Source organism: Akebia trifoliata, chromosome 3 (assembly GCF_017979445.1).
Source record: "Akebia trifoliata isolate Shusen 1 chromosome 3, ASM1797944v1, whole genome shotgun sequence".
Classification (NCBI taxonomy): domain Eukaryota; kingdom Viridiplantae; phylum Streptophyta; class Magnoliopsida; order Ranunculales; family Lardizabalaceae; genus Akebia; species Akebia trifoliata.
This window is the reverse complement of record NC_141377.1, coordinates 14526139-14598227: the sequence shown is the minus strand read 5'-3', so window position 1 is coordinate 14598227 and position 72089 is coordinate 14526139. Positions and strand designations below refer to the sequence as shown.

The 72089-nt window shown below is 37.0% G+C and overlaps 1 protein-coding gene across 1 annotated transcript; it reads right to left on the bottom strand.

Annotated features, from left to right (window-relative positions):
• Positions 1 to 13853: 13853 nt before the first annotated feature.
• Positions 13854 to 68279, bottom strand: LOC147406042 (protein CASP). Its single transcript, XM_086433961.1, has 19 exons — positions 67996 to 68279; positions 65838 to 65948; positions 65414 to 65592; positions 63687 to 63836; positions 53683 to 53771; positions 53082 to 53191; positions 52803 to 52897; positions 51051 to 51106; positions 50009 to 50174; positions 47384 to 47476; positions 45045 to 45173; positions 44676 to 44795; positions 44317 to 44397; positions 30798 to 30905; positions 30565 to 30711; positions 30374 to 30475; positions 29967 to 30046; positions 14274 to 14369; positions 13854 to 14154 (listed from the first exon to the last, which is right to left on the bottom strand). Exons 1-19 carry the CDS (start codon positions 68078 to 68080, stop codon positions 14133 to 14135), a joined length of 2019 nt encoding a protein of 672 aa, XP_086290087.1. The 5' UTR covers positions 68081 to 68279; the 3' UTR covers positions 13854 to 14132.
• Between the last annotated feature and the right edge of the window lie 3810 nt (positions 68280 to 72089).

Here is a 72089-nt window from a genome sequence, read left to right as displayed (position 1 = left end):
ATCCTAATTCAGGTTGTACTCAAGAAATTTGGAGTCACGGTCGTGACCAATAAGGACAATGAGCTTATCCCCAATCACGTCCAAACAAGATGACGAATGTACATTAATCATAGGAAACTCATGCTATGACCTTCTTCCATTTATAGATCAAATGTTGGAACACTCAGCTAGTCATTCTCATTATTGCTTCTTAAATGGTTACTCTATCTATATAATCAATTCCCAATCATTCTTGAGGATCAGGAGAAGAGTACCTTCTACAACCCATCCTTAGAATCAAAATCATCTATGTTTAAGAATTGATTTCATGGGCACATTCCCTATGTTACACGAATATCTTTATATCCTCGTCGTGGGTGATTATGTTTTCAAATAGGTCAAAGCTATTACTTGCAAGACGAATAACCATAAGGTGGTAGTAACATTTCTCAAGGAAATCATATTCATACATTATGGTTCACCCTGAGCTATCATTAGCGATAGGAAAAAATAATTTTACAATTATGTTTTAGAATTTGTAATGCAAAAGTATGGGATAAACGAGTGGACAAGTAAATCTCTAATCGAGAGATAAAGACAATTTTAGAAAAAAAAACTATCAAGACCACTCATAAGCCCTATGGGCATATCTCACAACTTACAATACACCCATAGGAATTTCTCCTTGTAGGGTCATCTTTGGAAAATCTTGTCATTTGCCAATCGAGTTAAAGCATCGAGCATACTAGACTATTAAATGCCTAGACTTTAATGTCAACAAGGCAAGGGAGAACGAAAAACTCTAACTCAATGAGTTGGATGAAATTAAGAGTGATGCCTATGCTTGTGTTAAGAAATATAAATATAGAATAAAAATGGTGCATGATAAGCCCATCCTAAGACTAGAACTCTAGCCAAGGTAAAAGATTCTACTCTATGACACTAGATTATATCTTTTCTTACAAAATTGAAAACTAGATTGTCAAATCCAACATAGTCCATAATGTGCACCATTATGGTGCTATTGAAGTCCAGACTCCTAAGGATGCAATTTTTAAACTCAATAGACAAAGACTTAGGTTGTATCTAGAGTATTCCATTCCATAAAGCAATGAGATCCAAATTGAGGATCCTATTTATCAAGATTAGAACTATCATTCGTCTAGTTGAAGATATTAAACTTAGTGCTTCTAAGAGGCAACCCATGGTTTAAGAGTTTTTAGGCAACCAATGATTTTTTTTAAATAGAGTAGTGTTTATTTTCTAATGAAAAATAAATTTTAGTATTTTAAATTTTTTCAGGTCATTCTTATCTCAAAAATACATCAAATCAAGTGTTTTCCACCCTTTTTTCCTTATTTTTTCAATTATTTCTAATTCTGCATTTCATGCATTCATTTTAGAATTGGTACATTGAAGACAATATTAAGTTTAGGTTTGGGGGTATGAGTTGGTTAACCAAATATGAGTAGATATTATTAGATATTTTATTAAAAGTAGAATTTTAGTAATGAACCTTAAGATTTGAGCATTTTTATTATCATTCACTTAATGGATTTTTTAAAGAATTACATCTCTAAAAAATTCACTATGCATCTAACTAGTTCTTAGAGTTTAGGTTGATTATAATATAATGAAACCTATGTTTGCCTAGAGTGTTAAAGGAAAATCAGGTCTAGTGGACTTTGATTTCATTGTCCTTTAGTTAGCTGATTAGAAGAAAAATAAAACTGAATATTTATGTCTTGGATAATAATCTTAGGATTAGACTGGGTACCTTGAAAAATGCTACCTATTTCAAAAAATAAAATAAATAAATATGTCAAAAATTAAGGTATAAAATGTTGAATATAGTGAAAAGATCCAAAAGAAACAAAAGTCAAAAGAATGAAAATGTCAGAAAGAACCCAATGTGGACAAATTATCTATGTTTCAGTGTAGCATCATCATCTTCTGATTTCAAATCAATTTTTCTTGGACTTTTATCAAAAACACCTATAACTTTTAGCTATAATAATCAAATATCTAAATTACAACATTATTTGGATTCTGATCCTATAAAAATTTGGGATGAGAGTTCTTATAATGTTTTGGATTAGTGAAAAAGTTATAGTATGCAATATCGCGTGCTGTTTAGAATCGGCATTGAGCGTGGATAGAAGAATCTTATCTCAATATAGAATTCATTTAGTTTCGGATACATTAGAAGAATTAATTTATTTGAAAGATCGGTGGTTAGGCCAGAGAGGAGAACAACAACAAAAATAAATACGATTAGAATAATCATTAGAGGAATTACAATTTTGATTTTATTTTTCATTATTTATTTGGGTTGATTTGTGAATATGATGATAGAATGAGTGGGAGCCAACCTAGTTGAGATGTATTCATACTATTGTGATGCAGTGCCTCCCTTTTTTATAATCGTAATTAATTTACTTTTATACTCAGTGTAATACACTCAATGTCTCAATGTAATTTTACAATGTCATCAATAAAAGAATTATGGTTCAAATTTAGATATTTTTATATTTTGTGATATATTTATAAGTGTAAGTTATATAGTTATTTATAAGTCGTAATGTTTATATAATTACAAAAATAAACTATTTATATAAATATATTTAACTTATATATATATAAGTTATATAGTTGTTCATAAGTTAGTTAGATGCATATTTCTGAGTTATATAAACTTATATAAGGGGGCGGTTCAAGGGCCATATGTAAAAACATATGAAAAAACAATGGTTTTTCAAAATATGGGTTAGAGGTTTTGGATTGAGCTGATTTTTTGCAAAAATGGGCACTATGATGAGACGATAATCCTCACAAAAAATCAGCTCAATCAGAAACTTCTAAATCCATCAAAAGTGATTTACAAATTATTGACAAAAATTGGTAAAAAATCGATGGTCCACATTCTAAATCACTTTTAATGGGGTTAGAAGTTTCAGATTGGACAGATTTTTTTTTCGGATGATCTTCCCATCATAGAGATCATCCTCACAAAAAATCAGCTCAATTCGAAATTTCTAGCCCATATTTTGAAAATTTATTAATGTTACATTGTTTTTACATATGTTTTCTCACATGTCCCTTGAACTTGACCCCATATATAAACTTATATAGGTTTATATTTATATATTATGTATTACAAAATTATAGGTTTATTTATATTTATATAATTATTTATTATGTATTATAAACTTAGGTTTATATTTATAAATTTAAGTAAGTTAATGTTGAAATGTTGAATTGGATCTACTCAAACCTAGATCGAACAAAAAAATAGAACCCATTTTTAAAAAAGAAAGTTCAAAATTTCAACGATTTTAAATTCAAATTTCAAGCTTACTCGAACCCGAATCGAAGAAGTTATTGCATGGATACAGTTCTTAATCCTGAGTTTGTAATTTGGGTAAATATTTCCAAGGCTCGATGAACATGATGGAAGAAGAAGTTACTAATCAACAATTTGAACAGGCTCGAGGATATGTTTTTTTCAACATGAGGGGAAGATGCAATCAAAAATCAACCATCCCTTCAAATGGAAGATCAGGTAATCAATATCGAACCATCAGGCCATCCATAAGGTAAAGAGACCTCATCAATCAATTCAAATCCATTTGATCCCAAAGTAAAGGTTGATCAAGAGGAAGAACAAGTCAAGCATAAAAGTGTGCTTAAGGGTGGGAGATCCAAATTGACCGTTAGATTTTAGTTTTAAATTTGAGAATTCAGTAGCCATCCATTTTCAACATCTACGATGAAGCTCAAAAAAGTTTTTATTTTTTTTTATTATTTTATTATTTTCATTTTTTTTCTTTTGAATCTGAGTTTTTCCATGAAACCTAAAAGGTTGTGTTGTTCAATTGCTAATTTGATCATCTGTGTGGGCCCAACGACCCTTAGTAAGATTTGATATCTTACTAAGTTAGTCATAGTAGCATGATTCATAAAGTAAGGTTTGTTCAAATAACAAACTCGCTAAAGTAAGGGAGTTATTAAAATAAAAACTCAATAGTCCGTTTACAAAATCAGTCATATTGTTTTTTAAATGGGAAAATTACTTAATGGGCCTTGGCGTTAACTTTTCTTTCTAATTAGTCCTTGATTTTTCAATGTGAGCTAAATAGTCCATTTATAAAATCCCTCTTTTCTAATCAGTCCCTTAAACCTATTTCCCTCCATTTTCAATTGTGAACTATCAAAAAGTTACAACCCTTTATTGGTATCTTTTGACTCTTTTCTCCTACAACAATCTCACTAAAGCACTAATTTGCTCCAAATCCATTATTTTCGACAATTTATCTCCTCTTTGGACTTTTTTAACACTTTTCTTCTACCAATAAAGTGTTCAAGTAAGTTATTCTTCAATATATTACCCTTTTTATGTGAATCTAAGTAATCTAGCTATGTCTTATAGTTTTCTAATGTTATACAAACTTATTATGATCAATATTTTCTATTAGAAGAAAAAAAATCAAATTTTTTCTCATTTTTTTTTTTGACAATATCCAAAAATCGCGTTTCACAAATTTCAGTGTAGAGGTCAACAATAATTTAATTAAATTGTCAACCTCGGCAATTTGAGAGTTTATTAATTGATGACCTCAAAAGTTTGAGAATTTATTAATTAACTACCTTGGCAATAATTTCATTAAATTGTCGAGGTTGACAATAATATAATTTGCTCTTGTAATTAATTTTTTAAGTTTTTTTATTTAACTAGGTTTCATTACTATGTCTAAAGATGGTTTATATGTTTTTTTGATATTCTGTAGTCAAATTACAACTAATGAACAAGATTGACGATTGTCATACATTGATGGTGGTAGTAATTCTGAATTGGAAACTATACACCGTAATGATACTTTTATAGTTTTTAAACAAAGAGTAGCTGACATTACCAGTACACCATATGATGATCAAAGTTTGAACTACTTCATGCTCGGAAACAATAAAATTTTGATGAATCTATCTACCGATAAAGTATTGTCTACATTGATTGATTTGTATTGAACATCTAGAAGATTGCATATGTATGTCATAACCCCCTCAAGAAGGATTCCAACCCAACATTTATCATCAGCATATGTGGTTAATGTTGTAAGTGAAAGTGATAGAGATCCAACAATCGATGCAATTAGTCGACAACCACTATCAGAAAATATGCAATTGGCTGCACCTTTATTAATAAGGTTTTGGGAAGATAATATTCTTGGAGTATAACAAGAATTTAGTAATAAATAAGCCCTCCATCAAGCATTGAGGCAATACAGGATTGCTCACAACTTTGTTATGGTGTTTGTGAAGGATGATTTGATACAAATAACCGTAAAGTATAAAGTTGATGACTGTCGATGGAGGGCACATGCATCAAAAGTCCTTGTGGATCTAAAGTTCAGAATAAAAATGTGGCGCCCCGCCGAACACTAACACAAATCCCAAGGTCAAATCCCAAGGTAGTAGGTGGCACCTTGAAATTTGGGCATAGCTCCCTCTGTTTATGTTAGTGTTCTACGGAACTAGAAAAGCTGATAATCCAAAATATAACAAATCCTGTATATAAAAAGATGCAAACACGAGAGAGCAACGGAAGACTAAAAATATTTAACCTATAAGTAGATCAGAGCGCGGAAGTTTAACTATATACAGGATTACAAAAATATTCTCACTTTAACATGAACCTAACGCTCAACCTCAAAATCTCTATACACTTGGACGAAACTGACTACACTAAAGGGCATAGCCCTAGTGCTTATCGTGCAACAAACTCTAATCGTCGATCTGACAGACCAGGTAATCCTCACTTGCCAACTCCGGGCCTGTCTCGACAACTGCAAGTTCTGAAACTAAAAAAAATATGAAGGAAAGGGTGAGTAACGATGGTTACCCAGTAAGTCCACAACCAATTCCTACTAATAACCTCCCTTAAACATGATCGAGTAAGCATACTGAACATTTTAATACATGCAAATCTTTACAAGAGAAAATACGATTAACTAGTACATATAGCCAGGGATGAGCAGCTAAACAGTTTAAAAGTCCACATCACCTCAATCATCAATACTCATTATACATTTTTTATTTTATACAATCTAAATAACAACATTGGAACAGTAGACATGCTTTTCAGTTTATATCTCAGAATAAAACAACAGGTACATAATACATAATGATGGAGCAATAGAATTAGAGAGTTGGGATTCACGACTGGATCGCTTCCAGTCGGGACATGATATTCTTCAATAAAATCGTAGTTCCAGATTTTGTGGTTGGTCGCTGTTTACCACGCTTGCGGGACTATTTATCCGGCTCAGGCTGGTCGTTTGACGTGATCGTAAGCAATGGGTCTCTTTTCGATGTGTCAGAATGTTTGACTACTACTAGATTATTAGTGATCACTGACTAATCATCTTCGTCTATGCCTATCAGGCATGCATGTGATTTCCAAAATAAATACTCCATTCGTATACGATCACTTTTACAATACACATTCACTGGTAAAGATAGAAAGGAATGGACCCAAATTCCAGTTGTGACTCCATTCTCATACATGTCCCATATCGTATATGAGCTTGGTGGTCCCTATCGTACATCGTAGGATAGTACACCACTCCGGATGATATGATGCACTATCCCTTCAAGCATTCACGGACTCTTTAGCAGCTCACAAAATAGTATATATATATATATATATATATATATATATTATTTTTCTTCAAAATCCAAAGAGAAATTAACAGAACAGGGTTGAGAATGGATATCTAGTTCCTACCATGCAACAGTGGCCACCCGTCCTAAAATAAATAACAGTACTCAGCATCTCTGCGCTAACAGAATTGAGATAAACATGCAACCCTTTCTTTATCCCTAGATATCATTTCACCAATCTACACACAACATACAATGTAAAATTCAGACATCATCCCGCAGGTGTGATTCTGACATTTTACCGATTTAACCCTATTCCCATTTTTTCAATATTTTTGTTTTTCATCCTTTCAAGTACAACCTCCATTTTCTCACTCTTTCAAAGTCATTTTGATTTTTCTATCGAGAAACTATCAAGGTTTACTCAAAACGAGGTCCCGACGATGCATGAGGCCCAAGCTGTTAAAACAAGGAAAGCTGGTAAAATTTGGTTAAGTATCAGAAATTCAATTTTTCAAAGTTTTCGAAATTGAAATGGATTTTTGGAAATGAAAGCCTCGATCGTGAAATTCGATAACATATAGCTTTTGTAATCTAATTCAAAGTAATGCGAAAAGTATTAACTTTTGAAAATTTGTCAAAAACGTCGAAATTTACATTTTGTTCTTGAAGCCAAAATTTAGATTTTGATCATTTGAGATTTGAATCTTGAAACCATTCCCATTATTTCGAAATGGGGGATAAAACTTGAATTTCATTAAAGAACTTAAAGTAAATGGAAAGTAAAAATTAAAGCTTTCCATTTACTTAAATGTTTTTAATGAAATAAAAAGTGGGAAATCATATACAAGTCATAGGGAACATAGCCCAAGAGTCAGAAGTTGTTTTGAAGACAGTTCTATCGGTAGCTGTCGGTGACAGAAACATGTTTCTGTCGGTGAAACCGACAGCTCCTGTCGACAGCACTGAACACTTTAGCGAATTTTGGATTTTTTTATCGTATTTCAAATTTTTCTTCCGTTCTTCAAACCCTTCGACCCACCCACGGATTTATTGTTAAAACTTGGTGAAAACACATCAAATATCTAATTCTAACATGAATTTAAAATTAAACACAAGATTTCTACGATTTATAAATATAAACAACAATTTTTCTTAAAAACCTAAATGTACGTTTCAAAATCTAAAGTTACTACTAAGAATTGGAAGCCCCTTACAGTTGTGGACGCCAAGGGTGATGAGCTAGCACTACAAATCAAGTTTGAATGGCACGAGAATCGAGGTTGGACTGACTTGGATGTAAAATGAGCTAGGGTTTCAAAGCATTCGACGACAACGCTCTCCTTCGCTTTTACAATGAAAGGTAGCTTCAACTCCTACTCAATGAAGCCTTTGGATGGGAGGTGTAGAGTTTCCCTCGAACTAAACGACTGATTATTGATGAAGGGTAGGGAAAACGAACGAGAATGGACAAGCAAGGATGGTGAAGTTGTAACTCTCGTCGTGATCGACAACTTTGCCTTCTTCATCGAGGTTCAACTTGGCCTCGTTCGCGCTAGAACTTTATGGGAATGGGTCGAAACCCTTGGGTTGAAAAGTGGCTGTCGTTTGGTTCTTTAGAGAAGAAGAGAAATGAGAAAAAGAAAACCAACTTTCTTTTAAATAAAAGGCTTGAGGGTAAACTTGTAATTCTCTTTTCATTGTTCTTAGTTTTGGCGATAACTCGACCATTCGGACTCGAAAAATGACGAACGGGTATTCCATTTCGAATAATTTTTCGTTGTGGACCTAACGATGACGTCGAATTTTCATGATTCTCGCTCTAACAAAATTTCACTGTTTTAGGTCCCACTTAACGCAAAATTCGAGGAATTTATAACTTTTTCTTTCGAACTCGATTTCGAACTTGCTTATAGGTTAAAGTATATATTCTGATCTTTTTGAATCTAATGGCGATGTCAATTTTCCTTAAAAATGAACAAAAATATCCGAGTATTTTATTCTAAGTCCCTCTTTCAGAATTTTCATCAAAATATCACCATTTAGCTTTTTTCGAGATACGAGTTGAAAATCTGGGGTATTACAAAAAATGATGAAAAATTTATATACATGTGATGGAGAAATTTCAAGTAAGACGATCATCCTCACGCAACCAAAAAAAAATAGTCATGAAGTTAGTTATAAACAAATTAAAAAATGGTCATGAATACAAACCAAATGACATGGTCAAAGACATAAGAAGATAATACGGTATCCACCTTCCATACATCAAATGTTAGAGAGCATAAGAAATTTTGATGAACGATTTGTATGAAAATTACAAAGAGGCGTTTAACTTTATACCTTTGTACTCTATGGTACACGAGAAAAATCTGTGTAGTATCGCTTTATATGAAACTGGTCTAGAACAACATTTTCTTCGCTATTTTATATCATGTCAATCTATTATACTTGGGTATAATAATTATTGCTGCCCACTTATCTTCTTGGATGGAACTCATTTGACTTTTAAGTCTAATGGTTGTTTATTAGACGCTATCGTTATTGTTGGTCAGAATCATATATTCCCGGTTGTGTATGCAATTGTGAGCAACGAAAACGATCATAATTGGAAATGGTTTACCACGCAATTGAAATATGTTGTGTCTGACTCACAAAGGTTAACTTCTGTATGGCATCATGATAAGTGTTTAAACAATGCCATTGCAAATGTTCTTGCAAATGCATTTCATGCATGTTACTACATCATCTCAAGCATAATCAAAAAGACTTTCTAAGGAAGTCAATTTCGTCATCGCAAAAAGCTGAAATTGCACACCAGATATGGCCCATTGCTTATGCAACTGACATGAAAACTCATATGGATCACCTTAATAAGTTGAAAAAAATCTCTAAAGAAGCATATGGTGATTATTGAGTAGTGAGCCCAAATTTTGGTGCAATCTTTCCTTTCAAGGTGACCGTTACAATCACATGACTTCTAATATTATTAAGAGTTTTAATGCATGGATTTTTTATGAAGGACAACTACCAATTATTCAATTGTTAAATGGTATCAGATCGAAGATGATGGTTAAGATGCATGAGCATAAGTAAATATTAGCACACTGACAAACTTTTTTGGTGTCATCAATTAATGAACTACTAAACAACACCATTCAAAAATCTCAAGGGCTCAACATTCTTTTTGCAAATGGAGAGGAGGTTGAAGTGAGAGATCATATTATTCATGTTAACAAACAAACATGCACATGTAAGGCATGAAGACTATTAGGTATACCTTATGTATATGCATGTGCTACGATTAACATTCTTGGTCGTTCCATCTTAGAATATTGTCGAGGTAATTACTTCACATCAGACAATTTCTGTATGACTTAAGTGGAAACCATTCATCCAATTCTTGATAATGACAAACCTATTGACCGTAAGTTGACACCAATGGAAGTTTTGATACTACTTGTAATGCCTCACGTTACCTTGTGACAATTTTGTCCTCAGTTATACGTCGCGTGGGCCTGAGGTTTTGTTTTTCCCATTACAAGAAAAGACCTCGTCACAAGTTTAACAAGGTTTGTTACTTAAGAGATGAACACAACCCTTATACCTGAACAATGTGAGACTAAACCTCTCACCCCGAGTCTGTGCATCTATCTTTGGGCTGGGCATTCTCATCCCCCCCCCCCCATCAAGACCACACGTCCTCGTATGACATAGGCAATCCCCCCACCACGCAAGGGTCAGGCTCTAATACCATTTGTAACGCCCCGCATTACCTTTTAACAATTTTATCATCAGTTAGACGCCACGTGGGCCTGAGATTTTGTCTTTCCCATTATAGGAAAAGTCCTCATCACAAATTTACCATGGTTTTCAACTTAAGAGGCAAATATAACCGTTATACCTGGGCAATGTGGGACTAAATCTCTCACCCCAATTTTGTGCATCCATCTTTGGGCAGTAGAATCATGGTAGGCCCATAACCCACAGGTTCTAGGATAGCCTGTGTCACACGAGGACGTGTGGTCTTGAGGAGGGTGAGAAAGCCCAACTCAAAGATAGATGCACAGACTCGGGGTGAGAAGTTTATTCTCACATTGGCCAGGTATAAGGGTTGTGTTTGCCTCTTAAGTGACAAACCACAGTAAACTTGTGATGAAGCATTTTCTTGTAATGGGAAAAGTAAAATCTCAGGCCCACATGGCGTCTAACTAAAGACAAAATTGTCACAAAGTAACGCGAGGCATTAAACTATTGTTATAAAGTCTTTAATGAAATCATTCAATGTAAATGCAAATCATCTCTCGATTTCATGTTCTTTCTTTCAATTTCTTGTTTCTTTAATCCTTCTTTTATTTAATTCTCTTTTTCTCCGATTTTGATCCATCAAGGACTCAAAAATTTAGATCCATTAATGTGAATTGAAGTCAATCACCTTACCGTATTGTGAGGTTGAATTCCTGATCCTCTTCCTTATGATGAGGACAATATCAACCATGAACTCCTTAATATTCCTCTAATGTATTTAGATTTGAATATCTCAAATCTGAGAATTATTGAGAAGATGAGCTATGAGAGGGGAAAACAACTACCCTTGATTATGCAATGACCACCAGGACGACCTAAGAAATAAAAGATTGAATCTCAGACTCTCCTAAGTCACCGAATGAAATGTAGTCGTTGTGGAAGTCATGGTCATAATAGGGCAACTTGCAAATAACCTCTTTTGTAAACACGTAACTTTTTGAATGACACTTATTGTATCTTTTTTTGTGTATTTTGAATGAAAATGTTGTTTTTGGTTACTTTACTTACATATAACAAGCAAAGAGCGTAGGAACACAAATCACATACATCCGGTGTCATATAGATAAAATCAATTTACAAATAATATACATGCATCCAGTCAACCTTGCATTATAAAATTATTTACAACAATTACATGCAATCAAACTCCTGGTATCACCCCTGTAATAAGGGAAGTTGCTACCTTGTCATGCATGTCTTTTATATCATCTTTTCATATTTTACTAATCTTATCTGATTGGTTGAGATATTCTACAAATTTGAAAATGAAAATCTCACAATCACCATATTAGCTTGTTGGTTGGGTTGCATCAGTAACAGTCCAATCAGCCCAAGATTCCAACTTATCCACCGCCTTGACATGATATAGCGCTTTCGGTAAAATGTTCAACGACAAAACACAAAATGATTAATTAGATCAAAATTAATTAAATATACAAGGCCAACATTGAAATAAAATGATTATGACTTAAAAACTGTTTTTCACATGTGACTGGTATGTCTTGGTCGAGCAAGGGTCCATACTATCTACAATGACAGCCTTCTTATCGTGTAGATGTATTATACAAAACCATGTAGAGTATGAAATATTTAAATTTGAAATTGAAATTGTAAATTTACAATTAATCTTACATTGAAGCGGGACATGATATTGTAACCAAAAAAAACCCAGTCCATTTCTTGTGTAAGCACCCTATCTCATGGATGGTTTTTTTTTTTCCTTTTTCTTAAAAAAGATATTCAATTTCATCCAACTTTGCCTACAATTGCGGAGCAAAATAAAAAAAAAAAATTGTCCAGGTCAACTCTACACTTGTTAAAAATTTAAAATATTGCCAACCTCAACTCTTCAAGATTATCGAGGTTGTCAATTTTGTTTTGAGTTTGAAAATTTCAGTTTCTATTAAAAACCTAGATAGAAGCATGCATTTTCAATTATTATCGAGGTTGGCAATAAAATTGTCTAACTCAGATAAAAAATATCGAGGTCGTCAATTTTATTTTGAGTTCAACAATTTCACTTTCTATCAAAAACCTTAACAGAAACATGTATTTTCCATTACTGTCGAGGTCGGCCGAAAATTATTGAGGTCATCAATTTTATTTTGAGATCAACAATTTCAATTGTTGTCAAAAACACTAACAGAAACATGCAATTTTTATTATTATCGAAGTTGACAATAACATTGCCAAACTTGAATTAAAAATTATCGAGGTCCCAATAAAATATTGAGTTCGACAAATTTTTTTATAGAAACTCTCCTACTTGAAGAATTCTGAAAAAAACTAAAAAAAAAAAAAAAAAAAGACTTAAATAAAATTAAACTATCGAGTCCTCTTAAGTAGATTTAGTATAATTCTCCTGAATCTATATTGGTGAATTAAAATATTGACTTGCCAAAAGAAACTTCATTTGATTTTCTTTCGTTGGTAAGTTTTTCGAACAACCCCTAGGTTAGGAGTTGAGGTTTCCATGATTATTAACCTACTTTGCAAGTTTTAAAGGTATTGTACCACGAAATCCTTATAGAAACTTTCATAGATACAAAGAAGAAGAATGAGAGGAGGCAAATCACACATACACACACACAAAAGAAGAAGAGGAAGAACGAATCACATTCAATTAAGATGGTGGATGGGGTGAGAAAAAATGTGGGTGCAAATACCGTGTCCCAACTTTAAACTAAGCAACTTTTATAATAGAGAGATGCTATACTTTTACTTATTACACCCCAATTTCTTAAACTATTTATTACATCCAAATTAAATATTAAAACACACTCCTCAAATATTACAAAGGTTTGGGTCAAATTATAATCCCAACATCGCAAAACATTATAACACTGTTGAAACAATTTCAGTAGTCGTTTACAATTAGAATTAGGCTCATATACGGTCCAAAACCAATAAAATAGAAATCAAGCTATAAAAATAAAACATAAAGGAGAGAGATTCTATTGCCACCCTAACTTTTACTTATTGCTAACCGTTCATTTATTATCTTTATTTTAAATTAGGGGTGTAATAAGTAAAAGTTGGGGTAGCAGCTCTCTTGTTAAATATAAGGAAGCTATCTTTGCCTATCTCAATCGTTTGCAATTATGAATCCATTATTCCTCCAAAGACAATAGGAGATTATATGGGCCTAGCTTGCTTGGAATTGTTTTTCAAGCACGAATTTCTCATCTTCCTTATTTTTGAGGTTAGCAATTCGTTGACTAGCTTTACCATGGAGCATTTGATTTTTGTTCTATTTTTGTACATGAAGCAGTGAATTTGTTTATCTTGTAAAGGTAGGGAGTTGGTCCTCTTCAACGGAACAAAAACTATGGATCCTGAATGATTCCCTTCCCTTCCCTTCTATTATCCTTCTATTATTAATAAACAAAAACTATAGATTTAACAAATTTGAAACAGCCTCAGCTTGAACAAGTTATCATATTTAAAGCTCACACATAATAGAAAATCAAGAGTTGTTTGAACTTAACAAACTCTGTTGGCCAGAAGAAAGGAAAAGAGAAAAGCATTGCTTAATATATACATTGTTAGATTAAGTCATGAATCATGAATCCATCCCTCAATAGATAACAAGCCTCAATCTTGGACTCAAAATAATAGCATTTAAGTTTATTTATCTATCGGTGGACGGTGGACATCCAAGTGCACTTCCCATCTCTCAAAATGGATTAATGATCACCATCGGTTGTGCTGCATAAATTAAATTAATATATTGCTCATGTCAATGAAATTCACCTGGTAAAGTTTTAAGCTTAGAAAACAAACTGAATAAAATAGAATCAAAACAGATGTTTTACAGATTTAAGTACCTCCTGAGATAGCTCAGAGCAGACATTCTGTATAGGCAAGTGAACACCAGGAGATGCAACCCGATGGAGTAGAAGAACACGAAAGTTCGAGCGTACCTGTGAAAAAAGACAAAAGGTTGTGGGCAGATTTATCAACTAATATCACACAAACACATGGAACACTCTTCAAGGTTTGCCTTGAATTTTAATCAAGGAAGCATTTGATTTAAAACTTTCTGATTCTTCCATCTCCAAAAGTGAATTTTCAAGTCTAAGTTTCCAAGAGAATTTTCTGCCAGTGTTGGGTTAAATTAAAGATATATAGATAGATACAAAAAAGAAGACTGGGTGAATTTCTAACCTAATGGTGCTCTGAGATGCAACCATCTCAGTTTTTCTTAGTTAATGTTTTATCCAGGTGAATTTCTATTCAATGATAAAAGATCAATAGACAGTTTGAAACCACAACGAGCAAATGTAGGGAAATAAAGCCTAGGTTGTCAAATCCTGCAAGAGACTAGATATCGTTAACTACTAAAATGCAGAAGATTTTGCCCATATCCGACTGAGAAACCGTCAGATGCATTGGAAATATTATTTGAGATTTACAACATCTCATTATGATGTCTTGTGTCAAAATTGTGTTGAAATATGACTTAATAAAAATAATGAAAGATGAGAGGTATTTTAGTTTGTTAGGGCAGATTTAATACCCGTGTGGTTGAGAAGATGGAGCAAAAAATTACAAAAAAATAATGAGAACGCAAGAAGATTTGTTGGTGGGGTTCATTGCAAATTCACAGGATAAACCCGGGCTCGTGGGGAGCCAATCCACTAGAATACATTTCCAATTACAAATTCCCGGCTCCGATTACAAATTACAATTTTTCTGTCTCCTTCCACTACAATCCACTAGAATACATTTCCAATTACAAATTCCCGGCTCCGTTTTTATAGAATTCATAATCCCCCCTCCCCAAACCCACCCCATCTGCAATTTCTCCCCTCTCCATCCACCGATTTTCTCCCCATTTACATGGCTTCCTCCTCCCCAGTTTTTATAGAATTCATAATCACCCCCCCCCCCCCCCCCCCAATAGGAATCCTAATACCTTTTAAATAGCAGCCATCAAATAAAACCCCTTTCCATATGCAATGATATCCAAATTAGGAAAATCCCAATCCAATAGTATCTCCCCCAAATAAAATATCCCCCACAACAAGATTTGGAGTTCCACATGGCCAACCAACCCAAAACTAGAAATTTATTTTTGATCCCCCCCAACGCAAATTAGCTGCGTCTCGGTGGAGCACACCGACTTGTGATCAAAAGCAGAGAATATTACTTTAACAAGTTTCCCTGATAATAAAAATAAAATAAAAAATGACCTGACTCCCCTAGTAATTATTTGGGAGTCTACCCTAGTAATCAGAGAGTTTCATCGTTTCCACTAATAATCAAGGAGTTTCCCCATCTCCCATGGTAATCAGGGAGTTTATTCGTCTCCCTTGGTGATCAGGGAGTTTAATCGGCTCCCCAGGTAATCAGGGAGTTTAATAATCAAACCTGCCCCAAAAACACCCAACTCGATTGAATCATGTACCTCACTTTGAGCTCTTGATTAATAAGTCATTAATTTAAGTCGGAGTCCCTAGACTCAATTTAGTTCCTAGGTCCAATTGACTGACATGGCTTGGCTGAGTCTCTAGACTTGATCAAAATATTGAGTAACATGGTTCAAGCGAATCTATCAACTCGGTCGAGTTCCTGATGGAAAGATAAAACGCTACCTCGGTTTACAGTTAGTCTTGAAGATATTTTCATTTTGATGGGTTTCCCCATTGTTGGCAAGATCGGAAAAAACGGATATTACTCTAGTCCAAAAGAGCTTCCTATTGAGGAATTCGTTACAGTGGAGTTGGCCGCCTCGAAAGTGAACCCAGATCCCTCTCTTGATCCTCACACCAAATCCTCACGTTCGAAGAGGAAGAACTTCACAAGTTGGGTAAGACATTTTTGGGGTCAAAGAGTTAAAAATTCATCAAAGGTGAAGGGCATGGCCATCCTTATAATTTGGAAGCGTTAATAGCATACTGGCTATCTCGCCATGTAATAGAGTGCGACATCATGAGAAGGTGCATCCATTCTTTTTCCCTCTGGCAATAAAACTCGCCACCAGACTATGCTTCCCCTTGGGCGTAATCTTTTGTGATAACTTGTACAGATACATTGACACTTTGGAAAGTGATTTGAAGATGTCGCGAGGCAACCTTTTGGTTTGTTCTCTACTCAACACCAATTTCTTGCAAATGTGGATATGGGAACACTTCGGTTCTACAACGCCATGCCTGTACTATTCCCCCTAGTCATAAAGGGGGGCAATCTATTAAAGAATGGGCTGGAAGCAAAGGTTGATACCCCTTCTGATGCGTCGAGGGCATGGCGTTGGTGTAGTGGAAGTCGTACAACCAAACTAACTTAGGTTATGGACTCGTCTCAACATGTACGGCTTCATTCTTACACCCACATTCTGGCTGACATCTCCTAGATCTTAACTTTCACGTCGAAAGATGATGTCGAACTTTTTCTTGACGATACAACACAGTGGGCTCCAGGTCAATTACTGGCTTTATTGAGCTCCACTCTTGGCTTTGTGGTGAGCTACCTTGGCAGTTGTTAGGGGGTTCAGGCTTGTAACACCGACCATTGTGCCCGTCAATGTTCTTTTGGTCAAGCCATCCCTTCCTAACATAGTGACAGACCATCTTCTTCCATAATCCTTGATCACTTCCTGATTGGGGCCAATGAATTACAATTACGCCCTAGTGATTCTACATTCGTTGGGATGTCAAACAATCGCCAAAACTTTGAGCACCCAAACTATCAAGCCTTCTAGCATGAAACCTTGGACCAAGTTTTTGCATATATCGATGCTCCACCGACTTCTTAAGACGAGGTGAATGAGAAGGTTCTGGTGAACCCAAGCCTTAAGAAGCTTCCCTCTCAACTTGCTTTGGGACATGAAGCCAACGAAAACAACAATGGTGATGATTCTCAAGGCGTAGTCCCCCAAAACAGGAAAGGGGTTTCAAAGAAGGTGCCAGTGCCAACACTTCACCGTTCAATGCTTACGCCTCTAGTAATTGGCGAAGCTACCTTGAAAGGTGAAGAAATTCTTCCAAGCAAAATGCAAGCTAGTTGCACACCTGAAGATTAGTTCGAAGATGATACTCCTCTCCTTACTCAAAGGCGACCTATACTCCGTGGATAGACTTCCGAGACTAACAAGGTCAATTTTGAATTAGAAACCACGACTTCGCCAAGAGTAATTGATGTGTTTTCTAAAGAAAAGGCTTTAGAAAAATGCGAGGGTATGGTGGAGGGAATTTCTTCTCAGGGAGTAATAAAGCAAGATGAGGTGGATCCTCAAGTTAAAATTGGAGCTGAAGTGATGCTCGGAGGCGCTTGTTTGGGAATTTGGAGGAACCTACGTTAGGATTTACTAGCTCTAGACTTTCATCTGATGAAGGCACTAATAAAGTTGATAATCAAAATGTAGCCATTAGGGTTGAGGAGCGGGGTGCTCCTATTATTGAGAAATACGCTCAATGTGTCGTAATCCAAGGTGGCTTTGACCCTATGGTCGCTAGTTGTTCAAAACAACTTGCGAAGTCTGACTCCTTAGGGGTAGTTAAGCAAAGCACCATAATGGATTTAGACAACGCTGCTTCTGACAAATTTGTCACGATCAAAGGCTTCAAAGGTTTGGCCAAGAATGTTGATCATTACAAGAAGATTTTTGATAGGTTCAATCATATAACTTTGCTTTCGTCCATTGATTTGTCTTGGTATGCACTATGCACGTTGATCATTACTAGAGTGATTTTCTCCACTAAAATGTCGAATGTGAACACTTCAAAACTGATTTGCCTGGGGAAGCCATTTAAAAACGATCTGGTTTCATGCTCGTTTTCACCAGATCGTGGCTGAGTTTGAATCATGAAGTGCCAAGGACGCCAAGATTGCTCCATTGGAAGCAGGGATAGCCGTCAAACAAGCCACTATTGATCAAGGTGAAGGCGAGCTTTTGGATGTAAGGATGCAGGTCATTGAATAGGAAGAGAAGTTAGATCATCTTAATGATGAAGTACACCTCTTGTCAAATCATCTTGCGAGGATTAAAGAACGTTTGGCTACTTCAAATAATGCATTGCTTTTGGATAGTTTATTTTGATATTTTCCTGTGAATTTTGTTAGGCCTTATCAAATGGGCTGTTTGATGATTTCTTTTTTGATTTTGTAATGTTATCGTAATGTAACTTTGGTTAAATGAACTACAAGGCCCCAACTTGCTCTAAGAGCGTTACAAAATGTTTGCTATCCAATATTCCTTACAGAAACTCTGCTCACTTGAAAGGTCCTACCCAATTTGGAGCGAGTTTTGATGGTGAGATCCCTTTACAAACGTACTAACACACTCTAAGCACGAGGTCACCAATTTCAAAAACTCTCGATCATACAAACTTATCCTAAGTGCACGAGATTCTTTCTCTATACACCTTTGCCACTCTTTCAACCATCGCCCTCTTCTCATCTAATGCCTCTAGTTCTGCAAGCCGCCTTCTCGCATATTCCTGTGTATACTTCACTGGCTAAGGCAATTCTTGCTGATTGTATCACAATCTCAATGGGTAAGATTGCTTCAGCTCTAAGCACGAGGTTGCCAATTTCAAAAACTCTCAGCTGTACAGAATTATCGTAAGAGCGCAAGATTCTTTCTCTGTACGCCTTTTCCACCCTTTCAGCCATCACCCTCTTCTCATCTAATGCCTCTAGTTCTGCAAGTCACCTTCTCGCATATTCCTTTGTATCCACTTCACTGGCTATAAAAGCAGCGGGCAAGGCTTAAAGTGAGAGCTGCCCGATCTTGAAGCTTTAGTTGGAGGACGATAATCTGCTTCACTTGGTTTGTTGTCGGTAAGAGATCTCTAATTCAACATATGTCAGAGTGGGAAGGTACGAGCTGAATAGAGTGCACTAGTCCATTAATTCTAGCGACAGCTTTTCTTTATAGTGTAGGAAGGACCTTGAGAAGGCTTTGGCCTTACCTTAGAGTTCTAATTCAAAGGCTCGATCGAGCTCAATTAAATTAATTCAAATTTCAATCCCGAAAGTCTTTGATTTTATTTTAAGGCGCTCTACTTCTATCTTATCTGGAATTTTTATTGTCAGTATACAACCCGTTACCAGAATGCTCCCAACAACGGGAAAGAGAGCTGGTGTCATTGGGGAAGCCTTCGTTTAAGTTGCAGGTTTGATTCGTTCCTTGTGAGCGTTAGTGAGTGGGGAATTGTAAGCTTTGAGCTTCAACAGGTTATACTTTAACATTAGCTTAGCAAACAAAGGGCGACCAGAAAAAAAAAGGCTTTCCTTCCTTTTTCCCTTTGACATATATCCCAAGTACTTCTAAATAGAACTAGTGCCAAAGGATGCCTGTAGGAGAGTCCGAATGTCCCCCCCGAGGGGGTTAGGGGGGTAACGGTCCATACGAGCTACTGAGCTCTAAGTTAGGAGTGTATTTAGCTATGAGCTGTGTCTCGAGTTCGTAGTCTAGCTTGTAGCTACGAGTTGAGCTCTTCTTTTGGTAAATCCTCAAATCATTTAGGTGTTTCGGAACGTCACATCCAGAATATCCTCCGCATCATCCTTAGGGTAGAACGTCCGAAGACCATCTATTTCTTCTTGAAAAAAATATTTTGGACGTCACTTCTCGAGCTCACTTCTCAAGCGCAACCCACAGTTGATCCCTTTGACAGGCAAAGCCCTACCTAAAGCAAGGTATCCACTATTGTTTGCTTGTTGAAGAACACCTTACGGAATACATTCAAATATTTGTAGCTTCTTATGCCGATCAACAGTTGGTCGGTCAGACTCACGACCGTATGAGCCCTTTGTTTCCTCCCCTTCCTTTCGGTAGTCCGGGGAGGCGGGACTCTATGGCCGTGAGCAGATCTAAAAAGCAAGTTCATGTTTGCTTTCATTTTCCTATGTATATACTACGGTTTTGCTTAGTCATGCTGTGGGTGCCCCTCCCCACATCACGACACGCTCACATTGAAGCTCTCTTAAGGGCATAAACTCAAGTTCATGTTGCTTACTTTCACTTTTGATCTCAATGTCAATTAACCGATTTTTATGATACTAATGATCGAACACTGCAGTTCCTTTCATTTGAGTACTTGAAACACCACCAAACCTCTGTTTCGGATAGGTTTGGAAGGCTTATGTCGGGTCTGTCTCTTGTCCAGTATCCATTCTGAGTGGAGACAAGGGTTTCAGGAAAATTATGAGATGCGTTCTCGAACTAAACACTTTTCAAAACGCAAAGGCACTCGGTACAAGAAGGCGATCATTGACAGTAAGCAATCGATGGTGCGATGAAGGCCTACTGTCGCCTCAATGCCTATTAGGGTCCCAAAAAAGGGAAGTCCTCTTCCATGCTATACTGCGACGGTGGCTCCATACGGGAAGGAATCAGGTATGGGAGGGATATTTGGGTTTATCTTCAGGCTCCTACGGCCTAAATGAAGGATTCTTCAAAGTCCCTCCCATGCCCCCCCCCCCCCCCCCGGAGGTGAACTAGAGCTGGAAGACGGCCCTCGCCCCTTCGGGGGGGGGGGGGGCTTTCTGCATACTCAGGTAATAGGATTACCTGATAAGGCAATTCTTGTTGATAGTATCTCAATCTCAATGGGTAAGATTGCTTCAACTCCATATACTAAGGAAAAGGGGGGAGCCTTTGTTGCGATTTGAAGCGAGGTTTTGCACACCTAAAGGGCCACGGAGCTGTTCATGCAATTTTGATGGGTGGTCATGTACTTTTCGACTAAGAATCTTCAATACTGTCTTGTACATAGCTTCAGCTTGACCATTGCCTTTAGGATAGTAAGGTGTGGATTTGATGTGTGCTACCCATAGTTTTCCAGCAGGACTTTCACATAACGATTCACAAATGGCGTAACATTGTAAAATATAATCTTCTTCGACAGTCAAATCTGCATATAATGTGCTCTTTGATAAAATTCGCCACAATTGGACCCATCGCTGCTTTCAGGGGTATTGCCTCTCCATTTATTGAAGAACTCTATAGTGATGATAATCAAGGACCAATCAAGTCTAACCCCAACAATAAAAGGGCCATGGTGTTTCAATACAATGCAACAAAGTCCCTGGTAAATGTATCAAGTTCCCGTACACTTGACACTATGAATACTTTTGAGCAAAGCTTAGGTGTCGACTTCCATTGACGACCAATAATATCTTGCTTCCAAAACTTTTCTAAACAGTCAATGTCCCTCTTGATGTTCATCAGCGTGCATTTCCTCCATCACGTGTTACTAGGGGTGCACATGGTTCGGATTGGTTCGGATTTTGGCAAAATTGGAACCGAACCAAACATGATCGGTTCTACAACTTTGGAACCGAACCAATCCAATTACCCTATAGAACCGAACCAATCCAATCCAATCTTGGTTCGGATTGGTTCGGATCGGTTCTCGGTTCTCATACTTAATATTTTCAAAAGAAGAAGAAGAATTTGTAGAGATTTACTCACCATTGGAGTTGCAGACGAAGCTAAAAGATGGAAAAATCAGTCTGGGGGAGACGAATAGATGTTCTCTATTTGGCGGGAGTGTTATTTAATATTTATGGTTCTTCTTCTAATTATAAATTCGAAATTATCAAAATCTATATTCGAAATTACCAAAATTTATGTGATTTGCCCATGGAATTCGAAATTACCAAAATCATTCTTATACAATGATCCGACCGAAACTCTTCGTTTTCGAAACGAACGAGAATGACGGCAACAAGAGAGAGAGAGAGAGTTACCTCTGTGTTTTCCGACGAGGTGAGGTAAGCGAGGGAGACGACCGAGACTTGAACAGACGGCGGCGAGGTTTCTGTGTTTTCCGACGAGGTGAGCGAAAGAGACGACCGAGAATGGACAGACAACGGCGAGGTTTCAAGAGAGAGAGTGAGTGAGAGAGAGAGAGAGAGAGACCTCTCTGTTTTCCGACGAGTTGAGCGAGGGAGACGACGGCGGCTAGGTTTTGCGATTTCAGACTTTCCCCCAACTTCGATTCGAAGGAGAAGAGAGAAATAAAGAAAAGAATTTTTTTTTTAAATCGTTATATATATAATTATATATATATATATATTGGTTCGGATTTCGGATTGGTTCGGTTTATTATATTCTTAATCCGGAACCGAACCAAACTAACCGGATTTTTTTTTCTCGATCCGTACCCGAACCGTGGGTGTGTTTAATCCGAACCAATCCAATCCAAAAGCTTCGGATTGGTTCGGTTCTCGGATTTATCCAATCCAATGTGCACCCCTACGCGTTACGCCTCTACATTTGACTGGCACTATAGTAGCTTACCATTAAAACTTTGCATGTAAAACACCTCTTGAATTAGTGTAAATCGTCACGCATTTCTTTTTAACCGGGCCACCTTGCTATGATCTATTAGCAAGTAGCCATTTCTAAGGTGCTTGATTAACTCACTTCACCAATCCTTGTTTTCTACCATCAGAATCTCTACGGCAATGCCTAACACTTTGTGCAAAGTTTTTGGACGACATGCTTGATAAACCCTATCTAGCCATAAATAGTCTCTTCATTGGATACGCCTATACAGAGGGACATCTACGGTTTGACCACAAAGTTGTTTATGCAATTCCCCACAACTCGGCGGGTCCCAAAAACCTTACCAAGGCCCCATCTGGTCGTCGGTGATAAAAGATGTCTTGGTATATTATGAAGGGCGTAAGTTGGCATATCGTTAATTTTCGTTTTACAGATCGTATCATAAATGCCTGCCGCCTTCAATCTGTTACGGCAGAGACGTTGGACATTGTTTCTTTAACTCACTCGACCCATGAATCAGAGGGTGAAATGTGGCTATCAAATTTGATGTGGGAAGCACGACCCCTCTTGTGATAGGAAAATAGAATGTGCCATCAAGATCAACGTAATTTTCACCGTCGCCTTCATGCAACAAAAAGGTCCATTCATGATCTTGGGGGGACAAAGCAAAGTCAACATTGGTAGTCTCTAAGACGAAATTGTCATCCGCAGAAGGTAAATCTCTCGCCTTCTTGGCACTTATTTTCTGTTTTTTCTGGTAACTCGCCTTCAATAGTTGAAGCATTTTCCATCTTCCCTCCATGACTGAAATCAACATTCAAGTGCAAAGAAATGAAAAGATTATGAGGAAAGAGAAGAATAAAACAAGAGAATTCGAGGTTGTCGACATTGCTAATGTTAATAGATAACATTAATAGGTTATCATGATGTTGCCACAACCGAAGGAACAAAACCTCTTCACAATTTTAGAATAACACACATATGGGAATGATAAGAAACGGTTAAAGGTCAATATATCAACGGAAGACATGTGTAATGGTTGTCATTGCGACTAACAAATCAAGAGTTGGACTAATACTAAGGTGCCACTTTGACCTATCAGCTGATGGTGTCAACATGGATTAGGGTTTACTTATGCCAGTTGGCGGAATGTAATAGGCTAAAGATCCATATAAAGAGGGAAAGAGTAGGATCTTTTGAGGGACCTTATCCAATTTTGAATCACCAACATTTCGGGGGACTAAATGTTAAATTGACAGATACTCCATCGCCTTCTGTTGTAGATGACCCATCAAAATGTAGGGTCCATTGTTTGATTCTTTTTGCGTCAGTCTTGGCATCCGCTATTGCTTCCGGCAGGTAATCAAAAGGGGCGAGCTCTAATTACATTTGATCTGCCTCTAGGAATGCTGCTAGGAGACTAGTCAATGCTTGGCCTTTCACCGCTCTTGGGGACACACAAATAATGTCAAATTCTACTAGCATCAAGGCCCATTTTGCAATTTTCCCAGTGAGAGTTGGTTTCGTGTAAATAACGGATTGGATCTGCCCCTACTACAACTTGAACCTTATTGGTTAGTAGATAATGTCTCAGTTTTAGTGAAGCTTGAACCAAGGCAAGACAAGTTTTTTCCACTTTCTGATATCTGAGTTCTACAACTCGAAGAATTCGACCACGTAGTATACTAGGTGCTCGAGATTGTTTGCATCTTCTTGACTCAGTAAGCACCAATTACTTCTTCTGTGAAAGCCAAGTAACATGTGTAAGGTTGTCCAATTGGAGGCGTCTGGATTGGGGAGTGCACTTTAGTCTCTTCAAAGGCAGGTTGATGGGCCAACGACCATTCAAACTTCGTATTCTTTCATAGTAATGCAACTAATGGTGTCGTGGACTGCACCATTCAGGGTATAAAACGCTTGATATAAGATATCTTTCCCAAAAAGCGCTTAATTTCTCTAATTGTCTTAGGGGCTAGCATAGATTTGATGGCTTCCACTCGAGAGGCTTCGACATTGATCCCTCTCTGCTGAATTACGGACCTCAAGAAATTTCCTGTCAAGACGCCGAATGAGCATTTTAATGGGTTCATACGCAATTTATATTGGCAACATCTTTCAAAAATGCAGCGTAATGCTGCCCAAGGATTTGCTCGTCTTTTACTTTTCACCACTAAATCGTCCTCGTAGTTCTCGACCAGATGGTGTAGCATGTCCTTGAATATGGTGTCCATCGCTCTTTGATAAGTAGTGCTTGCATTTTTTAGTCCGAAAGACATCACCACATAATAATTTCCTGACGGCGTTTGGAATGCGATCTTCTCAGCAACCTCTGGTGTCATTCTGATTTGGTTATAGCCAATGTACCCATCCATGAAAGAGAAAAGCTCGTGCCCAACTGCTGCATCTATGAGCATATCAATATTTGGTAACGAATATTCATCTTTTGGGCAAACCTGATTAAGATTTCAAAAATTCACGCTGCATCGTATTTGCCCATTCTTCTTCTTCAATGGCACAACATTAGCCAGCCACTGAGGGTGTTGAATATGTTTGATAAATCCTGTCGTTAGTAACCATAGAACTTCTTCGATTTGGATTCGAAATTGTGCCTAAATTTTCGCGATGGTTGTTTGACAAGCCTAGCAATGAGTGCAATATTCAGACGATGGACAACCAAGTTGCCATGTAGTCCAGGCATTTTGCTATAAGTCCAAGTGAAAATATCCCTAAACTCCCTCAACAAGTCGATGATCATCTTCTTTTCTTCATTATTTAAATTTTTGCCAATGAGAATTGGGCGTTCTTGGTCACAATCTCCCTAATTAATGGTTTCTAGTTCATTCATGACTATTTCCATCGAAGACTACTTCGTCCTCGACATGATTCACATTGCCCATTTTGCCGTAGGGAATATTCAGATTCCCTCCTGAACACCGTCAAAGACGTTATGTTGTTCTGTCGTCCAATAACACAATTTTTGTAACTGTTGCGCCCAACCTACCTTAAACAAAAGTCGATAGTTGGCACTTATGACTTGCGCTTGCAAAAGTTCTCCATTCAAGCAACGGGGTAGCTTACATTCCTGCCTCTTCTTACAAAAAGTCCACGTCATAAAATATGGTCTCGATTAGGCGCATTTCTTCTGGGGCAAAGGGCGTTTCAAATGCCTTGATTGTGAACCCCCCCCCCCCCCCCAACTTGTTCCTTAACACATTGATGGTATGTGGAACTTACTGCTCAATGTTGGTGTAACCATGATCTGCCCAATAAAACATGATATGACGCTTTAGCTTCTAAAACGTGAAAGCGTGTAGGCGCTCTCGTTGCTCCAACCCGGAAGTCAATGTCCACATATCATGTTGTGGCATGACCGTTGAAACCTTGTACCTTTGTGGTTGCCCGTATTATTTTGCTTCTTAATATGCCCACAAAGTCGAGAGTCGACATTGGTATTAAGTTGAGTGACGCCCTTATATCTATAAATGCACAGTGCAACTCTTGCCCATTGAACATTGTTGTCAAATACAAAGGCTTGGTGTGTTCCACAATTTTTTGACAAGTCATCCTTATCAAAATTAATTGTCATTAGCAATTGACGGTTATCTAAGCAGGCAGCAACAACAACGATTTGGTATGTCATCTCTTCTCCATGAACTATGACAGCAAGAGCCAGTACCGCTTGATAGCATTTTCCTTCTGAGAATTTGAATCCATCAAACATCTTCTTTACCAGTTTTGTTTCACAAAGTTTTTTTGCAATAGTCGTGCAATCTCTTCCTCTTCTGGTATGTCATTGGGGTCGTGAGTGAACATCATTATTGCTGCCTTTAGTGTTTTATGTTCATTTTCCTTGTCGTCTAACTTTTCGAACAGTAGTTATTCTACGTTCGCTATCTTCTTAGCAAAGATACGCTTGAGGGCATTGCACTTGCTAGTAGGATGTCCAACCATTCGATAAAAATGATAGAAACATGGATGTTGCTCCTCTCAAGACGACAACTCTCTCCTCGAGGTTGGTAGGCATATGGCATGGTCATTAGTCCATGTTTCTAAAAGCTTTTCAACATTTTCCAAACTACAAGGAAAGTCAGGTGATTCATCAGGAACAACGTTCAAACGTCCACAATCTCAGCCCCATGATTTTTCAGGTTTTTTACGCTAGTGGTTGTCCGATAATGCGAAGGCGTGCTGATTTTCTTTTCCTGGTAGGCACTCCACTCTCCAACTAAGCCATCTATCTTGCCAAATGCTAACGGAATCGTTACTATGCTCTTCTTTGCAGCATTGTGCAATTTAGTGAATGTGGATATTTGTAAATTCTCAAGATGCACTCTGTACATGGTGGTCATCCCGACAATGCATGTATCCACGAAGCAAATTTCAGCCATGGCTTCCTGACAGCTCATGATTGAATGCCAGAACCTTCCCCCTGACGTAATCTCCCTAAATCAGACATTGTCACTTGCTCCTCAACAACAAAGAATTTCCCATGGTAAAGTTTAACCATGTGTTGCACAATTGTACTGACCCAACTAGAAGACTGTTGTACAAAATATAGGCACACCCAATCAATGATTTTGAAAATTCTCGCTGACAGAGGTCGTGGTTGGTCTCATGTTCCTCCATAACTTCCACGAATCATGCCACATGTTCTTGGGCGTTGCCTCGCCCATTGTAGGTAGGGAATAACAGCGTAACGTACCCCTTAATGCATGGTTTCTACTGAATATCTCCAGGGTACGATGGACATAGCTCATAGAAACATTCTGGATTGTCTTTGGTTAGCAACCTCAACAGATCTCCTATCGTAACAAACCGCTCTAATGAAGCAAACGAAGCCACTTGTCTTATAACCAGGCGATCTCCTTGAGTGCCAAGAGATGGATCAGTGGGCTGTGCTTCTGCTACTGTTGATGTCAGTCCCTTGTGAGGTCTAGCCACCTCGAGAGTCAGAGGAGCTAGCCTTATCGTTTGTAATGCCAATAGAATGTCCCGATTGGTTTGTGCAAAACCTCGTAGTATTTTTTTCATCGTTTTGATTAAGTATGCCGTTTACGGACTGATTTGTTCTAAAACACAGACAGGTTCGTCTTGTTGATTTTTTCTGATGGCTCTCGAACGACTTTGTGTTACTCTCATGTTTTACGAGTGTTCGATCCCCAGCGGAGTCGCCAAAATGTTGGTGACTCAAAATTGGATAAAGTCTCTCAAAAGGTAATACTCTTTCCCTCTTTATAAAGAACTTTAGCCTATTACATTCAGCCAACTGGCATATGTAAAACCTAATCCAAGTTGATGCCATCAGCTGATAAGTCCAAGTGGCACCTTAGTATTGGTCCAGCTCTTGTTTTGTTAGTTGCCATGATAGCATTTCCACACAATCTACTGATATGTTAACCTTTAACCGTTTCTCATCGTGCCCATATGTGTTAGTTATCCTTTTTGTCTTATTCTCAATGGCTTGAAACCACTATTGTAACAACTTCACGTGATTTGGGATGAAATCTTGGCGCTCAAGCTTTCACCATCTCATTGTGCCACGTCGTGATCTCTTATGTTCATTCTTCCCATCAATAATCAGTCTCGTAATGATTGGATGCCTTTGACTAGTCAACTAAAATCCATCCACTAACAGGGCGTCATGTGGCTTTCGATCAATTGAAAGTGGGTCAACTCTTTTCGGGTCTCCTACACTAAGCTTTCGGGTTATTTTTAGATTGAGATGTCAGTATGTGAAACCAATCTTCTTAGGTCTTTATTTCGCACACATCACTCTAATTCACGAACTGTCAATTGTGTTGAAGTATTCTTTAGACAAACTCTTCAAGAAGGTCTATTGGTAACACCACTTTCCGAGCATACGAGCCCCCACCACCATATAAGCTTGTCTTGAACCCTTCAAGCCAAGCCAGGGTTATTGTCGTACCGAGCACGTTAATTGACCATAAGACGTGGGTAACTCTTAGGTGTATAAGATCCACCACAATGTGTATGGAGTCCTTAAAGAGAGGACTAGGCTTTTGGGGCATTGTCATGAAGGAACATCATAATACAAGGAAAATCATATTAGGCCTTTACTTTACACACAACTTCGATTCACAAACTGCAAATAAGATGGATTTTTCTTTAAACAAACTTTCGGAAAGGTCCACTGATGACATGCTTCTCCAACCTTGCGGGCCTCACATTAAATTAAAACCATGTGACCCTCACCACTAAATGTACACATCTTGATCCCTTCAAGCAAAGCCTAGTAACATGGTTGTATTGAGCACGTTAAACTAACTATGACACATGGGCTACTGTGCTTGTTTAGGATCCATGACAACGTTTGGCCTAGTAGTCAAGTCCATAATGCAACCGCCTGTGACTGTACCATTTAAGTGGGATCATGTTTGTTCTAAGGCTTTTCTTGTTTTGTTTCGTTCGTCTTTTTTTGCTTTGTTCTTTGTTTCTCTTTTTTTGTCAAAAAGTCTATCAACCTCCTTTTCCTTCCCTAATATAATTCTATACTTCATAAAAAAAAAAAATTTTAAAAAGAGTAAAAAAAAATTTATATCAAGAAGGCTAACAAGTAAATAATACAATTAACGACTAGTATACAACAAAACTATATTTTTATAATACACAAATGAAGCATAAACAGTTTTACAATAGTACTCCCCAAGGTTTATGCTAGAGTTCTTATTTATTGTCATGTGCGCCCAATACTTAAGCCCACACAACCAACCACATGTTTTTAATATAAAAGAGAGGCCGGCCTTATTGGGAGTGACCGACTCATTCTCTTCTCTATTGTCCTCCTTCTCTCCTTAACCCTAATCTTCTAATAGTTTAAAATCTTAAGGCAATGTTTCGCTCAAGAGAAAATTGAAATGCTCTCAATCGAAACATTCTAAGATATTCCGAAACTTCAATATTTCAAGGTCAAACCGTTTCAGCCAAATCCAGAATATGCGGCCAAAACGTTTTGAAGAGGCATGAAATATTGAAACATGACACTCCCTACATAAGTTTAAAAATAAAATACTTGAACAATACATGGGCAATCTCCTCTCTTTCAGTAAAAATGCAATCTATCTGAAAGGTGCATGTTGTGTGAGTTTAGGATTACATGCGGATCTCCACAGAGAAGCATTATAAAGAAATTGAAAAACAACTCAAACTACAAATGGATACTTATTAATTACCTTGAAAAGAGCAAAGCCTATTATCGAATAGAAAGAGAAATGAATGTGTTCTGGTATATAAATATTAAATAAAGGCAACAAAAGCTTACTTGTTGCCAAGAAGAAAACGACCACTGCTTAGTGTGATTTTATCCCTGAACCCCAGTTCTTTGTACCTCTGATCCCTTTCCTGATTCAAAATAAAATTTTGGCAAGTCCATAATCTCCAACTAAAACATGTAATAAGCATATATAGATAACATAAATCAAAAGACAAAACAATCCAGCAGCACAAATCAACTGAACAAAGCTCATCTACTTTGACAGATCTGACAGATCATAGGAGAGTATGATAATGCTTTTTCTCTGTTCTTTAAATTATAAGATTTCATTAACAGAGGAAACATCATTTGACAATTGTATCCTTGATCATTATCCTCAAACCCCAAGATGTATCAGTATATCTAACTTGTAAAAAAATTCAAATAGAAAGAAAAATGAATGAAAGTAGGAATACCCTTTTCGAGAATGCTGCAAAAGGGTTTATGTCATCCTCGTACATCTTTTTGTACTTGGACTCAACATCTGAGCTGAAGCCACTTTCAACATCTTCTGAATGCTGAAAAAGATCACATAATAGGAAATATAGTTTGGAGAAGAAACTAAATGCAAAAAAGGCCGGATAATGATAAGATTGCAACAAGGAACCTTCTTTGATCCTCCTCTAGAGACTAGTTTTTCCAGATTGTAATCTTGGACATAACGAATCTTTCCATAAAGTTTCACATTGTCTGCTTTTGTTTTTTCGAGTTCTACAGTTAGCACCCGTATCTTATCCTTCAACTGCCTCATTTCCTGGCACATGTGGAGAAATTAGAGAATGATGCAGAAAAAAAACACTTATCTTTATGATATTCCGCAGCATAGGTGAAATAGTATACCTCTTCTGTTTCTCTTAAACGTGTACGGAACCGATCTCGCTGATTGCAAATCACCCTAAGCATTGAGCTCTGATCTTGCTCAGATGAAAGATGTTTCTGATCTGCATTCTGATTAAAAAGACGAGATTATGCATGAAACGAGATGACGGCATAGGGGAGGAAGAAAAGCTTCTGAATCTAAAGAAAATACAAAACTATGAATATTTATTTATCAAAATAAATTATACTTAAACATAGAATAATATGCAAAAAAAGGCAGGCATTGACATGCCAAACAACACCACCGAAGGTGGTGTTCCAGCTCAAAGACTAGCTTCCATTATGACCCTCTCCAGAATCTCCACATCCTCTCACCAGGGATAGAATGTCGTGATACTATGACAATCAGCTTAACCTTAAAATCAACTTATTTTAATATCTTTATCGCTTGGCTGAACACTTTGCATTACAAACAAGACATATTTTCACTTTTACTATTTTATTTCTTAGTTATAGTGAAGTTGTGAAACTTGACTCTTTGACTACCACTTACCATCTCTTGCCTCATCTAATGCCCTAAAGCTGTGAGGTAGTAGTCACAATATTCGTTATCACTAGAAACTACAGAACACACCCCAAAAGCTGCACTTTGTCTGGAAATTGTACTCCAATAGATAGTGCAACAAAAAACGGTAAGGACGTTCATTTTCAACAACACTTATTGTTTTGACTGATAGAATGAGGCAAGTGGTGCACAAGGTGGTTGGTCACAATCAATCAGCATTCATAAAAGGGAGGAAGATAGTAGACAACATGGTATTAGCCCAGGAGTTCATTTGGAACTACCAAAGGAATAGCATGAGCCCCAGGTGTTAAATAAAGGTGGACCTCAGAAATGCCTATGAGCTGCGTTACGACTCTATCTTGGGCCCAGAAGCTAGAGTGGAAGCCATCATAAGGAATGATGGGTGGAAAGCTCCTGGAAGATACTCCATACAATAGGTGCTTCAGAACCTGGGAGACACTCCTATACACCCACCATGGTAAAGAAGACAGAGTGGTCTGTAAGGCAAAAGCTGACAGAAGATTCTCCATCAAGACAACAGTAACTTCCTTATATCCCCCAAGCATTGAGATCAGGTTGACATCCTTTGTCTGGACAAAAGGAGAATTCCCAGACGTAGTTTTATCACATGGCTTGCATTGAAAGGGGAGTTGAAGACCCTTACGAATCTCAGATATTGGATGGTGATTATGTCCCCCTAGTTCCTCAAGATCTGTAACTCAGCCAAAGATCTATGACTCGAGTCCAAATTCCAGATCCAAAGGGGTGAAAACAGTTGACAATGAATCAAACAAACAAAAAATTGAAAAACATAGAATCACACTAAACACTACAACATACAACAATTTCTATACAAACCAATACTTAGAAATTTCACAAACGGTTTCTTGATTTGAAAACTTGATTTAAAATTCTAAAACATTTCAGTTTTCTAGAAAAATAAATACCAACATCAAGATCTTGAAAAATTGGTCCCAAAACTAATAATCAAATTTCATAAAATCTAGTTTGAGTGATTTTGCTGTAAAAATCATATCTAATAATTAAAATATATATTTTTAAACGAGATCTTTTTGTTTAGTTAATTTACTTCCACCATAATTCCCAAGAAATTAAAAACTACCATACCTTGTACGAAGATAATTTAGGATATATAAGCTTGAAGCCGAAATTTTATCATGACTGCAAGTGCAGTCAAGTAACAGATCCGAAGGTCTCCACAATAGTTTGTGAATCATTGGACTCTAGAGAATTAGTTATGAATTTTTTAATATGTCCGATCCAAAATTATTTGAAGCATAGCAACCACCAACAAAAACAAAAATAAAATCTGAATGAGTCCCAATTTGGTCCAACATCTTCATACCATTTCAACTTAATAGGTAAATAATTCAAATAAAAATAAAAATAAAAAATTAGATAAAAAAATCTAAAATGACATAAGTAGAGATCCCAATTCAACAAGGTCTGAAAAAATAACTACTACCTACAAGCAATCCTAATATTAAAATATATATATATATATATACACAAAAGCAATTAATACCGTTCTTCAATTAATCCAACGATATGTAATTTTAAGTATTAATTAAAGATCTAACAATAATAATTCAATTTGAAGGAACGTCATGCTTGAACATCACTTGGAAACTCCTTTGTTCTTGACAAAAAATTATGCCGACATTGTCGGTGTGAAAAAAAAATCTTTAAGGTTTCCATTAACTGAACATGCTTCAAGTCAACAATACATCATGGATATATATATATATATCATGAGAAATATTCAACAAATAGCAAGTAAATTAAATCTCAAATTTTTAGGTAAATATAATATTCATATCGCCACCAAATCCTGTTCCAAGATTCTTCCTAGAGGGCTTTCGAATCTTTCACCCAAAGGCATGCACCCTAATTGCTAATTTAGGTCCTTTCCCAAGGGAAATGCAACCCTTTATAAAAAAAAATCCACATATAACCATATTATAATTAATCACTAATAACACAAATATCACAAGAAAGCATTCCATTTCTCAAACAATTCCCGTAAAATCAACCTACCTGTTAAATAAGTCTGTAGGGTTATCTTAGTCTTTTCACTTCTTTAGTTATCTTATGTAATACTTATATAGCCTAATTAGGGCTAATCAATCTAATAACTTTCCTCTCCATTGCTTTTAACTTGGCATCAGAGCCTAGGCTCCATCGTCCCCTCCTTCTCTCCCATCCCTTCCTTCTTGCTACAACCTCATAGTCCTCTTCCTCCTTAAACCTATCGTCAACAACTCTCGACTTCAATAACTAGATCACCCCTACGGGGGTTGTTTGCTCCACACCCTAATCACATCATATGATAGGGCCTTGAGATCTTCTTGAAGCCTTATGACAGCAGTATAGACACCCCTAATCATATCAGTTGGCTGTTAGTGGGCTGCGGCAACTGCAGTTGGGTGTTTAGTGGGCTACGGCAACAGCAGATGCTGTTTATTGGGTTGCAGCAACAGCAGTTGGCTGTTTAGTGGGTTGCGGCAACAGCAGGTGCATGTCTGGTGGGCTGCGGCAGCAGCAGTTGGCTGGTTATTGAGCTACGGCAACAGCAGATGTTGTTTATTGGGTTGCAGCAATAGCAGTTGATTGGTTCTTGGGCTGCGGCAACAGCAGGTGCTGTTTAGGAGGCTGCAGCAACGATAGTTGCTAGTTTTTTGTGGCTGTCAGGCCATCGTTAGTGGGTGTACAACAACAGCAAGTTGCTGTTTGGGAGGCTGCAGCAACAACAGTTGCTAGTTTTTTTGTGGCTGTCAGGCCATCGTTAGTGGGGTACAACAACAGCAAGTTGCTGTTTGGGAAGTTCTGGGGCACATAACAACACCTAAACCCCTAGTTGAGGCCTACGACAATGGCAGAACCACTCCTTGGTGTCCTACCATTGATTTGATGATTGTTCGAGTCACATACAACAGTGTTTAATCATCTTCCACGCCTCTTACGATCGTGTATTGCCACCTTTAGGGTGTTGCGATCAGTTTCTTTTTCAAACTAAAGCACATCTAATCTTTGATGGCTTCCGAGACGTCTTCTTCCTCAATCACTGGTAATAGTAATGGATCGGGTGGTCTTCCCTCTAACTCAACCGATTTTCCAGGTATTCAGATCACTACCGTAAAATTAGATGGTCCTAATTATCTCCTTTGGGCAAGATCAGTTGAAATGTTCATTGGTGGAAAAGGGAAAATCGGTTACCTCACTGGGACAGACAAACAACCTGCACAGACTGACAGTTCTTACTCCCATTGGTTTGCTAATGATTCTATGGTCCGTTCTTGGTTAATTACTTCTATGCAACCACACATTGCGGCTGGTTTTATGTTTTCCTCGACAACAAAACAGATATGAGATTCCGCAAAGATATTTACTCACAACGTCAAAACAATGTCAGGATCTTCAATTTGGAGCGTGAGATTTCTCGTCTTTCCCAAGGAGACTCTTCAGTTACCACTTATATCTCACAGCTACGTGCTCGGTGGGAAGAGCTGACTTTCTATTCCTCATCCTATGCTTGGAAGGACCATCTTGATGAGACATTATATTCGTCAATTCTGGATAAGAATCGGGTTTTTCAGTTTCTCGCGGGTCTCCGGGATGAATTTGAGTATGCGCGAGTTCATTTATTGGGTATGGATCATTTTCCGTCGCTACAGACTGCTTATTCATATGTCTTAGTGGATGAGAGTCGTCGCGCAGCTGTCCTACTTCATTCTTCAGAGGATCATTCTGCTATGCTTACTCGCCTATCTTCTACACAACCCCCCAGTGGGTCTATGCCTACCCGTCAACGACATAAGTGTGATCATTGTGGAAAGTTGGGTCATGTGAAAGCTCGATGTTATGCACTTCATGGTCATCCTAATCAGCAACGTAAACAGTCTCAACAATCTTCAGCTCATATAGTTTCTCAGTCGACTACTGATTCAGCACCTCTTTCAGTTACTACATCCTCATCAGACTCGGTATCTCTATCCCAAGCCGAGCTTGACAAGTTCAAAAAATTCTTCAATCAGATAGAAACTTCATCTCAGCCGGTTTCTACCTTTGTTCACTCAGGTACCTTTGCATCTGCACACAGTGTTTCCACCACTTCCTCACCATGGATCATTGATTCTGGTGCCTTAGATAACATGACCGGTATGTCCTCCCTATTTCAAACCTATAGTGTTTGCTCTGGTCATCGCAAGGTTCGCCTGTGGTTCTTTGTCTTCCATAGCTGGTCAAGGTCTTTTACCTGTTACATCCTCTTTATCTTTAACTAACACACTGCATGTTCCTCAACTTACTACTAACCTGGTGTCCGTTAGTAGTCTTACCAAAAATTTGAACTGCAGTGTAACCTTTTATTCTTTTCATTGTGTCTTTCAGGATCTGGAATTGAAGAGGACGATTGGCACTGGATGTGAAGTGAATGGATTGTATCTCCTGGATGTTCCCAGTTCCCCTAGCACCCATTCTGCTCTTCAGCTTAGTAGTATTAGTAGTTAATCTAATAAGGCTCTTGTAATGCATTGGCATTTACGCTTAGGCAATATTTCTTTTGGATATTTGAAACACATGTTCCCTAATTTATTTAATAATAACAATGTGCTTGATTTTTCTTGTGAAACTTGTCAATTAGCTAACATGTGCGTTCTTCTTATCCTATTAGTATGAATCCTACTACACCTGCTATGTTTGACTTAATTCATTCTGATGTGTGGGGTCCTTCCCCCGTCACATCCACTCTTGGTTTTCGCTATTTTGTCTTGTTTATGGGATCTTTAAGCAATTTCTTGCTATGGTTCAAATCCAATTTGGTCGTACCATCAAGACCTTCCGTTCTGATCATGGTACTGAGTACACCTATAGTGAAGTCTTGAAACTTTGTTTAGAGTCTGGCATTGAGCATCAAATGTCCAATGTTAAGACCCCTCAGCAGAACGGCCGATCAGAAAGAAAAAATCGCCATATTCTAGAGTTAGCCCGTGCCATTTCGATTGGCATGAACGTGCCCCAATCCTATTGGGCTGATGCATTCTTACTGCTGTTTACCTTATTAATCAGACCCCCTCCAGTGTTCTTCAGTTTGTCACACCCCTCTCTAAGCTCTCTCCAGATCGTCCCGTGTTTCCACTTCCTCCGCGTGTTTTTGGTGTGTCTGTTTTGTTCAAATTCTTGACCAAAATCGTTCTAAACTTGACCCTAAGGCCGTCAAATGTATCTTTCTAGGTTATTCCTCTACCCAGAAAAGACACTGTTGTTACCATCCTCCTTCTCGACGACATTTCATTTCTCGAGATGTTTCTTTTTTTTAGCATACTCCTTACTATAATGGGTCCGTTGGCATTCAATTTGAGTGGTTTCCTCTAGATTCACCTGATGATCATTTTCCTTATTTATTTCCCCTTCCCATGCCTGTTCCTCCCTCTCCACCCCCCGTCAGTTCGTCCTCTCCTCCATTGCAGGTTTACTCTCGACGTCCACGTGATACTACCATCAATTCTATGTCCGACTAGCTCGCCTCCTCACCTCCAGCTCCACCTCCGTCTGTTCCCTGTGATGATCGTCCTATTGCCACTCGTAAGGGTAAGCGCACTTGTACTTATCCCATTTCAAATTATATATATGACTCTGCACTATCACCCTCCTATCAGAGTTTTCTTGCTTCTGTTTCCGCTGTTTCTCTTCCTACTACTGTTGCAGATGTTATTGCTCATCCTGAGTGGCGCGCAGCTATGATTGATGAGTTGACTGCTCTTGAAAAGACTCAAACTTGGGAAATTGTGCCTCTTCCGTCTGGAAGGAAAGCTGTGGGTTGTCGCTGGGTATTCACGCTTAAGCATAATCCGGATGGTTCCATTGCTCGTTATAAGGCCCGTCTGGTGGCCAAAAGTTATGCTCAGACTTATGGGATTAATTATCAGGAAACTTTTGCTCCGGTTGCCAAGATGACTACCATTCGCGTTCTCCTTTCTGTTGCTGTTATCCGAGGATGGCCTCTTTTTCAGTTAGATGTCAAAAATGTTTTTCTCAATGGTGATCTTCAGGAAGAAGTCTATATGGTCCAACCTCCTGGGTTTCTTCCTTCTGCTTCTCCTGCACATGTTTGTCGTCTTCGCCGGTCTCTTTATGGTCTGAAGCAGTCTCCTCGTGCTTGGTCTGAGCGCTTCACTAAGGCCATGCATCAGTTTGGTTTCCATCAGAGTTCTGCTGATCACACCTTGTTCTTGCGTCACTCCCGAGGCAAAACTGTTACTCTGATTGTGTATGTGGATGATATTGTTCTTACTGGAAATGATGCCGATAGCCTTACCGAGGTCAAAACTTACTTAGGACGTCAATTTGAGATTAAGGACCTTGGACATCTTCGCTATTTTCTGGGTATTGAGGTTGCCCGGTCCCAGTCTGGTATATTTATTTCTCAGCGTAAGTATGTTCTTGACTTACTCAGTGCCTCTGGTCAGCTTGGATCTCGTCCAGCTGATACTCCTATTGAGCAAAATCACAGGTTGGCTGATTCTGAAGGGGAGTGTGTGTCAGATATTGGCTAATATCAGAGTCTTGTGGGGAAATTGATCTACTTGTCTATGACTCGCCCTGACATTGCCTATGCTGTTAGTGTTGTAAGTCAGTTTATGCACTCGCCTCAAACATCTCATCTTGCTGTTGTTTATCGTATTCTTAGATACCTTAAGGGATGTCCTAGTCGAGGTATTTTATTCAACAATCATGGTCATCTTCGCATTGAGGCATGGACAGATGCAGATTATACTGGTTGATAGACGGTCTACTTCTGGGTATTGTACTAAAGTTGGTGGTAAATTGGTAACTTGGCGTAGTAAGAAGCAGGATGTGGTTTCTCGGTCGAGTGCTGAGTCAGAATACAGAGCCATGGCACTTGGAGTATGCGAGTTGTTGTGGCTCAAAATCTTACTAGCTGATTTATGTCTTCCTGTGCCGGTCCCCTTCTTACTATATTGCGATAATAAATCAGCTATTAACATAGCTGCAAATCCAGTTCAGCATGACAGAACGAAGCACATAGAAGTTGATCGTCATTTCATTAGAGAAAAGATAGTTTCTGGACAGATTTGTACTCCCTTTGTCCCTACCTCTCAACAACTTGTTGATGTTCTTACTAAAGGTGTTAGTAAAACCTCATTTGAAGATGTCTTGTCTAAGTTGGGCATTGTTGATATCCACGCACCAACTTGAGAGGGAGTGTTAAATAAGTCTGTAGGATTATCTTAGTCTTTTCACTTCTTTAGTTATCTTATGTAATACTTATATAGTAGGGCTAATCAATCTAATAACTTTTCTCTCCATTGCTTTTAACTCTACCTAACTAAACTTTAGTTGTTTCTGGATTGGTAACTATAGATTCTCTTAACTCCTCAATTCTCCAACTAGACTGTCTTTACTCCAAGGATCAGCAAAACAAAATCGAAGGTTTGATAAAGATCATTCAATGGAGGTTTGCAAGAGGTGTAACCAAGAAAAGAAGGAAAGGTTTTAGTAATTATAACAAGTTTTATTTTATTTTATTTATTATAAATGATCCCGTTAGACCTCCAACGACCCCAATTTTCTTGGGTTCTATCCCATGCTATTAGATCATGGAATGACACAAGGCAACAAGCAGATGTGTTGAGTAGGAAATCTTCGAGTCTTATCGCCAATCTAACTCTGAGATCTCGTTAGATGCATGAAACAGTAGAAGGATTTGACTTTCATATCAACAGATAGGACACCCAGGCCTTTATATACCATATCGCAGTACAACCAACCATTTTTCAACAAGTGATTGATGTACAACCAAGAGACCAAGAGCTACTAGAGATTCGAACAAGGATATCATTTGGAGTGGACCTGTCGATTATTTAGTGAAGGCAGAACACCAAGGACCAAGTGGGATTTTACAACACTATCAGTGTCAGAATGGAAATGGGAGCACATCACTATGAATTTTGTGACCGGACTACCAAAGACACAAGCAGGGAAGAATGTTGCTAGGGTGATCTTAGATAGGCTGACCAAGTCAGCTCACTTTCTTGTGATGAAGACTACAGATTCACTAATCACCTTGAGTAAATTGTACATCAGGAAGATTTTGAAATTGCATGGAGTACCATTATCTATCGTATATTATAAGATTTGGGAAGAAAGGGAAGCTAGCTTCTAGGTTCATCGGACCATTTAAAATCCTTTAAAGAGTAGACGATGTGGCTTATAGTGTGGCTATACCGCTGCAACTAGCAAGAGTACATGATATTTTCACGTATCTATGCCACGAAAGATACTAGACCCATCGCACGTTATCCAGTGGGAGGATGTACAAATTCGGGAAAATGCAACCATCGAGAAAAGTAGTGAAATTCATGATTGGAGATCATGTGTTTCATCAAGTAACACCATGCAAGGGTATTATAAGATTTGGGAAGATAGGGAAGCTAGCTCCTAGGTTTATCGGACCATTTAAAACCCTTCAAAGAGTAGAAGATGCAACCACCAAGGTGAGGTTGACACATTTGATACACCAAGGAGCAGGTACTACACACCAAGACCATACATTAAGGTGTTGCAGCAACATCATGGTATAGAGGAGACGACTTAGGAACTATAGTTAGAGATTCATCAAAAATATCCTAAATTGTTCAACTCTAGTACGTCCTAAATTTCGAGGTCAATTTTTTTTTAATGGGGGTAGGTTATAGTACCTAAAAAAATTATTATTTCCGATTTGTTGGTGGTGGCTATGTTTCAAATAATTTTGGATCAAACCTATTAAAAAATTCATAACTAATTCTCTAGAGTCCAATAATTCATGAATTTTTGTGGAGACCTTGATGCATAGTAGAACTCCCAGAAAAAATTTAGACTCAGGAAAAATCGTTAAATATTGTTTCAATTAAATTACTTCTGGTCTATTAGTTTACAGCACCGGCAATGATGATAAAATTTCAACTTCAAGCTTATATATCCTAAATTATTTCATACAAGGTATGGTATTTTTTAATTTCTGGGAATTATGGTAGAAGTAAACTTCCTAAAAAAAATAACTTGTACTAAAAAAGAAAGATTTTAATTATTAGATATGATTATTACAACCAAATGACTCAAACTAGATTTTATGAAACCAAAAATTTGATCATCAGTTTTGGGACCAATTTTTCAAAATCATGGAGTTGGTATTTATTTTTCTAGAAAACTAAAACATTTAAGAATTTTAAATCAAGAAACCGTTTGGGAAATTTCTAAGTATTGGTCTCTATAGAAATTGTTGTATGTTGCAGCGTCTAGTGTGATCCTATGTTTTAAGAATTTTTTTTTTTTTTTAAATTCATTGTCAATTATTTTCAACCCTTTGGACTCGAGTCATAAATCTTGGATCGAGTAACATGAGGAACTGAGGCATGAAAAATTGGTATCAGTTGCCACAGCCTCACCAATACACCACTAGCTGGACGTGAAAGGGCTACGGAGACCAAGGGGTCGAAGTGGAGACATCACTTTGTAGAGTGGAATGGCAGGGAGGAATGTGATTAGTTCCATATCAGACAGGAGAACGTTCGGAACCTGGCCTATAAGGTAAAAACCAGACCATACATGGTACAACACATTTTAAAGTCTTGCAGCTTCGGCTCAAAGCAAACAATATTATACTATTGTGAGCCTAGGGCATTACAAAGTTGTCACAACCTCGCCAATGCACAACTGACTGGACATGTAAAGGAATACGGAAACCGAGAGGTCAAAGTAGAGCCGTCACGTTGCAGGATGGAATGGTAGGGAGGAGTGTGATTAGTCCCACATCAGACAAAAAAATGTTCAAAAACTACGCTATATGGAAAAAAACAAACCCTACATGGTACAACACATTTTAAAGCCACGCGGGCTTCGGCCCAAAGTGGACAATATTGTATTGTTGTGGACTTGGGGCGGTACAAGTTAATAGGGCAAACTGTATGTTCTGCAAATCTCATGATGAAACCATAAGCCATCTTCTTATGGACTGTTCTTATGCAGCAAGCATTTGGAGGAAAATTCTGAACTTCTGCCTAATCAACAAAAGAGTAGGGACCTAGAAGGAAGAAATCAACTGCGTTGTTGAGCACTTCAAGGGCAACAACTTCATTCCATCCATCAAAAGAACAACATTTTGTGCTTCATTTACCATGTATTGAGGCAGAGGTGTTCCAGAATTTATCAAAATGAGTTCCTTCCAGAAAACCATGTCTTCCAAAAAATGCAATAGGATATCTGGTGCAACTTTTCAGGCTGGAAGGAGCTTGTGGAGGACAATACTCCCAACAGAGCATTAATTGAGGCTTGGGGAATGGAGATAACATTCTTCCACACTCCACCTGATGTTCCACAGGAGTCCCTCGTGTTCATCCATCTATAATTACTGTAAGTGGCTAAGACCTGAAGAAGGGTGGTGCATGGTTAATACTGATGGAACCTTCTCGGATTCTAGGAGGGTTTAGAGCTATTCTAAGGGACAGCAGGAGTGAGGCAATTGCTGCAGTGGTAGAGAGTGGGCAGCCAGTGTCTATCCTTTTCCATAAAAGTACAAGCTATTGAGGTGGGGCTTCAGCTAGCAATGCATAAAGGATGCCTAGATATCCAAGTGTAAGCTGATTCAATGTTAGCCATCCAGAATCTCAATGGGAAGTGGGAATGTCCATGGGAAGTCAGGCATGTGATCAACAGAATCAGGAGGCTATCTCAAAGATTGGAAGCTATTGCTTTCACCTATGTATTCAGATATGCATACAATGCTGCAGATTGATTAGCTTTCTCGGGGGTAGGGTAGGGGGGGAGTTAATGTATTTTATACGAATGAGTTTAGCACTACTCTTTGTAATATCCTAAAGAGCAGGATAATAGTGGTAGGGTCTACTTGAGGATGTAACTGGGGTTGTCCCTTGTTTTCTGGTTTGGGTCTTGCCTTAACCCGGATAAACTTAAAAAAATAAAAATAAAAATAAAAAAATACTTATTACTGGTACCAACCGACAGCAGTCAATGCAGAAAAAAGAGTGTGAACATAGATATAAAGTTTGAGACTTGGAGCCAACTGATACTCGTATTGAGAAAATTGATCGTGAAGGCTCAAATTTAAGAATGTTTTACTTGTCTAGAATTTAAAAATGAGTACCCTAAACACATCATTTAGAATCCATCCAAATCATAGAAGATATAAGATTTACAGTTCAAATCAAGAGCAAACTATTTCATTTGCTCCCAAGGATACCCCAGAAGCAGAACCACGGTATAATCGCTGCAGGATTTCAGTAACTGTAGGAATCGTAGATTGTAGCAAAACCACAATAATAACTTAAATGCCATCACTTCATACATTTCAATGACTATATTATCATAGACTATGCACTGTCCAAATAAAATATTAGATTGAGGTAAATAAATATGATATACATCATGAGCCATTAAATTGTTGACACGTAAGCCTGATGTGAGTTTGATTCTTGGTTAAGTTCCAAAATCCATTTGTACATATTAGGAAATGACTAGAAAATTTTCACAATATAGCAATTTTAGTATGACCTAGCATTAAATCGTGGTCATTGTTCATTGTGTGTACCATTGATCACATGTACTACTCACATCAAACCATGAGGGTTTATCTGGCAATCGAGGTTTAAGAACAAAATGAAAAGGGAAGACCAGTCCAATCAGTAAAGGAGGTGTATCATTCTTCCTTTTACGGTCATAGAATTATTATTTTTGGATGTGTATTTGTTCAGATCTGAACGTGGGAGATAATTAGAGTGGGGCTGAGGCTAACCAAAAGGTACTCAAGTTGGTAGCAAGCATCCATAATGGCCATCCAAGTTTGATAATTACAATGATTAAGCAAAATGGGAAAATTTATCGAGAATGGGTAGATGTGCTTTTATCTTTTGGTGGGAATATATTAGCAACTTATGTTATGCTTTCTATATTTATACTCTCTTTGGAAAAGTTTAAGATCTCGTTACAAGCAATGTTTCGGTCAGAAGGAAAACCAAAATGGTCTTACTGAAACATTCTGAGGCAATCCGATTCTTTCCTCAAACATTCAATTTTTGGGGCCAATGTTTCATTTCGGTCTCAGATGAAACCCAAAATCCCACCAAAACAATCCAAAACGGAACTTTTGAACCATGCTCTATTGTGGCATTGTATTTCTAACTTACGGTTCCACCATTGTTAATGGATCACTTGTAATACGGTCACTTTTATGTGACGTAAGTGTCATGGGTTGTTACCATGTCCAATGTGTTGTCAAGTGCAACGTAATTGTTCGGCCAAATGTTTGGTCAATGTATGGTTTATTGATGTGTGCCAAGACCAGTTGGTCACTGTCATAAGAAATGTTGCGCGGATTGGCATAAGTTTATCCAGTTTGTCGAGAACAACCTAGTTGTGATTATCAAGTGCAAGTGTTTTCACAAAGATAAATCAACTCCAAGCAATTACAGGTGAAGTGTTAAAAGTGCACAAATGTTGGAAGTTTACATGATTATAAGAAAGTTGGATGAAAAGCGATTACAAGCAGCAATGGACAAGTTAGAGCAACATCGTCATTTCTGCTCTAACTTGGCAAAGAGAGTTAAAGATAAATGTTGGAATCATGTTTAGTCATTAGTTTATGTTTAGTAGAGTAGTTTTGGTATTTTGTTGATTTAATACCACACTGCCAACAAGATACTTTTCTTCTTAGTTGCTGCTCTATATAAAGGAGCTTAGGTCTCTGTAGTACCTCCAATTCAAAAAACAAATTAACTATTTTCTTTACTGCAACCAATTGACGTCCAACTTATTTATCAAATAAGTAAAATTATTAACAATATCAATTATCAGAGCAATAGAAACACTGCAAAGTAGGATACCGAAGAACTTTCTCAACACATGGAAATACAGAGAACATGAAGAGATCGTAAGCACCTCAGGTAGCTCAGTTGCCCTAATATCCTGAAGATCCCAATCATTGAATAGTGTACCTTTTCGATCTGTGGAGCTGTATCCCTGTAACAAAGGGAAAAACAAAATAAGAATGAGGGCAAAAACATAAATGAAGATGGATCAATTTTCTAAAATATGTTCCACTACAAAATAGAGGAACCAATAATTAAGAAAAAGAAATGAACAGGAAAAAGAAAGTGATCCAAAACAAACTTAATATATGGTAATTATGAATATCTTACAATCTTGATAAAGATAAAATAAGATGGAATTAGTGAACAAAGTGTCGCTTCAAAGAATATCTACAATCATTGGCTGTAGGCAAATGAAGGGGCACAAACCTTTAATATATCATCTTCAAGTTTTGCTATTAACTTTTGTTGTTCATTCACCTTTGCATTTAGTTCTACAACCTTGCCTTCAGCTGTTTCCAACAAAGACATTTTCTCAGAAAGTTTGACCTGAATGAAGTAGAAGAGAAAAGGTATATTAGAACCATATCGATATGAGACTACTGGAAAACAGCAATTTGAACTTCTCCTTAAAAAGGAGAAGTGTTCCTAAAATGGGAATATCACACAACATCCAGGGAACAATTGTTTTCTTGCAATTGTTTCTTAGGCGATTCAATTAATAGACATAAAGAGCTGAAAACAAAATTAAATGAAGAAAATGGTAAAAAGGAACCTACAATCACAATCACTTTGTACCTTCAACTGTGTGAGTTCATGTTCCATTTTCCGGTTCTTGTCAAGAAGTAGGGACTCCAACTTGCTCATCTCTTCTCCGCTAGTAGCTATTTCCCAATCTTCAGCCTCAATGGAATTATAACCCACTGCCTATAGAGATACAACTAGAAATCAATGGACGTGTACACCAAAACAGTTAGTAGTAGTATTCTAAGCAACAAAACAAGAATAATTGAAACAGACTCTTGATGCAATTAGAACAGTAAATTCTTGAAGGTATGTCCATCAATAACAACTTGAAATTAAACATGGGGATATATGATTCTCTTCTCGAGCCGTAGACTCTCAGATCAAATTGATACAAAGAGATTAAGGACCAACTTAAATGACAGAAAAGGAACAAGTGGCCAAAGATGGTAGGTTAGGTTAGATGATACTGAATTACTCTTCACGGCCAACCAAATGTGTACTTCTTGTCATGGAAAATTCTTAGGTTCTTTTTGGTTGGGTTGAAATAGTTTGTGCAGAAATTTTTTTACAATGCATCATGGAACACTACCAAACAGCACAAGATTTTTTTCCTGGACCATGTTTCACGCAATAAAATAGTGGAAATTTTATGTCCCTAAAATCATGGGACCAGGACAGGTTTTTTGTTGTTTGGCTTATTCCGATGCTCCTCTGAGCAAAGATCATGGAAAAACTTTCCACACGACCAAAGAGGGATATAGAGAAAATAGATTAGCATTTATTCATTTATTTCCGGTTGGAACAAAATGGTCTACATCATCTCTAATTCTATCCTAGATCAATACTAAATTTTTATTTTTTAATTAGTGCCCATGGACATACATGGTAACATAGGTAAGCATCTTTGTATCATCTTATTTCCTTAAATTTTAAATAATGGATACACTGGTGATTCTGTGGATCTGAAAAATAAATAGGAGAGCCAACTCAGGAATATCTTATGCCTTATTCTATCCTAGCTAAACCCTGAAACTTCCCTATTTTTTAATGTGTCCATGGACATACATAGTAACATAAGTAAGCATCTGAGTATCATCTTGTTTCCTCAATATTTAAATAATGGGTGTATTACTGATTCTATGGATAACTCACTCAGGCACAATATAGACCTTATAATGACGTTAGCATTCTCCAACGCCTTTTTCTCCAATAATACCCCTACCTCTTTTGTTATTTAGTGAAAAAGATAAGGGTATATTAGTCTTTTTATATAATAAATGCTTTTTTACATAACAAATACTTGTCTCTCGCATAATAAATGCTAAGGGCGTTTAATCTTTAGAATTAAATGTCTTGTTTGCAATAAATGATTTGGCAATTAATGCAAACAAACATTTACTATGTAACAGACAGCATACTCATATTTTTTTCACTAAAAGACAAAATGAATAGGAATTTTATTTGAAAAAATAAATAAATAAGCGTTGGAGAATGCTATCGTCCCAATGAGGTCTTGGACGTTAGCATTCCCCATATATATATATGGGGTGGCGTTCGGAAGCCCTAAAGAGTGCCAAACATTTTTCAAAACATTGGTCAGAAGTTTCAAAATGGGCTGATGTTTTGTGAGGATGATCTCTATGATGAGGAGATCATCCTCACCAAAAATCAGCCAGTTCTGAAACTTCTAACCCCATTAAAAATGGTTTACAAAAGTCTGACGGTCCACAATTCTTAACTTGTAAAGTAGAGTTAGAAGTTTCGGAATGAGCTGATTTTTGGCGAGAATGATCTTTTCATCACAGAGATCATCCTCACAAAAAATCAGCCCATTCTGAAACTTCTAACCCATGTTTTGAAAAATGTTCGGCACAATGTTTGGCTCTCTTTAGGGCCTCCGCACGCTTCCCATATATATATATATATAGGGCGGCATTGGTAGCCAATATTAGGGAGCCAATTTTGTCCTATATGGCTATATGGCTTAAAAGTTTCGGATTGAGCTGATTTTTTGTGAGGATGATCTCTAGGGTGAGGAGATCATCCTCGCCAAAAATCAGCCTGAAACTTCTAAATCCAACAAAATTGGTATACAAATAGAGGGGTATCATTGAAAAGAAGGAGGGGGGGAGAGGAAAGAATAAAATTGAAGGGATTAAAGAGGAAAGTCAGTAATATGAGATAGTGGTGGAGCCCAAAAAACTGTAGCAACTGGATGAGAAGTTTATGCCATCACAAAGCACAAAATTATATCAACTGTGAGCCCTACAGTTGTATTTCATTATATAGATGAATTTCAGAAACTTACAAGACACAATAAGCATAAAACTCATCATGGGAAGCCACCCAAGAGTCAATTACCAACAACTGTAAAGGGGGAATAGAATCACCTGTAAAATTTTGACTTTTTTACGCAGATCATCGACTAATTTTGTAGTCGGCCTTGTCTGTAGCTCTTTCTTGATCTCCTCAAGAGTAGTGTCCTGCAAATTGATAAAGAAAAACAATAGAAAATTTCAGTGAGCAGCAAGCTTGAAAAAGAGGGAATCTAAGTCACTTATGCTGCGTGATAAAAAATCCAAAGATTACAAATCAAATCTCAACCTGAACAATGTGACTATTGTGTTGGATTCATTTTAGTTAAAAATCAAAATATTTCATTTCAAATTCACAATTCAAGGCGATTCACGATTTGAATAATAACTTGTACAGGCATCTTTTCAAGTAAAAACAATGACAACAATGTTGGAGAGAATGCATTTTCATTCCCGCAATTTGACAGATTATGTTGTATGTTGAGAAGAGATAGAAACTAGTATAATATAGGAGTAAATGATAAAACATGACATTGTTTTTTCCCTTTTGAGAAAAAAGATATTTTGTTTTTAGAGTATAGAACATTGTCTATATAATATAAGGAGGAGATGATGAAAATTGGTTTGTCATCATTATAGGTGTTTGTAAAGAATCTTCACACTACTCACTACATCATGGTTGACAGTATTAGCCATATTATATTTTTCTAATGTTTGGATATTATCTCATAATTGTTGACATATAAAGTAAATATTTACAAACCTTATGACCCAACTACTTTAAACCTATTCCTCATGATTTTCAATGCAATTTGTTTCTGTTGACGTTGAACATGATAAAATATGGTTGATAAAATGTGTACCAACACAACACCTCCAAATAAGAGTAGATGGCTATGGCTACACTTAAATCATTTTTCCAAGCAATCTTTAATATGCCCAAAATACTATACATTAGTGACACAGAAACATAATTAACTAATTATCTAAAAAATATTTAGTTTTGGCATCAACAATTGAAGACTTGAAGGTACGCACCAAATTGGTTAGCAATTGAAAATAGTGCACTTCTGGATAGGACATTGCATTGAAACTGTGTTCTACAAGTACAGTTCCTAAAACTTGCATGTTATCTCAACATAAATACGCTAGGGGTGCAACTTAATTCGGTTCAAACCGAGAACCGAACCAAACCGTGAAATTTGAATTGGTTTGGTTCGGTTTAGACTGGCATCAGTTCGATTTCGGGTTTAAAAAATAAAGAACAGATGAATTCGGTTTGGTTCTCGGTTAGGCAATATAAAAAACCGAACCAAATCAAAAATCGAACCAATATTAATTTAATAAAATATTAAATTTCTATTTGATTTTTAATTGTTACAAAAACTAACCCTCGTCTCTCTCTCTCGTCTCTACGACCTGCGGCCTACGGTTGCCATCGGCTCATCTCTCTCTCTCTCTCTCTCTCTCTCTCTCTCTCTCTGCGGTTGCATCCTGCCACGGTGCAACCTACGACAGGTTCCTCTCTCTCTCTCTCTCTCTCTCTCTCTCTCTCTCTCTCTCTCTCTCTTAAGCTACAAAACAACCTAACGATGGGAGAGATGAAGGAATTTATGCTTTTCCTTGGCAACCCATGGAACCGAACCAAACCGAAATAAGGTCGGTTTGGGTTGGATCGGTTCTAGAACAATTCGGTTCGGTTCAGTTCTAGTTCTCATATAATGGAACTGATCTTGGTCGATTCGGTTCTGATTTTTCTCTAAACCGAACCAACCCGAACCAAGTTGCACCCCTAAAATACGCTATGGAGATCAAGTTAAGCCTCATCTAACTGACAACAATCAATTGGAAAAAAAATTCAGTACTTCTCCACTTAACTCAACAAGGTTAGTGTGAGTTGAATGACAGGAGCACAAGTGTACTTCACGCCACACGACAATCATCCTCTATCATCAGACATTGGGACTCCATCAAAAACTGTCTGGGAAATATAGAAGATAAGCATTCTTCACCTAGTGTGCAAATAGTACATAGTTTTGCAATAAAAGCCAAGCAATTGCTGATCATATAGGATTTGAATACCTAGCAAGCCAAACAATTGCAGCAGCAGTATGTCGTAAAATGCATAAAGCATACATGTAGTCAACTTTTTTCGATCAGTTAACTCAATAGACATCTTCAAATAAAATAAAATAAAAAGGCAAGCTAAAAACATTGCATAAAGGCAAAGATTTTCAAAAAATATTTGGTGAGCGAAATCTCACGAGAGGTGGCCAACAAACCTAAGTAGAACCCCAAACAGAGAATCAAGGAGGAGAACCAATAACAATTTAGGCATATGAATAAATAAATAAAAAATTTCTCGAATTTTGAGTCGGAGCTGCCATTTGCAACCAATAAATGGGAATTGGAGAGCATTTCTATTCTTCTTTGCCATCCCAATGAGGTGGAATTTTTCCTCTCTTCGGAGGATAAGGGAGTTCTGAAATGGTATTTAATGGTTCTTTTTCAATGTGTTAATCATACGTAGCTTTGGAATGGATAAAGTACTCAAATAAGAAATTAAATATCATTGACGACGTGTTTATGTAAATTCTGCTTCATTGTACATGGTGAATTATCTTCCATAATCGATGTAATAATATTTTTTTTTTTTTTCGTTAAAAAAAAATTTGTTGTCACTTATCATCAAATAAATACCTTTTCATTGAGTATTGCATTCAACTTCTTGATCTCATTCACATATTGCTCTCGTTCATTTGACAAAGAAGTTTCCATATTGTGAAGTTCCATGTTCAGTTCGGTGATAATTTTCTCTTTTGCGCTCAAGGAATTCTCAAGGATACTATTTGAATCCAAACTATCACTGCAATCAGAGACATCTTTAGTAAGCTAAAAAAACATTATTTCACAACCAACCAGAAAAACACAACTATTTCCATATCTACTAATATAAGAAAGAAAAAAAAAAAATTAATCAATTCATGGAAAAGGGATAATTGCTTAATGCTTATTAAACAAATAAAATACATGTACATGAGGAAAACCATGAGGATGAAGGCTTGCAGCTTGGAGATACAAATCCAAAATAGGGCTTGGATCTATGGCTCAGTTGATTGACATAACGCATACAAATTTGAGGTTGAGGATTCAAGTCTAGTTTACCCACCAAAAATACAATTTCTCTCTTGAAACAACAATTTAACAATGATTTCATAAGCCAACTACCAGACCAATTTTACATGAGCAAAAGACAGATTCATGCTATTCTAGCATCAAAATGCCCAAGGACCCTTTCAGCAAGGTGTCAATTATCATGTTTCCCACACCTTATAAAGATATGTTGTCCTACATCAATATACGAAGCACTAAATTTTAGTTTAGGTGTCTATTAAAGTAAACTGGAAACATACATATTTCATGAAAATATTTCGAATATGGTGTAAATCAGTATAATTTTTATGAAAATAATATGAAATGATTGAAATGCTGAGGAAGTTTTCATATAGTGTAGGAAATGAAGAAAAATATGTGATAACACACCGATAAATCAACAACCTACAATAAACAACTGTGAATGTGAAAATGAAGATAAGTGACGTTCTGCCACTCATTAGCATAATTATTTGAGAGTTCGACAATTAAAAATAACAATATTATTCATGAAGTCAGAATAATAACGTCACATTAACTACAAAGCCACCAGATATAGATGGACAGATGGTCCCATTGGAATAGCCACCTTTTCTTATTTACATTTTCTTCATTGGTAGACTGTAACTGAGAGCGCAAAAGTCCCTGCAAAGAAGATAATGCAAAGTTAGGATATTTCACTAACAAGAAGTAATTTAGTGCAGAAAAACAAAACCCAACAGTACAATAAGAAAATGCATCTATATTGATTTCAAGAAACTAGAAAGTCTAGGCCATGGTACTTGGTTCACAGTTTACTTTGATCCACAATGTTTGTTTTCACCCTTTTCTCTAAGAAATGCATGGATAAAAAAATTGAATTTGGTCATTATATTTGCCAAATTGGTTGAGAGCTTCCAGTGGTTTCAGGGAATTATAGAACTATTGATTTACATTTAGATTTACTGAAAAGTAATGCAATCCAAATCCCTTATGAACTGTGAGCATATTCAGATGATAATGATATGAGAAGCTCCCCTTGCTAATCACAGAAAAGTTGAAGATCAAATAGAATGTTCTGTGCGTAGTGAGTATCCTTTTTGTCATGTATTGATAAAGCAAAATAATCTTCTATTTTTAAAATGAATGCCGATGAGTCAAAAATATGCTTAGCTCCCAGCATGATTCAGGATATCAAAGAAATATGTTCCCCACTAATAGCTCTAAAAGAGTCATGCATACACACTGAACTAATAGAAACTACAGAAAAAGAGAAAAACAAATCATATGTACAGCGATACATAACCAATTTCTTATTGGTTTGAATAAAATATTATAATATTGCAACATAACAATAGGGTGGCCCAATTTGGAATCATATCAAAACCCAATATGGTTGAAGCTTTGCATAGAAATGTATGGGTCAGACCAAGAGTGTTCAGGAGTTGTAACAAAAAAGTATGTCAGGTAACATTTACTTTTGAGGTCATATATTTGTTGAAAATGTTTCTTTTGCAATATGTTGGATGGTATGGAAAGAAAGAAATAGTCATATTTTTAAGTAAAATGAATGCAATGTTCATGCTGTCATTGTGAAGGTTAAAGCCTCCCTATACCAGTGGGTCAACCATCTGAAAGAGTAGGGGGCTGCATTTCAAACATTTTGTATTTAAATGCAATAACATTGTTCTTTGGGCTTCAGTAGTCTAGTCTTGTCTTGATTTCTTTTTTTCTTTTTTTCTTTTTTTCTTTTTTTCTTTGGTACAAAGGATCTGCTCCGCTCATGTAACTTCCTTTACATTGTTTTCAAATAGCATATGAGATGATATTCAATCAGCATAGGATCGCCCAATTACATATCTGGTCACATATAATCCAGAAAAAAAAAATTTAATAGAAATATAAAAAGTTAGAAAAAATAGGGAAAATCTGCAATTATTATAGTAATTTTAGAAACACTACTGCTGGAGTGACACTGGATTTACTATGATTTTTACATTTCTGATGTGGAGGTGCACACATAACCGTAGATGTGTTTACTCGTATCGTCAGGAAACATCATCTATGGTTATGTGCACACCTCCACGTCAGAAATGTAAAAACCGCAGTAAATTCAATGTCAACCCAGCATGACTCTTTTAGAAAATATTCTTATTTTCAATTTCATTATAATATATTATATTTGCAAATTTAATAAGTTTGTAAGAATGCATAATGTATATTACAATATATTATATTTTTGAGATCAAAGAACGCTAAATAAAGTGGAAGCAACTACGAAAACGGAACTTGTACTAGCACAAATAAGGCTAAAAGAAAGCATTAGAGAATGATAAAACAAACTAAGGATTTTTAGATTCACCTTCTCCCTTTCAAGACTATGTAACCGCATCTGAGCCCGTTCAGCTTCATCCATAAGGAGGTTTACTTCTGTTTGCTTTGCAGCTCTTTCCTCCTCTAAGTAGATTAATGAAATAGGATGGCGTTAAGAGTTATTTCAAATGATTTTCAACTTCTCCTTGAGGATGGATGAAGCATCTGGAGCCCATTCAACTTCATCCATAAGGAGATTGATGTCTCAAGTGGCATGATGAAAGTGCACTAATACAATCCATACACATATTGGTATTCAAAATCTTACCTGATTGAGCACGGAGATCAAATAACTGGCTTTGGGCCAATTCATGCAATTTCTGCATAGTTGAAACACTTTCTTTAGCTTGTCGTAACTGATCCTGCAACTGTAGCTCCCTGTCTCCACATAATAAAACATGTTACATGTTCATGTAAGACACGTGATAGGGTACACGTGAACTAGGGGTGAAACTTGGTCCAGTTCAAACCGAGAACCGAACAAAACAATAGCTTTGGGGTGGTTTGGTTCATTTTGGAACAAGTTATCGTTCGGTTGGATCAAGCTTGCATAGAACTGAACCGAATCCTTATGATATATAAATTTATTATGATATTTTTTAATAGTTAGGACATCAATTAATGACATTTTTATGGACAAATTAATGATTTTTTTATGGATAGATTAAAGATTTATTGTATGAAATATTATGTTTATTATATGTTTGTTTTTTCATTAAAAATATGAAACTTCCAAAAGTTTATAAAATATTGCCAATGTTCGCTTCATCTCCCAATCTGCCATCAAGACAAGATGAAGGCATAAAAACCTTCATCCTTTCTCAGATGACAGGAATACAAGTTTGAAAGTCTGAACAAGAAGTGGATACCTTTCTTTTAAGACCTCCAGTGTTTTCTGATTCTCTTCTGACAAGCTACGCTGCTTGATTTCCACAATTTCCTTCACTTTTTCCTCCATCTAAATTCATGTCAAAAAAGACAAACATTCAAAAGGAAAAAAATGGTTGCAGAGATACAAATATATGTTTCACTCATGTCGATATCCTACATAAGGGAAACTGATGCCTACAACCAGTGAATTATATTATGTTGAGGAGAAAAAGAGCACAAAATAGAGGGCACTGCAACAACTCTACTTAGAAAAATTTAGTTGCAGACCATACATGCTACAAAGACACAGAATTGGTTTATATCGTTCACATGAAATATTTAATGTATTGTTTTATATTGTAGTGTCCACAGCATTACTTATAGTGGATATGAGCAAACAAGGAATCACTAACAGAAGAGATGGCACAAGACAATTGAATCCAGGAACAGGATTTGTTCAGCCAAACCAAAACTTTTGGGATAAGGATTTGATGATGATGACGATGACGATGTGGATGCTGACATATTAATATGGAAGAGGTTTGATCTACTAATATGCCAAATCTGTGATTCTTAATGTTCTTCTTCTCCTCATCTTTTCTAGTGCTTTCTAGCTCCAATACAATCAGAATAAATACTTCCAACAATCTACACATTCATGTACACTCATCTTTATAATACAGGCAAAACTCCCCGTGGAAAGGAGAGAATTTTGTAAATGTTCTCAATATGTTTCAGAAATGTTTAATTCAGACACTCATCAAACCTGGTTAATTGAGTACTCAAAACCCTATTTTGTGTGTGGCCGTGCGAACATAATATTTGTCAACTCAATCATATGCTCTTTCACAATTATCACAAAAAACGTACGGATGAATTTTCAAAATTTGGAAATCGGTTAAGAATACACCATCCCCCATCAAATTTAGTGCCTAGGGATCTTCAATGGGATGTCCAGTAACAGGAGAAGTTCATTATCCTGACCCACATAATGGTAACATTTGTAGGCCAAGCTGTCAAGAGTGTTAGATAGGTAGCAATGTAATAAGGTGCATTGAGATGCACTAAATCATTTCTATAAAGATTATGATAAATCTCCTATCAGATTAGGATCGTATTATAAGGGATATGATTAAATTGGGATTGGATTTGATTAGATTAGGATTAAAACTGTTAGGATTTGTTATGTTGGGTATTGTATTTGATGAATCAAATTAATCAAGAGAATAAATCTAATATTAGATTTTCACATGGTATCAAAGCTTACGGTATATTGAACACAAGATCTTGGTAATTGTCACTCTACCAGTGGTGACACCACCGGTGGAACCTCCATGTTCTCAAACCATTCTTATGTCTGATAGGAATTTCATCAAACATGTTACATGCATTGCAGATCAGCCTCATACTTTCTCATCTCAACAACCATTCATCTGGGTATTTCATCAACTGGTTTGTGCAACAACAAATACACCATCACAGCCTTTAGCAAGAAAGGATTATGGAGAGCCATGAAGGTTCAGGGAAGACAAGTTTGCTCTTTCAAACAGCACCATGGCACTTATTAGCAAAGGCAGTGATCAAACCTAGAACCTGGTGTGAAGAACCCATGGAGTGAGGTGTCATTCCATTCGCTAGCCTCTGTTGACGTATTCGCATCTAGTTGTAGAACTCCATCATCCATAATGCATTTTCGTCTTCATAGTTGAAGGTCAAAGATTAGGTTTCCAAATAATCCTTATTCCTACTTTCTTAGAGGTAGAAAGAAGAAGAATAAGTACATTGTACCAAGTCTTTTTTTCAATATTGTAGGTAACCTTGCCCATTCGACATCATTCAGTCATTTGTCCATTTGCCAGCCAATATAAAAAAAGGCCTAAACCTAAAACCCCGTCCATTAACTCATGTTTTTAAATCCAAAATCCATTTGTGGAAAAAAAAAATGTAGCTTATGGGTATATATAATCCAAAGCTCTCCTTATTAAAAGAGCCTCTGAATCATCCACAATCAAGTTCCTTTTATCTCAAAAAGCCCCTGAATCCATAATGATCAAGCTCCCTATTCATTTTGAACCTCTTAATCCTTCATGATCAAGTTCATTTTGGCCCATATTCATTTTTCAATTTAATATCCGACAGGTTTCAGTCTAGCCTAAACCAATCATGGCCAAATAGCTCCGCTTTTTCTACACATTTGGATCTGGACACGTCATCATCGGGAAATCACTCGACTATCATCTTATGGACAACGTAATTGGATAACAGTGGCACAGATTTGGCAAAGACGGTTATTATCTTACAAAATAAAGACAAACAACTTAAAAGGGTTCAAATTTGGTACTCACATCAATTCTCAATCACCCTGAGTTTAAGTGAGGCACTCTACATTTGGCACGTTCAATGGCCTGACTTCTTCAACCACATGCATTTAAACAACTCTTCAGCAACAATTGCGGAGGCGGTTGATTTTAGCAAACTCACAATGACCTTTGATCACCATAAGTTTGAGGGGGGATGTTAGAGTACTAGATAGGAAGCAATGTAATAAGGTGCATTGAGATGCACTAAATCATTTCTATAGAGATTATGATAAATCTCCTATCAGATTAGGATCCTATTATAAGGGATATGATTAGATTGGGATTGGATTTGATTATATTAGGATTAGAACTGTTAGGATTTGATATGTTTTCTATATTATAAACCCTCTTTAGGGTATTGTATTTGATGAATCAAATTAATCAAGAGAATAAATTTAATATTAGATTTTCTTACAAGCATCCAGCCACACTGTAAAGATGAACTTCCAACCCACATGTAGCTGGTAGATGGGAAGGTTTTTGCCACCTTGGAGAGATCCCATTATGATGGCTAGTATATATGGGAATGAGATTCAAAAAACAGTTAACCGGAAATGTCGTGTCTACACATAACTGATAGCAAGTTTTGTGAAAACAACGATATGGTCACCGAAAATTAAGAAAAGAGAGGGATTCATCAGTTACAAAAAGTATGGAGGAAAGTTCAAGAAAAATGGAGGGTAAGTCTATATAAGGAGATATTTTTAGGTGACTCCAACTAAAGCAATTACAATGAATTTGACTTAGGCATCAAAGTTTCTTTAGTAGGTACTACACAGGTGCCTTGGCACATGAAATCTAGAGGGTTGGCATTGTTCAACATCTCGAGGTATTGGCTTGATGGAAAAGTCCTATATTTCTTTGACATTGCCTGTAGGAAAACGACTAGGTTAATCGCAATATGACATGACACACCCAGCCCAAACTAGATCTCGGCAGCCAAGGGAAGTTGTTCAGCAAGAAGAGAATGCGCAACAAGACACTTTGTAGTCCCAAATCGAGGAAATGTGGAACCAACAGAGAATCATACAAGAAAATTTAGAGGTGCTGTAGGAGAACTAGAAACTCAAACAACAGATGTTTGAATGCCAACCATCAGAGGGGGTGGATGTTGGTTGGCCACCAACAGAAGAAAAGCAGCAAAGTCACGAGGTTGAGCGAAGGTGTATTCTTAACCGATTTCCAAATTTTGAAAATTCATCTGTTCACTTTGAAAATTCTAATACTGGAACATCGAGAATGTTGATTTCCCCTAGTATCACCCCATTTAATCGTACAAAGGATCTTATAAAACGTCTTCCAAATTACAATAAAACCCTTACCTTGTAGTTGGGAAATGAAGTGTAGCTAACTTGATATGGATATTGTTCTCAATTTGCTTTTAGGCAGGAGCATTAACTTGGTTTCATACTCCCGTTTGGGTTAATTAGTTGTTTTGAAGATCTCGACAGTATATTAAAAGGCTTATTTGAAGCTTAAGCCTCAACCCAAAAAGGCTTAAGCTTAGAGGCATAACAAGGCCTTGGCTCGAAAAAAACAAATTGAACCTCCATTTTTTTAATTCTTTATTTTATTTTTCTTGCTTTGTTTTTTATTTATGCCTCTTAATTTTATTTATTTACTAAAACTTCTTAAGTTGGGGTGTATGAAGGTTAAGAAACAAAAGATTTAGAGAGAAATCTCAACAAAAAAAAAAAAAAAAATCTCTTAAAACCTTATTTTATCCTTACACCAATTCCTTCATTGTGTTTTCAATATTCATCCGTGTTCGATTCCCTCAATTCTTATTATTAATGGTCGATACTAGTAATGGCTAGAGAAAATGGTAAACAAGTGGATCAAGGTGGAGATAATAGAAGAGACCCCACTTTAAAACATGGGATTAAAGTCGGTGGGCCAAATACTGGCTCAGGGAAGTCGTATATTTATGTAGAATGTGTGTATGGTTCTAATGTAGTAAAGATGGGATTTATCAAAAAAAATATGTAGTAAAGATGGGTGAAAAAGCTAAAAGACTATCTTGCATGTGCTAGAAAAAATGTTACTCCATGCCCACATGCATTTGAAAATGTTAAAAAGGAGATGAAATGATATATCGATGGCATGGTCGTGAAGAGCCTTTTTTTATAACCAAAACTTTATTAAAAGGGGATAAGAAGTCCACTAAAAAAAAAGTGAACAACAAAACAAAAATCAAGGAAACACCAACAAAGAACAACAAAAACACCACCACCACCCAAGGAGATGTCACCCTCTACAAACCAGTTCCCATCTAAATAAGAAATCCTCAAACTAGTATCCCCTGAACTCATGAAACTGCTTACACCAATAAAACAATAGCAGAACAATGTTAAAGAAGATATCCTAAAAAAAACTCTCATTTCCTTCGAAAATTCACCTATTTCTTTCTTTCCACAAACCCCATCAGATGGGCCGACGAATGAAGTTCCAAAGAATCCTCTCCCTTCCAACGAAAACAGTAGATCTCCAATAAGCTAATAACGATCTGACCGAATGAGTGGAACACCAAGAAAGATTGAATATGGGGAAAAAAGGAAGACCCACAATGGAGAAGATGATGATTAACCGACTCACCATTAGACTTGCAGAGGGAATAGATCTCTACAATAACCAAACCCCGTGTTCTAAGATGATCAATAGTAAGAAGCTCATCCAAAGCCGCAAGCCAAAGAAAAAAAAAAACCTTTTGAAGGGAGACCTGTCAACCATAACGATTGAACAGGGAAAGGAGACTCCACATCCATCCCAAAGAGGGCTGACAGAAAAGATCTCATTGGAATTACCCACCCACGTCCAACAACCCTCCAACTGAGTAAGGGAGTCAAACAAAGGCAGGGATGAAACCGTTGGAATTCCCAATCATTAAAGTTTCTTCTAAAAACGAGATCTGAAGACACTTCTTGGCCCCTTCGCAACAGAAAGAAAGAGACAAGCAAGCCTTTTTTAAGAGACAAGACATACAAGGTAGGAAAACTAACCTAAAGAGGAGATTCACCACACCACCAATCTTCCCAAAATCAAACTTTGTCACCAATCCCTACCGTAAACTTAATAAACTTATCAAAACAAGGCCCAACCTTCTGAATTCCTTTCCAAAACCCGCAACCATACGGTTTTCTACTCAAAATAATGCACCAACCCCTAGGATCTTCACCATACTTCGCCTTAATTAACTCCTTCCAAAGACTATTCTTCTCAACTCCAAATCCCCATAACCACTTCCCTAACAACGCCCTATTTTTTTGTCTCAACCATCTAATTCTTTGACCTCCTTTCTTCTTTGAATTGCATGCAAATTTCCAATTCACCAAATGAAACTTTCAATTTCCAAAATTATCATTCCAAAGAAAATCGCTCATTAACTTTTCCAACTGGTCCTCAACCTTTTTTGGGATTGTAAATGAGGAAAGAAAGTGCACAGGGATACTCGAGAGGGTGCTTCTAATAAAAGTTAAGTTCCCACCTTTGGATAAATACCTTGCTTTCCACAACCCCAATCTTTTCTAGAACCTTTCAATTACTTGGTCCCAACTTCTCAACAACCTGTAATCTGCCCCCAGGGATAGGCCAAGATAAGAGGAAGGTAAAACACCCACCTAACAACCTAGGAAATTGGCCCAACCTTGAACATTCTCCACATTGCCTATCCCAAAAAATCTATTTTTCCCTAAATTAACCGCAACACAAAAGCAACTTTGAACCAATTTAAGAGACCACTTAAAAGGCACACATAATCAGACGCCGCAACCAACACCACCCAAGTATCGTCCGCAAATTGGAGATGAGAAAAAATAGGTTTGTTCTCGGCCACTCCAAAACCCCGCAACGCATCCAAACTCTTAGCTCTAAAAAACATCCTTCCTAAGGCTTCAACTACCAAATTGAATAGGAAAGGGGACAAAGGATCACCCTGATGAAGCCCTCTAGAACTTTTAAAGAAGTCCATAGCATTCCTATTAACCAAAACCGAAAAAGAAGCTGACGAAATGCATTTTTGAATCCAAGAAATCCACTTACTCCCAAAGCCCATACGACTCAGCAAATACAACATGAAATTCCAAATTAACATGATCATAAGCTTTTTCAATATCCACCTAGCACACAAGACCTGGAATCCCCACTTTAAGTCTAGAATCAATGCATTTTCTAAGGGTGAATCAATGCATTCATTTGCAATTAACACACCATCCAAATTTTGGCTCCCTTTGATAAAAGTCCCTTTGTTCAAGAGAACTCACCAAACTAATGGGTCTGAAATCCTTGAGGTCTTGGGCCCCTTCTTTCTTTGAAATCAAAGTGATGAAAGTGGAATTCAAGGAGTGATCAAGAAAATACCACTCAAAAAAACCTTGAACAACTAACATCAGGTCCTCCTTAGTGATATACCAACCAAATTGAAAGAACGTAAATGAAAAACCATCTGTCCTAGGGGCTTTTACACCATTCATGTTCCTAATAGCTCGAAGCACTTCCTCCTCACAAAATAGCCTTTCAAGCCAGTCTCTCATCTCTGGAGAGATGGAATCAAGATCATCTAACAGGGGCCTATCCTTTCTAACCTCCAAGTACAAAGTCTGAGGTGGTGAAGAGCCTTAGGCAAGAAGTTCATTTAGAAAACATAGAAGAAGTATTTAGAAGGTTGTGCGACCGCCACATGATGTTGAATCCCAAGAAGTACACATTTTTTGTAACTTCAAAGAAATTTTTGGGGGGATACTTGGCAGATGAAATGGGAGATTGGGAAAGTTATGACAACATTCAACTGGTCACCATAGACGAAGATCTCATTTGTTGACTATTTACAGGGATGTTTGCCCATCAAAGATTAACTATAGCAAGGATGACATACTTTTGTTTAATTGTCTCTAATTTATCAAGGGCCATTGATAGAAATAAAAAGAATGAAGAGGTGCAAATAAGAGAAAAAAATACCTGCATGGGAGCTGGGTAACTGTGAATTGTCGAAAAGAGATTTATATCATTCAAAATATAAAAAGATTACAATTATGAGTCCAAGTTAGGATTCATCAACTGATCAAAGTCAAACTCATCTTCATTTGCATCCTCATTATGAGACGCTTCACCAGCAAAATGGACACCAACATCTTCTCTTACTAGTTCTTAAAGGTCATCTTTCATTGTTTGTTTTTTTCAAATTTAATTATGAAGTTTTTGATTTAATAGTAAAGTTCACAATTTAATCATGAAGTTCATGAACGTCTAGATTGGTTGAAAAAGTCAATATTAAATCGATGACTATGAGTAAAAATAGGGACAAAGCTCCTAAACTGGATGATTTCTAAACGTCTTCTTTTCAAACCATGAATGGACATCATCAAATTCAAGGGAGACTTTGTGTTGGTCATTAAAGATTTTCAAGAAAGATACCTTGACTATGGAACCCATAAAACTCATCATTCTAATATCAAAGAAAGTTGGGGCAGAGGATATTTTGAATTTTAAACCAATCAATCTAGTTGGTTCAATATATAAAGTGATAGAAAAATGCAATCATACTAAAAGAAGCCATCCCTAGTTATAAGCAAAAAGCATTCAGACATTCCAACTGAGAGCATAAATTCGAAAATGAGGCAAAATCATTGGATATCATATGCAAAATTGATTTAAAGAAACCATATGATAATTTCAATTGAGAAATATGATGGGTAGGATGGGATTCATGCATAGATAGATATCTTGGATCATGAATGTGTACGTTCAACATCTTTCTCAATATTGATCAACAGGAATCCGCAAGGATACTCTAGAGGCTTAAGACAAGGTAATCCATTGTCTCCCTTCTTGTTTAATATTGCAACACAGGCTTTTGGCAAGCTACTGAGGAGAGCGATGGCTATAGGGGAGTTGTTTGATTTTGTGAATAGTAGCGAGGGTCCTTTGGTCTCACATTTGCAATTCACAAATGATACTCCTTTTGTTGGATGCATCAATGGAGCAAGTTCGATTCTCGAGTGATTTACTCATATGTTTTGTGGCGCTTTCTAGTATGTGCGTCAATATGCAAAAAAATAAAATTTTCAAAGTGGGAATAGTTTCAAAATATTCTTGTTTTAACCGTTGTTTAGGATGTTAAGTAGTCTTTTTTTTATGAATGAAGAAATAATAGACATTTTCAACCTTTTGTCTAAGCCTCCCTTTAGAAGCCCCTTATAAAAGTACAACGATTTGAGATCCATTCATCAAAAGAGTAGAAAAATTGTTCAGCTCTTGGTTGAAATCTCTCTCTAAAAGGGAGAATTTGGCCTTAATCATGAGTACATTGGAAACCATCCAAATCTATATCTTATCCTTATTTTTCAAACCTATGAGAATTCGACAGGGTTTAGAGAAGTCACGTCGTGACTGACTTTCATGATAAGGATGGGAAGCAAAAAATTCGACCCTGTGAATGGCAAAATAATTTGTTCTCGAAAGAAAGGTGCTAGCCTGAATGTCATAAACTATAAGTATATGAATTCAACACTTGCTGCGAAGTGGTTGTGAAGAATTGAAGATAATAAGAACAATTGTTGAAGAATGTCACCAAGGCCAAATACTATTAAAGTCGGAATGGATGGGAAAGTGGAGAAGTAAGATCATCTTGTGGGTGTGGTATATGGAAGGGGTCACCCAAAATCCTCCCTCAGTTTCGTAATATAATAGTTTCTAGGATTGGATGAGGGAACAAACTTAGTTTCCAAAGGGAAGAGTTTGCTTGGGATTTCAGTTTATGGAGGTACTTCAACGATCAAGAGTTTCAAATGGAGGCACCTCTCATCAATTTAATCTCTCTCATCTCATGTTCTTTGGGGAGGAAGATCATATGGTGTGGACTACAAATCAAACCGAAAAATTTTAGGTCAATCTTTTTCTTCTTCTTTTTTTTTTTCTCTTTATTTTTTTTTTTTTGTTGTAAATCTCTTTTGCCATCATCTCCATTTTCATTTCCTGAAAAAGTTGTATGGGGTCTTAAAGTTCCTTCAAAGGTATCATTCTTTATATAGGCTGCTTCATTAAATAAAATCTTACCACTGATCAAGTCATGGCTACAGAAATCATCTCAATAAATTATTTATGTCTTTGCAAATCAAGCGGGGAGTCAATCAATCACCTCTTTGTGCATTGTAGCCTTGTGAATGAAATTTGGGATCATTTCGTTTCACTTTTTCATGTGTCATGCAATCCAGACACTGTTTTGTCCCTCCTTCATAGTTGAAAAATCAAATTTTTTACATCAAAAAGAGAGGATTACGGGATTCATTATTCCATTTGTTGTTTGTCGGGAAATTTAGAAAGAAAGAAACATCAAAAATTTTAAGGAAATGAACATTCATTGTAAGAGATTATAATAAGCATTGTAGGTCTTATATATATATTTTGGGGTTGGGGGTGGGGGGAGCTAAGGTGTTCCCAGATTTGTGGTGTGGCTTCCTATGTACTATTCTGAGGTAGGAAGGTCTCTCAACCACCCATTCTTCTTCTTGTCATTTTATTATTATTATTATTATTAAATAGCTTTATTTATCAAGAACAATATTGCCAAAATATTGCTGGAGACCTTCAAGAAGTTATGAATTGAAAGTATAGAAAGTTCATATATTACCCTTCTAAGCAATGCTAACCTGTTGTTCTAACTGGCGGTTGCGTTCTTCGAGTCTTCTTATTGTTGCCTGCTGATTCTTTAAGTGAGTAGCTTCAGTCCTGAAGTCCTCAAGTTCAATCTTCATCTTTCGGTTCTCAGACTCAAGTTCAGACAATTTCAAATCTTGCTCCTACGTAATTAGAAAGAGAGTGTCATAGCATGCATGAAGTTCACAGGCACCAAATCAGCGATTTCACTTAACAGAGAGAAATAAACAATATCCAGAGAACCCAATGACTAGCCATTTGAAGATGATTTCATATGAGATTTCATATGGCTTCGTTAGGCCAGCATTAAGACAAGTCAAGGGATGATTCTTGGTGAGGATGACCTAGCCATGGACATCCATACTTACAAATATGAACCCATTCTGAAACTTCTAACCGTAACCAATATGGACTTAAAATTAACAGTAAGATAAGAGTCCTGAATCTTACAACTTATAATCCCTTTTTTATAGGTCTAGAAATGTCAAAATAGGCTCATTTCCAAAAAGGGTAATATCCTCGCCAAAAAAAAAAACAGAGCTTGACCTGGTTCCATGTAGCCCCACAACTGACACAAATCTTTCATAATATGTAGGGTTGGGATATTATATGGTCGTCTGTGCATAATTTTCTCATGGGTCTATAGGGCTCACATCAAGAATAATCAAGTCCTGATTTCTAGTGATCATCCTCACAAAAATAACCTCTTTCTGAAATATCTCATCATATGAAATTTGGAGTCGAAATTAATGGTGGAACAGGTGTCTCAGAATGCTTTAACAAAAATCAACTTTTTTGATAGAGTAAGTTACAGAATTTAGTGATCTTTCGTAAGGATGGACTGATTTTTGGTAAAGGAGGTTTCCATCCAGATAAAAATTGGCCAGACTCACATCCATCTGGGACCCATGTACAAACCATGTACCGTCAAAACCATGTGTGTTATCCCAACCAAGGTTTAAAATCTCATTTCGAGGCAATGCTTTGGTCAGGAGACAAATCTAAATAGACTAAATCCAGACATTCCAAGTCACACTGGTAATCTGACCAAGCATGAATGAAAAGTGGGACAGAAAATTAAGCCAATGCCAAGTCATAACAGCGTTATGGCTGAATCGAGACCGAATCCAATTGATCGCAAGTCACACTAGTATTTTGACCAAGCATTGAGTGACACCTAATTGAGTGAGTTACAATGGTATCATTTGAGTCTTAAAACCATGGTCCTTACAAAAAACTGAAACTATTCACTTACTGAATAGACTAAATCATGCAAACAAACATGGCATTTCTACCATTACCTAGGGAGATGTTGAATACTGTAGCATTAAGTCAAAGAATAGAAGAGATGACAATATCTAAAAAATCATGAAGATGGAAAATGCATTTTTCTAGGCCACAGTTCCAGCAAATAAAAATCACTGCACCAATCCTCAGAAATGTATAAAGCAAAATAAAAACCTGTATTTCATACCAAAGATGGCGAAAGAATAAACCCCGGTTCAACTTATTATGCCAAAAACAAAATGAGAACTATTTCACAAGTGAGAGGCACATGATTTTTTTTTTATACAAAACAAATGAATCTTTAGTTAAACACATTTACATTCAGTTAACGTTCTGCACTGAAAAAATCCCAGCTTAGTCACCAATTTTTTTTTATAGAATTCAATAAATATGTGTTGATAGAACATCCTTACTGCACCTAGATGGTACTTACAGCAATAGAAGCAAGAGCGGGATAAGGATCCGGAGCCTCATAAAGCTTTTGGTAGATGTTAAGAAAAGCATTCTCTCCAAATTTTGCTCTCTTGGTAAGATTGTCAACTTCTTCTTGATAACCCTTGAGTAAAGAATTAAACAAATTTAACTTTTCCTCTGTATGAGCTTTCTTGAAATCTGTCAGTGGGAGGATAATGAATTTTACAGGCATGCTTTAAGGAAGACATTGAAATTACAAAAAATCTCAAGGGCTAGCATATTTAATGAATTCAAAGCCTCCAAATAGAAAATGTCAAGTTCTTGGTGATTGATATAAATTCCAACCAACCAGCTACTCTGACGCTCACCAAGCTATTGGGGGTTAGTATTACCCATAAAACACTAAAAAAATTGAGTCCAGTTGAACATAACATATGTAATACCTCGAGTACTCTCCGCAAGCTTTCTTCTGTTTTTCTGACTATTTTCTTGATTTTCAGCTATCCTAAGCCCCTGCTCATCCAACACACTCTTTTCCTTCTCTAAATCAAAGTCTGTGGGAAATAATAAAGGAAATTAATTAAGCATTTAAACCAGCTTTCAAAACAAAATACAAGGTCATTACCACTCGCAAGAGCTTCACATTACAAATCTTAGCATATTAAATGGCTTTTTGCAAATTCAATAAGCAACATAAATGACAAGAAATTCAACAAGAGGACTATAAAACCAAATTGGTATCTAAGTTGTTAAGAATACTCTAAATATAGACATCACCAATGATTCCTTATATTGAATACCATAGCTAAGTTGGTAAGACGTGTGGAGTGTTGCTCCCATGTTCGTTCAAACCCCCTTGAACCCAACTGCACCTAGCTAACCTCTAACCCTTTACCTATCCAAAAAAGAAAAAGTATCTATCCTCATCATTCCATAAGCATCTCCAATCACGTTAGATCTGATGCTAAATGGGTCTTAGAGCTCTTTGACACCTCTCATATTGATTTGGTTCTCATACATTTTATATCCCTTTCCTATCAAACTCTCATTTCATTTCATGTCAGAGCCTAGAAGTTACGAAGCCCAACCTTGATAAGCTCCTCAAGAAGGGTAGGTCAAGTGTTCGAAACCCCATGAAGCAACCACCCTCCAGGGTTCAATTGACCCTCGACTCAACATAGGACTTTCCGAGGTGGTTGTGTGTGTGACCGTGGGATTAGTCTCACCTGAATGGTTGGGATACCCACGATAAGCACACAAAAAAAAAGTGAATGTATGTATGCTGACATTTTCATGCCTCAAAACAAATTATGCGGCCAATGGAACTACGATAATCTCAAAAATAGCACTTAAATGTAGCTAACACCTATAGTTACAAAGGTGGAGAAAGTATTTAGAAAGAGAAAAAAATATATATTATACACATGGTGTGTATGTTTAGACTTGCATGCACGGTAAGTCACCAATATATATATATATATGGGTCCCGTTCAGCAACAAACATTTTGACAAACATTTTGGCAAAACATTTTTCAAAACATGGGTTAGAGGTTTTGGAATGGGCTGATTTTTGGTGAGGATGATCTCCTCATCTAGCCCCAGTTTACAAGTTGAAAAATCGTGAACCGTCCATTTTTTGTAAATCATTTTTGATGGGGTTAGAAGTTTTGGAATGGGCTGATTTTTGGTGATGATGATCTCCTCACCGTAGAGATCATCCTCACCAAAAATCAGCCCATTCCAAAACCTCTAACCCATGTTTTGAAAAATGTTTTGCCAAAATGTTTGTTGCTGAACATTTCCCTATATATATATATATATATATATATATATATATATATATATATATATATATATATATATATTTGGGGAAGCTATCACTATAGAATTTTGTAGAACTGGTCAATAAATATTAAGTTCAATAAAATATAGTTTGTAATTAAGAAGTGGAAAGCAATCTAGATATGGTGCATGACTTTAAGTAAACTTCTCAATAGATAAAATGGGATACTAACCTGGTAAACCCTCCATGTTTCCAATGGAAAAGGAGTGATTTGAAAACTAAAAGGTAATCAAAATGTTAACTAATCCGCCGATTCTCAAGAGGCTAAATATAACTAACGAGTCATTGATCACTCCATTCACAATCAATCAGTATATTATTCACTAATCAATCGAAAGTTCCCTCAGTCCCAATGTACATGGTTCCCTCGGTCCCAATGTACATGGTTTTTGAAAAGTAAGCTTCACTTTAAAATACTTCTTTTCATAAACATTATTTTAACTTAATAAAAAATCTCATAAGTAAACTTGATAAATTTATATCTAGAATTGTGTACGGAATTGGTCAGTTTGTTGCGACTGCAATGATTCATAAAATTCCGTCCAATGACCTTGAAATAATATTAGTTATTGAAACCAAGAAATACTGTTTTTATCTACTAGTGGTGGATGGATTAAACAACTCATCGGCCGAAGTCAAATTAATCATTTACTCCATTCAGTCAATCAATTGCATATGTACCTAAAAATTGTGGAGAACTAAATCGAACGAATAGAATCCAATAAAACAATAAATTTACAGAAGATATATAGACTTACCTTTCCAAAAATTTGAGGCATCTACGATGGGTAAAGTAGAGGAACTCCCCTTGTCTCTATCGGATCCTCCTTGGGCGACCTCCATGGACGAACCTAGATCTGAAATACTGCTTTTCTTTACTTTTCTTTTTTGCCTCAGATCTGCAGTCACGGGAGTTCGTCTCTAGGGTTCTACGTAAAGTTCAAAACGAGATCGAACTTATAACTCTTGATGATAGATCTGCTCTTGGAAAAATTCTCGCTTGGTTGCTGGTTTCGATTTCCTGGCCTTTGGTTGGGAGATTTAAAGAAGCGGATTTGGGATGGTGTAGATACCCGCCAAGTTCGGTTTGAACCGGAAGATCTGAATCGTCCGAGTCAAACCGCCTCGTGCATGTCCCAACCGATTCCAAATTTTTATCCTCTATCCCTACCGATTCGTGCTGGAGTGGCTCGAGATTGACCTCAAGTCATACTTGGCTGACGTGGAGAGTGCATACAATCATATATGCTTTGCTGATGTGAAACTTTTCTACCCTCTCTGACTTTACTATTCTTCCTCTTTTACCCCTGTACACACCCAAATTTGAGCGGGCCCTCGACGTTAAAATGCCAAAAAATAATAATAAAAGTTGTATTGGGCCCTCGAAACTCATACCCTCGAAAGTCATATTTCCCTCTCAATAAATGGCCCAAGCCTACTTACATGTCCCATGGACCCAAAACCCTCTCTCTATACTTCTAAACCCAGTCTAACCTAAGCCCATCACTCAAAAACCCAAACCATTTTTCCATTTCTAAACCCAACATAACCTAAGCCTATCACTTAAAAACTCAAACCATTTTTCCATCTCTAAACCCAACTCAGCCTAAGCCATCATCAAAAGCCCAACTCATTACCCAAACCCAATCTAACCCATCATCCACATCAAACCAATCATCAATTTAACATCAAAATGTGACACATGTCATCACCCCCTTCCACCTCCCTCATCTAATCAACCAACCACATCACTTCTTTCCAAAAATCACCTCAACCCATACCCTATCCTAACCTAACCTATCCTCATTCTCTAACACCATCAACCACCCACATCCCAACCCATATCTCCTACATCCCAACCCATCACTTTCACTTAAAACACTCCCACAAAATCACCTCAACCCATACCTCCCACCATCACCATCCATACCCTTCTCTCTAATCAACCAACCACCATCACCAATCAACCAATCTCATCATCTCCTCATTTGTCACATGTTATCATCCCTTCAATTCTCCCAAAATCCAACCAATCAACATTTTACACTACCCATCCCCCCAAATCTAACACCTTACCTCTTCCATCAACCCAACACTCCATCAAATACCTAACACCTTACACCCCCATTCTCCCATCAACCATCACTTATCTCACCCCACCAAACACTCTACCAAAATGGATTTGGGTAAGATTCAAACCATTTGGGTTAAAATACAACCCATCTCCTTCATTACAAGACTACTCTCATTTCCATTTCAAATTTCATACCCTTCTTCTCTAAAACCCATGTCATTATCCATTATTCCAATCCTTCACCCCATCATACCCCTAAAATAACCTTCCAACTTCTATAAAAATCCCCTCCATTCTCCCCTCACAACAACTAATAAAAATTTGAAAAAAAAAAAAAAAAACATTGTCCTAATCTCAATCACCTACACTCAACTATCTCTCATCCCATACTCAATACTTCACTCCCAATTCTCTAGAATTTCCAACTCAACTCAATTCTCTACACTCTCAAGCAAATCAAGATCAAGGCAAGGACTTATCCTTTGAAGATCAATTCAAGATCAAGGTGGGTTTGAAAAAGGAACACCCCCTCTAACTTCCCCCTTCTACTCACCCCCTTCTCTACACATTTGCACACACCACAATGATTTAAATCACCAAAGGACCCCTTCTTCAATAAGGGTACCCTCAATGATTTGAACCAATATCGAAAGTCCCTCACACTTGAGGGCACACATCGACTCATTTCGATTTTGTTTTTCTTTTTTATTTTAAATGACCGAATCCAAGGTTACCACCTATGGTGGATGGAATATGGTGCCTAACACCTTCCCTACTCCATAAATGGACCCCCTTACCTTGAATCAAAGGTTGGACCACGTGTATTATCCTACAAGAGTCATCAAATATAAAAAATGATATTATTTTCAAAAAATGTGATATCAGGTGACCATTCACACCCTTTTACCAAATTTGAATGGTGGCGACTCCAAAACACCCCAAAGTGGAGGGATGTGTTCAAAAGGATGAAAATCCTATGTCCACAGCTTGGCGACTCCACTAGGAAGGCAAGACTAGTGGGTCCGACCCTCTTTCGATTCGGTCATTGTTTCTAAAACAAAAAAAAAAATGCTTTCATTTTCATATTGATGTTTACCTTCTAACATTTTTCATGTCTCTTCCTTTTTATTTTCATTCTTATTTGACATTGGAGAATGCTTGTAATGTTTACTTACTTCATGCTTTGTATACTTTTTATTTTTATTTTTTGTTGGACGAGGAATGTAAGGATGGATACGTTTTGCAAAAAAAAAAAAAAAAGAATGCACGCACATGCACATGCAATTCATAGCCCTATGCATAAGCCACTCCCCTCTTTGTTAAATTTCTAACCCCGGATACCAGTACTCTCTAGCCCTCAAGATCGTTATTTTGGGTGGCAGGGAGGAGAACATCCACTACATTCACCAACCTAAGACATGCACACTTCGTTGTACATCGAGTTTGAAGAATGGGTAGCCGAAAAACTACCTACAGATCGCATACATCGAAGCGTAATTAATAGACAAAGTACACTAAGGCTTTCAAAATTAATTCTGTATCCATCCCATGCCCATATGTGATGTAATTTTTTTTTTAAGCCCACGATGACAAGTTGTATAAATGTTAGGAGGTTTCCCCTTTTATGTGTTGTCTCATGTCCCCCTAGGTAAAGGGGGAAGTCATTTTTTCGTTTATGTTTGCATCATCAAAAAAAAAAAGGGGGGGGACATTTTTGTGGCCCAAGCCAAAAAACAGAGGCTATGTGCCTCAAAATCCAGAAATTCTAGGTTAAAATGGGATGAGGACTAAAAACAGAGCAAGTTTGGAGGGCTAGAAAAGGTTCTGGTTCGTGTTTGAAGCACGGACTCAAGAAAATGGTAAAGTCCGTGTTTGAAGCACAGACCAGTGTAAAAAAAATAAAATTTAAGGTTCAGGTCCGTATTTGAAGCACGGACCAGCAAAAAAATGTTAGGTCCGTACTTGAAAAACGGACCTCAAAAATAAAAAAAAATAAATTTTTTTTTTTGCTCATTTTGTTCTTTATGTCAATCCTGATAACTTTTCTTCTTGGAATTTTTTTTATTTTTAGTTTTAAAGCTTGAAAATGGTTAAACGAATCACTTTACTGTAAAACTCAGGGCCTACCACTTAGAATCGATCCCGCTCAAAATGGATTTTGCCCAACGTGGCTCACTATCAATTTTGGTCATAATCAAACCCATTGTCATCCTTCACTGAGTATTCACTTCAAAGTGGGTCAACGACCCATATCCATATCAACTGGGTCCACGACCCAAATCCAGATCCATGTCAATTGGGTTCACGACCCAGATCCAATCAAATTGGGTTCACGACTCAGATCCATGTCAACTGGGTCCACGACCCAAATCCATTTCAACTGGGTCCACAACCCAGATCCAATTAAACTGGGCCCACGACCCAGATCCATTCTAACTTGGTCCACGACCCAGATCCAAATTCATTTCAATTGGGTCCACGACCCAAATCCAATCAAACTGGGCCCACGACCCAGATCCATATCAATTCTAACTGGGTCCACGACCCAGATCCAGGTCCGTTTCAATGGGGTTTACAACCCAGATCCATTCTATTTGGGTCTAAGACCCAGATCCACTACAGACCAGATCCATATCCAATTTCGAACCAAGTTCATGATCTAACAAAGCTGACAACCGATCAATTAATTCAAATGAATTCAATATTTCTATAAAAAAAAATGATTTCAAAAAGCACCAATTGCAGTCCTTGATCAAAGTCGGTGCCTAGAAAGATCTT

What these genes read in the sequence shown, in the direction of transcription:
- LOC147406042 (XM_086433961.1), bottom strand. Translation starts at nt 68,080, where the DNA reads ATGGAGGTCGCCCAAGGAGGATCCGATAGAGACAAGGGGAGTTCCTCT. An exon ending in CTGGAGGTCTTAAAAGAAAG is followed by an intron (nt 53,192 to 53,682) that starts GTATCCACTTCT and finishes ATGTGGAGACAG; the next exon opens with GGAGCTACAGTTGCAGGATC. An exon ending in TGATCTCCGTGCTCAATCAG is followed by an intron (nt 52,898 to 53,081) that starts GTAAGATTTTGA and finishes TAATCTACTTAG; the next exon opens with AGGAGGAAAGAGCTGCAAAG.